A 72,089-nucleotide genomic window follows, 5' to 3' on the forward strand; every position below is an offset into this window, starting at 1 on the left:
ACATTCCCAAAATGATTTTATAGATTTTTAAATTTTGCCGCCGAAGTGGCTAGTTTATTGTGTACCTCATATCCATCCTGTGGATGGTAGTGGCTAGTTTATTGTGTACCTCATATCCATCCTGTGGATGGTAGTGGCTAGTTTATCAGTGGTTAGTGGTCAGTGGTCAGTGGTCAGTGGTCAGTGGTCAGTGGTCAGTGGTCAGTGATCAGTGGTCAGTGGTCAGTGGTCATGTGAGGTCACAGGCCCTGAGCTGCTCTGTGGATTAGTGTAGACGGTTACAAAATCATGACTTACTTTTGTAATGTTTTAAAAATTGAGGTCGGAGAGTTGAAGGAGGAAGTCTTGCTTCTCCAGGAGGAAATTATGAGGCTGAAGGTTCACCTCAATGGGTTTGGGAGCGAGTGTGAGGTGGCTGGAATTGTGGAGAGGAATGAGGCTACCAGCAGTGAGGTGCAGTCTGTCTCTCGCTGCGAGGAAGCTGTAGGTGGGGAGGTGGCAACAGTTACCAGCAGTGAGGTGCAGTCCAGCACCTGCTACAATCGGCAAGTGATTCCCAGTAATGGGAAGAGCATCAAAATAAGGAAAGTTAAGAGAGAAGAATTGAAGGTAGAAAATCGCTTCTCTGTTCTTCAGGATGAGTGTACTTCAGTGGCCAGTGAAGGTAAAGGTACTACTTCCCCTGCAAATAGAGGTAAATGCATACTTGTGGTTGGTGACTCACAGGTAAGATAAATGGACCGTGCTTTCTGTAATAGGAATAAGAAGGTAAGAGATAGAGTGTACTTCCCTGGAGCTGGTGTTAGTGACATAGTCAACAGGTAGGATAATATCATGTTAGGTAATGGGAACAAGCCTATTATCTGTCTCACTGCTAGTGGAAATGATATTGGGAAGGGTAGGAGAGAAGAGCTCCTAGATAAGCACAGGTCAGCTATAGATTTAATTAAGTCTAAGGGAGGGGTCCCAGTCATATGTAGCATCTTGCCTAGAAGGGGAGTGGGCAATGAATGGTTGACTAGGGCAATTGGTGTAAATTGCTGGCTAGACAGATACTGCAAGGAACTTGCAATCCCATTCATTGACAACTGGGACAACTTTTATGGCAAACATGATATGTATGCAAGGGATGGGGTACATCTCTCTGGGGCAGGGGTGGTAGCTCTTGCAAACTCAGTCGAGAGGGACATTGCTGAAATGCCTAGGATTTTAAACTGATAGAAGATAGAGGTATGTGTGTGTGTGTGTGGGAAACAGTCAGGTTGCAACACTAGGGTTGAAAACAGTAAATATATAAAAGACATTCATCATGAAGTTATAAATAAAAGGGGGACAGCAGAGGGCAGCAAGGGACTAGCTCTCTTAAGGTCTTCTATACTAATAGCAGGAGTGTAAGAAATAAGATAGATGAGCTAAGATTAATTGCAAGTGCAGGAAACATAGATATCATTGCTATAACAGAGCCCTGGATCAATCTGAAAGATAGAGAGATACCTTCTGAATGTCACATACAAGGCTATAAATTATTCCACACTGACAGGGTCAACAGGAAGGGTGGTGGGGTAGCAATGTAGTCAGAGACAATTTAAATTGTTGTGTTAGACAAGATATAAAATTAGAAGCATCAGCCACTGAATCTGTTTGATTACAGCTTCTCGAGTGCCGTGAAAAACTAATTTTGGGTGTGATTTACAGGGCCCCAAATCTTGATAGGGAGTGCGGTAAACTTCTATGGGATGAAATTCGTAAGGTATCTACATACGAAAATGTTGTGATAATGGGAGATTTCAACTATAGACAGACTGACTGGAGCAATTTGACAGGAAATTTACAGTCAAGTGACTTTCTTGATACGATTCAGGATTGTTTTTCCAAACAGTTTGTGACAGAGCCAACTAGAGGAAATAACCTGCTTGACTTGGTTCTTGCCACCAGGGAAACGCTAATTAACAATCTTGAGGTTAATGATGAGCTTGGGGAAAGTGATCACAAATCACTCAGTTTTAATATATCATGGAATTCCCCTAATGATGGTAATCAAGTCTCTGTCCCTGACTTCCACTTGGCTGATTTCATAGGACTGAAAAATTACTTGGGTTGGCTGAACTGGAATGACCTGACTGTGGGTCAGGTAAGTGGTGATGGTTGCCGATATGACGTTTTCCAGGGCATAGTTCTAGCTGCTCAGACATCTTATGTTCCAAATAGGGAAATCAGATCAAGCAAAAATGACCCTAAATGGATGAACAATAGATTCAAACATCTCATTGGTCAAAAGAGATGTATATATAGGCAAATCAAAAGAGGAGAGGTGCAATTAAGAAATCAATATATTCAGTTAAAGAGAGAAATAAAAAAGGGAATAAGAAAAGCAAAAAGAGATTATGAGGTTAAAGTTGCAAGAGAATCGAAGACTAACCCAAAAGGATTCTTTCAGGTATACAGAAGTAAGATCAGGGACAAGATAGGCCCACTCAAAAGTTACTCGGGCCAGCTCACTGACAGTGATAAGGAAATGTGTAGAATTTTTAACACATACTTCCTCTCAGTTTTTACACAGGAAGATACTAGCGATATTCCAGAAATAATAAATTATGTAGAACAGGATGATGATAAACTATGCACGATTAAGGTCACAAGTGACACGGTCCTTAGGTAAATAGATAAATTAAAACCTAACAAATTCCCAGGCCCTGATGAACTGTATGCAAGGGTTCTAAAGGAATGTAAAGAGGAGCTTAGCAAACCTCTGGCTAATCTTTTCAACATATCACTGCAGACTGGCATGGTGCCAGATAAGTGGAAAATGGCAAATGTGATACCTATTTTCAAAGCAGGTGACAGGTCCTTAGCTTCGAACTATAGATCAATAAGCCTAACCTCCATAGTGGAAAAATTTATGGGATCAATAATTGCCTAGGCAGTTCGTAGCCACCTTGAAAAGCATAAATTAATCAACGAATCTCAGCATGGTTTTACAAAGGGGCATTCCTGCCTTACGAATTTATTAACTTTTTTCACTAAGGTGCTTGAGGAGGTAGATCATGGTAATGAATATGATATTGTGTATATGGACTTCAGTAAGGCTTTTGACAGGGTCCCACATCAGAGACTGTTGAGGAAAATTAAGGCACATGGAATAGGAGGAGAATTTTTTTCCTGGATAGAGGCATGGTTGACAAATAGGCAGCAGAGGGTTTGCATAAATGGGGAGAAATTAGAGTGGGGAAGCGTCACGAGCGGTGTTCCACAGGGGTCAGTGTTGGGCCCCCTGTTGTTCACAATCTAGATGAGGGCATAAAGAGCGACATAAGCAAGTTTGCCGATGACACCAAAATAGGTTGTCGAATTCATTCTGACGAGGACATTAGAGCACTCCAGGGAGATTTGAATAGACTGATGCAGTGGTCGGAGAAGTGGCAGATGCAGTTTAATATAGACAAATGCAAAGTTCTAAATGTTGGACAGGAAAATAACCATGCCACATATAAACTAAATAATGTCGATCTTAATATTACGGATTGCGAAAAAGATTTAGGACTTCTGGTTAGCAGTAATCTGAAACCAAGACAACAGTGTATAAGTGTTCGCAATAAAGCTAACAGAATTCTTGGCTTCATATCAAGAAGTATAAATAATAGGAGTCCTCACATTGTTCTTCAACTCTATATATCCTTGGTTAGGCCTCATTTAGATTATGCTACACAGTTTTGGTCACCGTATTACAGAATGGATATAAATGCTCTTGAAAACATACAAAGGAGGATGACAAAGTTGGCCCAATGTATCAGAAATCTTCCCTATTAGGTTAGACTGAGGACCCTGAATCTGCACTCTCTAGAAAGGCGTAGAATTAGGGGGGATATGATTTAGGTGTATAAATGGAAGACAGGAACAAATAAAGGGGATGTAAATAACGTGCTGAAAATATCTAGCCTAGACAGGACTCGTAGCAACGGTTTTAAGTTGGATAAATTCAGATTCAGGAAGGATATAGGAACAAACTCCCAAGTACAGTGATAGAGACTAAAACGTTGTGTAGTTTTAAAGGTAAGTTAGATAAATACATGAGTGGGTGTGAGTTGGACCTGATTAGCTTTTCTTACTAGGTCAGTTGCCGTGTTCCTTGGGTGAATGTGACCTGACCTGACTAGGTTGGGGCATTGACTTAAGCTGGTAGGAGACTTGGACCTGCTTCGCATGGGCCAGTAGGCCTGCTGCAGTGTTCCTTCTTTCTTATGTTCCATCCTGTGGATGGTGGTTTACCTGGAGTTTACCTGGAGAGAGTTCCGGGGGTCAACGCCCCCGCGGCCCGGTCTGTGACGAGGCCTCCTGGTGGATCAGAGCCTGATCAACCAGGCTGTTGCTGCTGGCTGCACGCAAACCAACGTACGAGCCACAGCCCGGCTGGTCAGGAACCGACTTGAGGTGCTTGTCCAGTGCCAGCTTGAAGACTGCCAGGGGTCTGTTGGTAATCCCCCTTATGTGTGCTGGGAGGCAGTTGAACAGTGAAGTAATTTTTATAAGGCAAAATACGACATTCTATTTCTGAGAACTAGAAGAAACAGAATCAGATACCATACTCTCACACACACATAATGCCCTGACTTAATCACACACCAACATGTGACCAATAATAACAACAATAAATTAAGAGGTGCCTAAGGGCACTGTCACTGGTCTTCTGTTATTTCTCTCTACGTCAAACCTACTTACTACCTCCCAGAATTTTAAATCAATCATTTCGAATATAGATCCGGTTGTTTACAACAAGATTGTTAATGATGTGTTCGTGAAACCAACAAAACGAATAAACTCAAAACTCGAAATCAGAATTTATTTTCACATTGTTTGTACAGAAATTTGTGACACAATGTTCGGAAATAAGGCTAAAAAAAATGTACAGATGAACATAAAGAGAAATAATACGTACAATGCCACAATGATGAAAAAATTTTAAGTACAAATATGACATTAGAATTCAACTTACACGTCCATCATTTATCTAAAAAAAATTCTAAAACAGTGGGTATTCTTTCGAAAATACATATATATGTACCTCAGATAACATTATTCACTCTCTATTCTTACATAGCATATATGTACACAGACATCTACAGCAACAAATCACACAAAACCAATCATGACACAATATAAATTCCCTGTCAAAATTATCACCGAACATCCTCACAGTTCAGAAGTTTAAATAAACAGAACATACAAATCATCCATATTAACTAATGTACATAATATACATACAGAATTCACAATATAAACATTAGTCCAGACCTTAAGCTCTTCTTGAAGAGCTGCAACAGAATATATATAGACACAATATAACAAAAAATACTGTGATATTCCAGGAATTCAATTCCGTCTGATTAGAAAAGCCATGAAAATTTAAGACCCAAAAATAGGAAACTATCTTCCAGAAAATTTAAAAAAATAATCAACCTGCCAACTGCTTCAAATTTTCTTATTAACCATCATTTTCTAGATATGATGTTGAATATATGATGGGAAATAAATATCAGATGTTTAAAATGTAATAATAATCTTATCCAGATTAAAACGAACTAATGTTCGAGTGTTAATACACTCGTATAGTTATTGTTACCACTATTTTTGTACCCCTGTCCCTTCAGTAATTATTATAACCAAAATTTCAATATAGTGTTGTATGCCTGTCTTATATTGTGGTTCTTGATTCACCGGTACTGTCCCGGTCCGGGACTTTTCCAGATGGTGACCCGGCCTTGGCTCCCTGTCTTGGGAGTGTCTTGGGACCTATGTTTCTCATGGGAGGAGGTACAAGTACCTCCTCATCTTGCGGGACCAACTGTCCCCAGGCGTAGCCTCATCCCCTGCCCTCACGGGGCTCGCAGGGAGAAACTAGGCCTCTGGTTCTGGCTCTGTATCATCTCATCACATTAACAATGATGTTTTAACACGTAGAGTTTTATTACTTAACATAATTATTACATTTCATAATATTAACTCCACACATTACATTAAACGAAGCCTTCAAATAATGTAACTTCATCTCTACAATGTCAAGCAGTTTTAAATTTTAGTTCAGTCTACCCATAATGCTCTGCTTAGTAAGAGACTTTTCAAAGTATCTGGGATAAATGTCAGCTAATTTCCTAACATTTAAGTGCATTTTGAAGACTGAATTAGTGTATTTCTTTTATTTGTTTCAAAAGGTTCAGGAAATGGCCAAACATTTAATTCTTGTTGGTAAAAATTCTAACCGAATTCGATCATCTTCATTTTCTGTAAATATTATTATTGTTATTATTATTATTATTATTATTATTATTATTGTTGTTGTTGTTGTTGTTGTTGTTGTTACAATCATGTGGGGAGCCCTAAGCTTGTAGGGGTGATGGTAGGCTATCAGAATCGATCCTAGAGAAGACAGTGTACGTCCAGTTCTTTGGATCAAGAACCATTCTACTGTTAATTCTAAAATTACCAAGTATAACGGAGTTGTCAAAAGATGGCTGGGATTCTTAATGCGACACAGTGATCCTTCGACTTTGACGTATGTAATAAAGAAAATAATTGAGGGCTATTTTTATATAGAGGAATAACACTTATTTTCACAAAGGTTGATCTCGAACAGGTGTTCGGAGACTCTTGTGTACTTCCCTGCTCAGAATGTCACCCACAACAGCCCACTAACACCCAGCTGCCTAGTTAATGCTGGGTGAACGGTGGCAGCCGGTGTAAGGAGACTTGATCATACGTCTCGCCCTGGGAGAGGTGTTATTTTCTGTTGTGCTGAGTGCTGCCTTAGGAAACCTCTCTCTGCGTCCTCTCTGACGCAGTGATCTCCGCATCACTCAACCCGCTGGCGTAGCATGTAGCGTTCTCTCTTTCTGGTAAGTCCAAAGTTCCTTTCGTCTGGTCCTCTGTGCTCCCAAGCCTCTTGATTTTCAAAGTCAGCTGACTGTTGTCATCTGAAACTACAGCTGAGACAGTGTTTTCTCTACTGGAGTCAAGTGTTGTGTTTGCCGATTGTTCTTTGGTTATCGGCAGTTGGTGAGCTGTGGACGGCTCCTGGGATTTCTGGCCTCCTGAACCGCTGAGAGTTACGTCAACAGATTTGAGAGTGATAGATAGGCGCTTCTTGAAGACCTTCTGGATGAATGTGTCATTGTTCTTGGCTTCCAGTTCCACATCCTCAGCGTTGTGTGACGACGAGTGACGCAGCGCTTCCACCAGACTGAACAAAGAAGAGACAATGGAATGTGATGCATACAAGTAGTTGGAAAAGCCACAAAAATGTAAACATTAATACAATTTACTTAGAATGTTTTGTCCCAAAGGCACATATAGGTAGGAAGACGAAGGTCTTATTGCTGAGAAAGGTGAAGAATGAGACACGTATGCAACATTCGGAAATCTTTATTGTGGACACGTTCCCGCAATAAAGATTTCCGAATGTTGGACAGATGTCTCATTTATCAACTTGTCGTTTTTATAAACCATTTTCATCACACTAAAAAAAAAAAAAGCGCCTGTGGAAGACGGCACAACAGACCACAAATAGAAGTTAATTCTTTAAACAGCTTCTAAGCCCAACTTGGATTATTATTAAGGAACTCTCAGTCGTTATTTAATAAAAAATCAGAACGAACAGGAACACAATTTAAAAATATATTACCATTTTCTGTTAGCTACAAATTATTCCAGTCACCGAACTGTGATTTTTTTTTTTCTTAAAAGGAACATGACTAAAAGAATGATTTGAATTTTGTGATTATTCTCGCAGATTATTTTCTACTGAGTTATTATTTAATTCGACTTACATGAAGGTGATCATAATGATAACGTTGAGAGAGGCAGCAAAGAAGAACTGAGCAGCTGGGAAGGAATCAACGGTGTTGTAGTAGAGGGGAGAGTAGACAGCGTAACCCATCATCGGCATCAACCCGTTGAGTGCCGCCATCACCGCGTTTATACGACCTGTTGAGCAACATCAACGTTAGTTTACAATCGAAATGATGACTTATCAACAGAGAATTGCATACAAGTCAATGCAACACACACGTTCTGCTAGGATGCTAAATTGGGTATCTTTATTTTGTAGACGTTTCGCCTGTCAGTAGCTTAATCAATACAATATAGAAGACTGGTTGGCGAAACGTGTACAGAATAAGATACACACACGTTGCACATGTGTCTAATTTATCATCTAATCTGCATTATGTACCACTGATACACACACTTTGTTATGTGCACTTGGGCTCGTCTCCAGCCTCGTTGTTGAGATACAAGGGATACAAGGGAGACCATCGTTGAGATACAAGGGATACAAGGGAGACCATCGTTGAGATACAAGGGATACAAGGGAGACCATCGTTGAGATACAAGGGATACAAGGGAGACCATCGTTGAGATACAAGGGATACAAGGGAGACCATCGTTGAGATACAAGGGATACAAGGGAGACCATCGTTGAGATACAAGGGATACAAGGGAGACCATCGTTGAGATACAAGGGATACAAGGGAGACTATCGTTGAGATACAAGGGAGACCATCGTTGAGATACAAGGGATACAAGGGGGACCATCGTTGAGATACAAGGGATACAAGGGAGACCATCGTTGAGATACAAGGGAGACCATCGTTGAGATACAAGGGATACAAGGGAGACCATCGTTGAGATACAAGGGAGACAAGCGATTAGATACAAGGGATACAAGGGAGACCATCGATGAGATACAAGGGATACAAGGGAGACCATCGTTGAGATACAAGGGAGACCATCGTTGAGATACAAGGGATACAAGGGAGACCATCGTTGAGATACAAGGGATACAAGGGAGACCATCGTTGAGATACAAGGGATACAAGGGAGACCATCGTTGAGATACAAGGGATAATACGAGCCCCGCTTCACTACAAATCCCGGGTAATGATATTATACATGGAGCGTTTTTCTCTTAAATACATTATTCACTACAGTTCACTGCGTAATAGTCCCTAACTTAAAATTCCCAACAACAGCAACAGCCCTGTTCATTTTGACCAGTCTTTGGACGGATGGCTCACGAAATCGTAATGACACGATTGCAAACAAACTAGACCACGGGCAGGATTGAACCCGCGGTCAGAGAGTCTCAAAACTCCAGACCGTCGCGTTAGCCACTGGACCAGCTAGCCACAATAAGATTCGTCCAACTAGGTATATTTCTGCACCATAGGAAGGTTAGCATAGGCACCACTGTGACCACAAATGCAAGTTTTTACAGACGAATTTGTGGTCACAGTGGTGCCTATGCTAACCTTCCTATAGTGTAGAAATATACCTAGTTGGACGAATCTTATTGTGGCTAGCTGGTCCAGTGGCTAACGCGACGGTCTGGAGTTTTGAGACTCTCTGATCGCGGGTTCTATCCCCACCCGTGGTATGGTTTGGACGGATGCTCACCTAGATATAGTTCTCCTCTTTGTTAAACAGTATTCTGTTGGACAAATTAGATTAATTTGCTTTCTAATTAAACTAGTGAACTTCAGCCTTATTTAAAAAACTTAGGAACAAAAGTAATGAATAAGATACATGTGCAAATCGTGTGTATCTTACTTTATCTTAACGTGTTGTCTGCATACCAGGCTTCAACAGTCAAATGCAAAGGTGATTTAACACCAAAGACAGTATTAAAGATACCCAAGGTGATGTATATGTGTCTTATTCATCAATAAAGATACCCAGGTGTTGCACATGTGCCTTATTCATCAATAAAGATACCCAGGTGTTGCACATGTGCCTTATTCATCAACTTGTCTGTATTACTTAACATAGAAACAAACCAGCTCACCTTTCTCTTCGCTTTTGACGAGTTTGGTTGACATCGACTTGAGGGAGATGACTATAGCGTTGGAGATGAGACCTGCAGGAGGTCCCAGCCACATGAGGAATGTTTGTGCTGGTCCACTTACCAGACCATAACACACGTACTCCCCTATCATAGACACTGTCGCTATCACCACCAGTGAAGCGTCCGTGAAAGACAGTAACTTTGTTAGGAACGGCACCAGGAACAGCGAGCCTGTAAATGATAAAAATATTAGTTTTATATAAGGTAATTTAAGACAAAATGGATGAATCTTTATATTGTAACGTATAAATAAGAATACCAGCCACTGCATCTTTTCTTGACCACAATTGGACAAGAATAACAGCTCCTCTGAAAGCTGGCATAATCAATGATAACACTGAGCACTGTACTTCATCTTGTCGGTATACAATACCGACAAGATAAAGAATTAGACACATATTACACGTGTGTCTGTTTCTTCATCAACACTGGCCCGTGCCCTGGTGGCAAAAGCTCTCGCTTCACACGGTGAGGGGTCCAGGTTCGATTCCCGGCAAAGGTTGGAAACACTGGGTGCGTTTCCTTACACCAGTTGTCCTTGCTCACCCATCAGTAATAATGGGTACCTGGGTATTAGTCGACTGGTATGGGTCAGAAGTGCTCAGTATAACAAGCGGGTTTCTTTTCATTAATGTCAACTAGGCTTGTATACCTTGTACATGTACTTGTATACCTTGTACATGCACTTGTATACCTTGTACATGTACTTGTATACCTTGTACATGTACTTGTATACCTTGTACATGTACTTGTATACCTTGTACATGTACTTGTATACCTTGTACATGTACTTGTATACCTTGAACATGTACTTGTATACCTTGTACATGCACTTGTATACCTTGTACATGTACTTGTATACCTTGTACATGTACTTGTATACCTTGTACATGTACTTGTATACCTTGTACATGTACTTGTATACCTTGTACATGTACTTGTATACCTTGTACATGTACTTGTATACCTTGTACATGTACTTGTATACCTTGTACATGTACTTGTATACCTTGTACATGCACTTGTATACCTTGTACATGCACTTGTATACCTTGTACATGCACTTGTATACCTTGTACATGCACTTGTATACCTTGTACATGTACTTGTATACCTTGTACATGTACTTGTATACCTTGTACATGTACTTGTATACCTTGTACATGCACTTGTATACCTTGTACATGTACTTGTATACCTTGTACATGTACTTGTATACCTTGTACATGTACTTGTATACCTTGTACATGTACTTGTATACCTTGTACATGTACTTGTATACCTTGTACATGTACTTGTATACCTTGTACATGTACTTGTAGAAATAGAGATATTATTATTATTACCCCGTCTTGCTCTGTTTTTAATTATACTGTCATAATATCGAAGATGAGACGGGAGACAGGCGTTCCAAGAAAGTGGAGCATACTCAAGGTCTGAGTGCACTTACGAGGTCTTGCAGCCAACTGTCACCCCAACTGTCTCTTTTAGACTCAACGACGATTTTAAGTGATTAAATTTATCATGAGTATAAGAACTATTGACTGACAGAGATAATTCAATAATGTTCAGTATATTTACTCACGTTTCCAAGTTTTTCTTAAATCATGCAATGCCTATAACATATTCCCCTTTAAAAATAATCGAAACAGTTAAATATAGTAAAAAAAATAGTCAAAAATAGCAAAAATAATAAAAAATGTCAAAAATAGGCAAAAGTAATAAAAACTAATCAGAAAAATAAAAAAAAACGTGAAAAAAGTAAAAAAATAATGAGAAATCACCTCCTGAACCTGAATTATATTTAACTCTTACGTATCAATAACAACCCTGTTGATCCACATCATTTTAACATTTAAACAGAAGTTTAAACAACCATTAATCTAGTTCAACACATGTATTAACCAAGTGTATACTAAACTTATCAAAATATTGAGAAGTCAAATTTGGCCAACCATAACATTGCAATAGTCTGGTGTTTTTGTCTCTTCGCCTAGTAATCAGAAGCTAACCTTTAGGCTACTGTGAATGCTGTGCATAAGAAGGGGCTGTCTATATACACGGTGTTTCACTCGTAGAAGGCGCCAAGTTGGTACTCTCGTAGGTGCAGCCGAGTTGGTACTCTCGTAGGTGCAGCCGAGTTGGTACTCTCGTAGGTGCAACCGTGTTGGTTGTATATCTGTGGTGAACGATAACTCGGGGCCTCCTACGAGTGAAATACCGTGTAGTTTACACGTGTCAGTTACTCCATTATCAAATGTGTACCGTACTTTACTCTACAAAGTTGTGGTGTATTTGTAATTAACGTACCAAGGGCAGCCATTAAGTTACGATAAGTGATCCAGTAGCCGTAGTCAGTGGCGTCCCATTGTAGGGCGCGACGCACGAACAGGTACATGAAGAACCCTGGAACAGTAGAATTTGACCATAATAGTTAGGCACTGAAAGCTTTACAAATAGTATATTTACAGTACACAAATAACCCGACCATAGGAGAAAAACTTTACGACGACGTTTCGGTCCTATTTGAACCATTAACTAGTCATAGTGTGACTAGTTAATGGTCCAAGTTGGACCGAAACGATAAAGTTTCTTTCTCCTCTGTGCGGATTGTATATGTATTGTTCCAGTCACGGTATTGTGACTTTGTGTTTTCTATATTTACAAGCTGAGTATTGATTAATAATAAATCTTTCTAAGGACATTTTATGTAGATTTATGCGGGAGTAAAGAATCAGTGAACTGAAGAATTAAACACGTGCAACATCTGGGTATCTTCATTGACGTCTACAATGAAGATATTCAAATGTTGCACATGCATCATTTCATCTATTCGGTATTGTATACCATGTATGTACATGCAATTACCTCTAGCCATGCGTCGTATCATGTTAGCAGTCATTACAGCCAAGAGAATAGCCCTCGCGTTGCCCTCGCGTCTCCTGAACGCTGTCTTGAAGGACTCCACTACGCGCCTCCAGTTGAAGAAATCCACCACCATGGTGGTAATTTTCACATCCCTTTTCGTGAAGTTGGAGTCATCTGTGATGGATCCCTTTGCTTGTAGCTTTTTCTTGGCGAAGGGTCCGTGACTTTCCTTTATGAAGACGACGATATAAATACCTGTGAGAAAGTATGCGAGCAACACGAGTCCTAAAGCCATATTATAATCACTGTACTTAATGACTAATGCACCAACTAGCGTACCCAGGGGACCGCCTAAGAACCACATCGAGTTGGCCGTACTGATGCGAGAGGTTCGCTGAGCTTCCTTGCTGATGTCGCTGATGTAGCTGACTGTAGAGGAGAGGATGCCTGCGTTGGTGCCTCCCAGAGCTTCCAAAAAGGTCACAAAGTAGATCACTTCTACAGGCCAGCTGGTTTGCCAGTTGGACAGCAGGTAACCCCCAGCAAACATCACGTGACCCACCACCGTTACTAGTATGGGAATCTGTCAGCAAAAAAAGAAAATATATGACGTGTGATAAATGGTTTAAAAGACTGAGATACCTTTCCATTATTTAGGAATCTACACTGAGGAAACGTTTCGCCCGCCAGTGGCTTCAGTTCAAGACAGAGAAGAACGGTGGAAAAAAGGAGGAGTTTGAGGAAATCAGTCCTTAACCTGGAATCGATTCCAGGCTCAGGGACTGATTACCTCAAACTACTCCTCTTTTTCAACCGTTCCTCTTTGTATTAAACTGAAGAAGCCACTGGCGGGCGAAACGTTTCCTCAGTAAAGATTCCCAAATGTTGCAAAAGTGTCATTCTTATGATATAATGTTTAACAGTGTGAGTGTTATTACTACGGTGTATAATCATATACAAAAACAATCAAAGATCAACAGATGATTGATTTCAAACAAGGCTGTTTGTTTATGAAAGGCTTTTTATCAAGCATCAAGTAACACCATAGTGTTACTCTTCTCTGTATGATAGATCAATAGTGGGAACATCAGCAGTGTGCTGCTACCCTATTTAAATGACAGTTACATGGTGGGAACCAAAGCTAGCTATGGATCCCTGTCATATTCCAGTCACACAAGTTGGGCCTCACATATCACATAATGAGATGTGTCAGCCTGAGACTGGGCAAGGCTACGAGGATATCATTAATCATTCCAATTTGGGTCCACCACTGGAAGACTGTTTATACTAATGGTATACAATACCTGGGCCAGGAGCTATGACTCGACCCCTGCAACCATAAACAGGTGAGAGCCGACAAGTACGTAATTAGGAACACTGCAACACAAATTGAAGCTATGCAACTAAACACATACTGACTGAAGGTACCAGACAGTTACATAAATATCTCAGTTCTACTGGAAGAGTGACAGGATAAGATGGAAGGTCCTTGACCACAAGAAATTGCAAAAGATTTTACCGATTCTTACGGAAATAATTCTGAAATGGGATCTCGAGGTTCACTTAATATGGCAGGCAAATTTTGTTGTAACTTAACATTATTTAATAGTATATTTGACAGAATAATAATAATAATAATAATAATAATAATAATAATGATAATAATAATAATAATAATAATAATAATAATAATAATAATAATAATAATAATAATAATAATTACTATTGGTAGAATGTGGCAACGTTTTGCTCCTTATACTTAATAATAATGTCATTAATAGCAATAATAATAATATTAATAACAAAGCTCTTGAAGAGCGAAACGTTGCCTCAATAAAATGTCACATTAGTTGCGTCTGTGTGCATTTACCTAATGTTTCGTCGGGAATTCTATTATTATTATTATTATTATTATTATTATTATTATTATTATTATAATTATTATTATTAGTTTTACTGTCTCCTCGTGACTGGAACAATACACAAATAACCAGCACATAGGACAGACGAGCTTACGGAGACGTTTCGGTCCAACTTGGACCGAAACGTCGTCGTGAGCTCCTCTCTCGTATGTGCTGGTTATTTGTGTGTGTGTCAACAGATGGCAGTCTAACCTAACTAAACATGAGAAAACGTTTCCCCACACACTGGTTTCCTCAGTAAAGGTTCCCATGTGATAAATGGTTTTCAAAACCGATAAATCACATCTGTCAGACACTGCAGCATCATGGGATCTTGATACAAAGAATTCTTCAACACTTGTCCAACCTTTGGACGAACACCTACTTACACCAGTGGATGGTCCCACTGTGATCCCGCCTCCTCCTGCTTCCATTCGCCTGACTGCACTATATAAGCCACTTCTCCGACCACAAAAACTGTGTCCTCCAGCGGTGATACATTTCCACCGATACCTGCCGGTGATCCCACCAACATTCTCTCCTGCATTATGTATGCCCACGTGCACACTGTAGATCTACCTGGATCCTTCAGTTCCACCATCAGTGAACTCTTCAGGCTAAACAATATACCCAGCTTTACATTTCCTGAATCTCCACCTTCGATAGAAATCATCAAGTCCAACGCAAATATTGTTTATGTTTCCACAGCTCCACCACCACCGTCGCCTCCATGTGACACCAATGACCACCGCCTCCTCCTTCCACCACTGCGATGGACCAATCATCGACCGACGAGACTCCTCTACACCCCACCAATGAGAGGCAACCACCGCCTTCTACTACCACTGCAATGGACCAATCAGCGATCTCGCCTCGCCCGTCTCAGCCACCAGCCAAGAGAGCTAAAACGCTACAACATCGTGCTACCCCGGCCCAATCAGTCACTCCTTCAACTTCCACTACTGCCAGCCCTTCTGTGGCTGCCTCAGCCCTTGAAAATAAGCCTGAATACATGGCTTTGCTGGTGTCTGATTCTGCACAACTGACCAATACAATGACGAGATAATTGCCCAAGAAATACACCAACGACTCCAGGATGGGACTGTTAAGTTTACCTGCGACTCGAAGCATGTCTACACCTTCGAACAAATGCTTCATTATATCAACCAGCGTATAGTAGATACCAAAAACCTGATTGAAGTGGACTACATCTCAAGGAAGAAGTTCAGATCCCTATAAAACGGTTCACTCCACTAGCAAGCTTCCCATCGACCAATCACCGTAAAGCTGTTCCCCAGCACTCAGCCATTGGCTAAAGCTGGGGTGTGGTTCCAATCGATCCTGTAAAGGCTGCCTTCTCGGCCCTTCCTGACATTGCCTGCTGCTGTGCAGTTGTCATGCCCTTCAAGACACTCCCATTCCTGGGAGCCAAGGCGGGGCCACCTCTTGGAAAAGACCTGGGCCGGGCGCTGTACCGGCGAATCTACAACATATGCTGTACTTTCTATAAGAGTGATGGACTGAACACATCGATTCCAGACTGAGGGACTGATTACCTCAACCTCCCCCTCTCTTTACAACTTTCTTTGTATTGGACTGATGAAGCCAATGTGTGGCAAAACATTTCCTCAATAAAGATTCCCATATGTCGCATTGTACAAGTATGGTATACTAAACCGACAAGATTAAGATTTAGACACATGTGCAACATCTGGGTATCTTTATTGTAGACGTCTCGCCCTCCAATGGCTTTATCAATATAGATTCAAGGACATAATTTGTAGGCAGTAGAACTATATACAAAAGATGAGGTAATCAGTCCCTCAGCCTTGGAGGTGGTGTAAAGAGCACCGTAGTGGTGTAGATTCTACACGACTACGGTGCTCTTCACACCAACTCCAAGGCTGAGGGACTGATTACCTTATACTCCTTATCTTCAACTATTTATCTCCGTCGGACTGAGGAAGCCACCTGTTGCACAAATGTCTCAATCATCAACTTGTTCTCTCAACCATTTATCTGCAATCACTCACATGTCTTCAACGTCTGACTGTCTATTGACCTTAGACTGAATATCAATGTGATTACTGTTTTTTTTTTTTTTTTTACACAAACAAATTTTGCCAAGTAAAACTATCATTAGGAAGGATAATATAACAAGATCCATTTGGCAGAAGAATAAAACAGAGGAATGGCATCCAGTCACAAGATATACATATGTATCGTGAAGTGTGTTAGGTAAGACACATATGCAACAGTTAGGTATCTTTATTTCGAAACGTTTCGCCTACACAGTAGGCTTCTTCAGTCGAGTACAGAAAAGTTGATAGAAGCAGAAGATACTTGAAGACGATGTAATCAGTCCATCACCCTTTAAGTTTTGAGGTGGTCAGTCCCTCAGTCTGGAGAAGAGTATTGTTCCGTAGTATGAAACAACATCGTGAAGTGTATATTTCAGTGTATATATACTACGAGTTTACTGTGATCCCTATTTTGGGATGAAGGTATTCTTAATTGTTAAATATTGTTTGTACTGAGGAAATGGTATGGTGATACCGACACGATGTGGAAAAAGACACTTATGTACAGTTCAGGACATTTATTAGAGGAAACGTTTCGCCACGAGTGGCTTCTTCAATCCTTAGGATTGAAGAAGCCACTCGTGGCGAAACGTTTCCTCTAATAAATGTCCTGAACTGGACATAAGTGTCTTTTTCCACATTGCTTGTACTGTTGGTGTATCCCCCTCCCTCTGGCTCCGCTATGTAGACGACATCTTTGCTTTTCGGCATCATGACTCTAGTCTCTTCCAACCAGTTCTCGATGCCCTTGACAATCTTACTTACCAACCATCCAGACTGGCTCCAGGTATATCAGAAAGATAAGAGGCACCAGCAACTCACCTTTCGTCCGTATTTGTCACTCCAGGCGCCCATGAAGAGCACGTAGATGAGAGGTAGTACTGATATGATGATACTGTTGTAGAAGGTGAAGATAGAGAACTCTCTCTGGACTCTCACACTCTCCTCTGGATGAGCTGACAAGTTAGCACACACCTGTGGTCAACAAATACTCTTATTTCACCTTTTACTCTTGGCCTACATTCTAAAAATTTACATGTATCAATTTCTTTAAAACAAGGACAAAATTTTTACTTATTGTGATGTATATCAACTTTCAATTAATGTTATTTTTGTACATGAATGGTACACAATATCGACAAGAAGCAGAATTATACACATGCGCAACATCTGGGTATTTTTATTTGTAGACGTTTCGCCATCCAGTGGCTTTATCAATACATTATGTTCTTGATTTTGTACTGATAAGCCACTGGATGGCGAAACATCTACAAATAAAGATCCCAGATGTTTCACATGTGTCTAATTCTTCAATATTATTTTTGTTCGAATTTCTTCAGTTAAGACAACGAACTATTGCTTCATCAAAGACTTCGCTCAGGTCGCAACACTTACCTCTGGTGAGAACCCTAAATTCACTGAACATATCTTGTTCAGTTGAACGTTTTCAGTGAAGAGGAGCATGGCTTCTTTGCACGCTCCGTCTACGAGCATGACAGGTTCTACGGTGATAGCTTTCAGCGCAGTCACCAGACGGGCCGCCATCATCTCTGAGTTCTTGCAACACCACCTCGTTTGTTGATGAATCAAATACGCACCTCCACCGAGATGCACGTGGCACGGATGTGCTGACTTCCTGCAGCAACACTTGACACGAATGAGCTGGCTGGCTTCTCACATCAACACATGACACGAATGAGCTGGCTGGATTCTCACATCAACACTTGACACGAATGAGCTGGCTGGCTTCTCACATCAACACTTGACACGAATGAGCTGGCTGGCTTCTCACATCAACACTTGACACGAATGAGCTGGCTGGCTTCTCACATCAACACTTGACACGAATGAGCTGGCTGGCTTCTCACATCAACACTTGACACGAATGAGCTGGCTGGCTTCTCACATCAACACTTGACACGAATGAGGTGGCTGGCTTCTCACATCAACACTTGACACGAATGAGCTGGCTGGCTTCTCACATCAACACTTGACACGAATGAGCTGGCTGGCTTCTCACATCAACACTTGACACGAATGAGCTGGCTGGCTTCTCACATCAACACTTGACACGAATGAGCTGGCTGGCTTCTCACATCAACACTTGACACGAATGAGCTGGCTGGCTTCTCACATCAACACTTGACACGAATGAGCTATCTGGCTTCTCACATTAACACTTGACACGAATGAGCTGGCTGGCTTCTCACATCAACACTTGACACGAATGAGCTGGCTGGCTTCTCACATCAACACTTGACACGAATGAGCTATCTGGCTTCTCACATTAACACTTGACACGAATGAGCTATCTGGTTTCTCACATCAACACTTGACACGAATGAGCTGGCTGGCTTCTCACATCAACACTTGACACGAATGGGCTATCTGGCTTCTCACATCAACACTTGACACAGGCTGTCTTACTACACCAACGCACACTTGACACAGTGTTGATGATCTCTATCCACCAACAAATATAAATACACACACTAGGAACTACAGAGTGGAGAGCCTTCCATACACTAGGAACTTCAGTACACACACGTTATAGGAACTCCACACACACGTTATAGGAACTCCACACACACGTTATAGGAACTCCACACACACGTTATAGGAACTCCACACACACGTTATAGGAACTCCACACACACGTTATAGGAACTCCACACACACGTTATAGGAACTCCACACACACGTTATAGGAACTTATAACTTTGCCACAAGTGTGCTACTGACGACCAGATCAGTATTATATCTGAAGGATACAATGTCCTTTCTTCTCTCCTCCTTCACCGATGTTAAGTGCTGGTGACGAAACTGTTGCTCACCCATACACGCTGGGTACTGACTGGCTGGCTCCCTGATCTCGCCAACACACATAGGTTCCAACTGAATCTGCTATTTTCTTCCAGGAAACGTTAGTTGCTAGTATATCAGATTTCTCGCCCATTGGCTGACGCTGGTAAACAACTGCCTTTGATCAGTGATTTCACTGGATGAATCAGCTTCCTTCGTCCGACAATAACTATTGGCAAACAAGATTCCCTTTATCAACGATAAATAGTGATGAATACGCATTTTTTATCAACCGAATAATTAAAAAAATGTTATTCACATTCACGTAAAACAAATGTATGGAATAACTATCGCAGCGGAGGAGTTAAACCAGAACAAGAACTATCAAACTTCAAATATCGTAAGTTACACTGTACCGCTGAGCAAGACCTTGTGGGCTACAAACGTGTTACGTTCTCAAGTAACTGGGAAACGCTGCAGTCTCGATGCTTTATACTAGTCTAGTCATGGTCTGACTGAGAGCAAGAAGGCACTATCCAGTCTCGGGTTATGAGGCTAGCGTAGATTACCAAGGGCGATGGGCGGAGGAAGGAGAGGAGGAGGAGGAGGAGGAGGAGGAAGAGGGGGAGGAGAAGGAAGAAGAGAAGGAGGAGTACTTGTAATAATAACAAAAAGCACCAGTAGTAGTGGTGGTGGTAGTAGTAGTAGTAGTAGTAACTGATAAGACATATTCAAGGATATAGGAAAGCACTGGTCTGGTAATAGAGTTGTGGATGAATGGAACAAACTCCCGAGTAACGTCATCGAAGCTTAAACCTCGTGTTGCTTTAAAAACAGGTTATGTAAAGTAAAAGGACACAAGTGCAACTAATGTGACATTTTATTGTGGCAACGTTTCGCTCTCCAGGAGCTTTGTCAAGCCATTACAAACAAATACATGGACACAGGGTATATAAAGGCTCAGAGTGAGGTGCAATACTAGTGAGGTACCATTTCGATGTTCACTAGTGGTAGTAGTAGTAGTAGTGACAAAAGTAATACATAAAAACAGGTTAGACAAGTGCTTGAGTGGGTGTGAGGTTGACCTGCCTTGCTTGGGCCAGTAGGCATCCTGCAGTTATCCTTCTCATTCCTTTCAAGATTGATAGACTGATTACATCGACTCCAGGCTGCGGGACTGATTACCTCAAACTCCTTCGGATCTTCACAATTGTTCGCATAGGACTGATGAAGCCACTGTGTGGCGAAACGTTTCCTCAGTAAAGATACCCAAGAGTTGCACATGTGTCTAATTTATCAACTTGTCGGTTCTCTGAACCATTTATCTGCATCTTATGTTCTTAAGTACTGATAAAGTCAGTGGTGGGCGAAACTCTTATCGGTATTATATACACAAGAACATAAGAAAGGAGGAACACTGCAGCAGGCCTGTTGGCCCATACTAGGCAGGTCCTTTACAATCCATCCCACTAGTTGTTAGGTAAGACACATATGCAACAGTTAGACAACTTTATTCCGATAAATAAAAAGTTGTCTAACTGTTGCATATGTGTCTTACCTAACAACCTGTCGGTATTGTATACCATTTTGATGTTCAATCCATCCCACTAACAAAATATTTGCCCAACCAATTTTCAATGCCACCCAAGAAATAAGCTCTGTTAACCCTATCCAATCATATGCAAGTCCCACTCAAATCCAACCCCTCTCACTCATGCATTTATCCAACCTAAATTTGAAACTACCCAAGGTTTTAGCTTCAATAACCCTACTAAGCAGACTGTTACTCATCAAGTACCCTATTTCCAGACATGATCGAGGTGTATAAGTGGAAGATGGGTATTAATAAAGGGGATATTAATAAGGTCTTTGAACATAAGAACATAAGAATATAGGAACACTGCAGAAGGCCTACTGGCCCATACGAGGCAGGTCCTTATCAAAACGATCTCTACCTAAAGCCACCCAAGAAATAACTCCAATCAATGACACCAATCAAACCCAACCCCTCCCACTCATATATTTGTCCAGTCTCTTCTTAAAGCTACCCAAGGTCCTAGCCTCTATCACCCCACTAGGAAGACTGTTGAACATCAAAATGTAGATGAATGGTTCAGAGAACCGACATGTTGATAAATTAGACACATGTGCAACTCTTGGGTATCTTTATTGAGGAAACGTGTCGCCACACAGTGGCTTCATCAGTCCATACAAAGGAGAATCTTGAAGAACAGGAGGAGAATGAGGTAATCAGTCCCTCAACCTTGAGTCGATGTGGTCAGTCCATCAATCTTGAATAGAATACGGCATACGTGCTGAGAAGGAGCTTATAAACCGTTGGCAGGAGAGGTGCAGAAGTCATAGGTCGTGTAACATTTGTTCAATGTCGAAGTAGGTCGTGCCCAAGAATTAGGCAAGCGAAGAATTCCCAAGTATTAAGATCCCAAGAAATTGCAGTGTCTGACAGGTTTGTAGATGAATGGTTCAGAGAACCGACATGTTGATAAATTAGACACATGTGCAACTCTTGGGTATCTTTATTGAGGAAACGTGTCGCCACACAGTGGCTTCATCAGTCCATACAAAGGAGAATCTTGAAGAACAGGAGGAGAATGAGGTAATCAGTCCCTCAACCTTGAGTCGATGTGGTCAGTCCATCAATCTTAAATAGAATACGGCATACGTTGTTAGGTAAGACACATATGCAACAGTTAGGTATCTTTATTATGAAACGTTTCGCCTACACAGTAGGCTTCTTCAGTCAAGTACAGAAAATAAAGTTGGTAGAATTACCGACAATATGTAAAGTAAAAGGACACAAGTGCAACTAATGTGACATTTATTGTAGCAACGTTTCGCTCTCCAGGAGCTTTATCAAGTAATGGCTTGATAAAGCTCCTGGAGAGCGAAACGTTGCTACAATAAATGTCACATTAGTTGCACTTGTGTCCTTTTACTTTACACAAGTACAGAAAAGTTGATAGAAGCAGAAGATACTTGAAGACGATGTAATCAGTCCATCACCCTTAAAGTTTTGAGGTGGTCAGTCCCTCAGTCTGGAGAAGAGCATTGTTCCATAGTATGAAACAATATGGAGATGAAGTGACAGGATGGAGCTTTTATAGCGCCATGAGGTGAGACGTAGGCCACTAGGAGAGGTAAGAACTCAGATATCTGATTGGTCAAAAGAGAGGCATATATAGGCAAATCAAAAGAGGAGAGGGGCAATTGAGAAATCGATATAGTCAGTTAAAGAGAGAAATAAAAAAGGGAATTAGAAAAGCAAAAAGAGATTATGAGGTTAAAGTTGCAAGAGAATCGAAGACTAACCCAAAAGGATTCTTTCAGGTATACAGAAGTAAGATCAGGGACAAGATAGGCCCACTCAAAAGTTCCTCGGGTCAGCTCACTGACAGTGATAAGGAATTGTGTAGAATTTTTAACACATACTTCCTCTCAGTTTTTACACAGGAGGATACCAGCGATATGCCAGTAATGATAAATTATGTAGAACAGGACGATAATAAACTGTGCACTATTAGGGTCACAAGTGACATGGTCCTTAGGCAAATAGATAAATTAAAACCTAACAAATCCCCAGGCCCTGATGAACTGTATGCAAGGGTTCTAAAGGAATGTAAAGAGGAGCTTAGCACACCTTTGGCTAATCTTTTCAACATATCACTACAAACTGGCATGGTGCCAGATAAGTGGAAAATGGCAAATGTGATACCTATTTTCAAAACAGGTGACAGGTCCTTAGCTTCGAACTATAGACCAATAAGCCTAACCTCCATAGTGGGAAAATTTATGGAATCAATAATTGCCGAGGCAGTTCGTAGCCACCTTGAAAAGCATAAATTAATCAACGAATCTCAGCATGGTTTTACAAAGGGGCGTTCCTGCCTTACGAATTTATTAACTTTTTTCACTAAGGTATTTGAGGAGGTAGATCATGGTAATGAATATGATATTGTGTATATGGACTTCAGTAAGGCTTTTGACAGGGTCCCACATCAGAGACTATTGAGGAAAATTAAAGCACATGGAATAGGAGGAGAAATTTTTTCCTGGATAGAGGCATGGTTGACAAATAGGCAGCAGAGAGTTTGCATAAATGGGGAGAAATCAGAGTGGGGAAGTGTCACGAGCGGTGTTCCACAGGGGTCAGTGTTGGGCCCCCTGCTGTTCACAATCTACATAAACGACATAATAAAGTTGGTAGAATTACCGACAATATGTAAAGTAAAAGGACACAAGTGCAACTAATGTGACATTTATTGTAGCAACGTTTCGCTCTCCAGGAGCTTTATCAAGCCATTACAAACAATACATGGACACAGAGGGTATATAAAGGCTCAGAGTGAGGTGAATACTAGTGAGGTACCATTTCGATGTTCACTAGTGGTAGTAGTAGTAGTAGTAGTGGTAGTGACAAAAGCAATTAATTCGTACATGAGTAAAAGGATATAAAAGCTATTACTTGGGTAACATAAAAATAGGTTGGACAAATATAAACTGAACATCAAAATGGTATACAATACCGACAGGTTGTTAGGTAAGACACATATGCAACATGACCTCTCAGTTGCCTCTCACTACTACTACTACTACCTTGCACCTCTCCTTCCGACAGTATTTAAGTCTCCGCACTGTCGCTTGATCTTCAGATAGTTCCTGACTATGGAACTGAACTTCTCCAGGCCGAGGGACTGACAACCTCAAATTCTACGACTTTAAGGGTGATGGACTGATTACATCGTCTTCACATCTCTACTGTTCCTGCCTACTTTCTGTATTCGACTGAAGAAGCCTACTGTGTAGGCGAAACGTTTCGGAATAAAGTCGTCTAACTGTTGCATATGTGTCTTACCTAACAACCTGTCGGTATTGTATACCATTTTGATGTTCATCTTGTCAGACACTGCAACACGTGGCATCTTGGTACAGAAAACACCTTGGACAAACTTTTCAAGTGAGAAGGGTTGGATCTGAGAGGGACATGACCTCTCAGTTGCCTCTCACTACTACTACTACTACCTTGCACCTCTCCTTCCGACAGTATTTAAGTCTCCGCACTGTCGCTTGATCTTCAGATAGTTCCTGACTATGGAACTGAACTTCTCCAGGCCGAGGGACTGACAACCTCAAATTCTACGACTTTAAGGGTGATGGACTGATTACATCGTCTTCACATCTCTACTGTTCCTGCCTACTTTCTGTATTCGACTGAAGAAGCCTACTGTGTAGGCGAAACGTTTCGGAATAAAGTTGTCTAACTGTTGCATATGTGTCTTACCTAACACCTGTCGGTATTGTATACCATTTTGATGTTCATCTTGTCAGACACTGCAACACGTGGCATCTTGGTACAGAAAACACCTTGGACAAACTTTTCAAGTGAGAAGGGTTGGATCTGAGAGGGACATGACCTCTCAGTTGCCTCTCACTACTACTACTACTACCTTGCACCTCTCCTTCCGACAGTATTTAAGTCTCCGCACTGTCGCTTGATCTTCAGATAGTTCCTGACTATGGAACTGAACTTCTCCAGGCCGAGGGACTGACAACCTCAAATTCTACGACTTTAAGGGTGATGGACTGATTACATCGTCTTCACATCTCTACTGTTCCTGCCTACTTTCTGTATTCGACTGAAGAAGCCTACTGTGTAGGCGAAACGTTTCGGAATAAAGTTGTCTAACTGTTGCATATGTGTCTTACCTAACAACCTGTCGGTATTGTATACCATTTTGATGTTCATCTTGTCAGACACTGCAACACGTGGCATCTTGGTACAGAAAACACCTTGGACAAACTTTTCAAGTGAGAAGGGTTGGATCTGAGAGGGACATGACCTCTCAGTTGCCTCTCACTACTACTACTACTACCTTGCACCTCTCCTTCCGACAGTATTTAAGTCTCCGCACTGTCGCTTGATCTTCAGATAGTTCCTGACTATGGAACTGAACTTCTCCAGGCCGAGGGACTGACAACCTCAAATTCTACGACTTTAAGGGTGATGGACTGATTACATCGTCTTCACATCTCTACTGTTCCTGCCTACTTTCTGTATTCGACTGAAGAAGCCTACTGTGTAGGCGAAACGTTTCGGAATAAAGTTGTCTAACTGTTGCATATGTGTCTTACCTAACAACCTGTCGGTATTGTATACCATTTTGATGTTCATCTTGTCAGACACTGCAACACGTGGCATCTTGGTACAGAAAACACCTTGGACAAACTTTTCAAGTGAGAAGGGTTGGATCTGAGAGGGACATGACCTCTCAGTTGCCTCTCACTACTACTACTACTACCTTGCACCTCTCCTTCCGACAGTATTTAAGTCTCCGCACTGTCGCTTGATCTTCAGATAGTTCCTGACTATGGAACTGAACTTCTCCAGGCCGAGGGACTGACAACCTCAAATTCTACGACTTTAAGGGTGATGGACTGATTACATCGTCTTCACATCTCTACTGTTCCTGCCTACTTTCTGTATTCGACTGAAGAAGCCTACTGTGTAGGCGAAACGTTTCGGAATAAAGTTGTCTAACTGTTGCATATGTGTCTTACCTAACAAATATAAACTGGAATGAGGCAGGTTGTTTCAGTGTTCACTCTCTGTGCTTTGTGTAGTATAACAGGAGAGACTATGTGATGGCAGGGTTTACTGTTTTCAGGAGGATTCTTGCTAAGACTTCGGAGATGGTGAAGCTGCCGTTGTTTTGTTTAATTGTATTCGAAACAGCGATCAGTGCTGATTCAAGGCACTTGCGTGTGCGGAAATTAGTTTCTTTTATCACTAATTGGGCGTCTCTGAATTTCATAAGATGATTGGTGGAATTTCGGTGTTGTACACAGGCGTTGTTTAAGTTGTCGTTCCTACATGCGTATATGTGTTCATTGAGGCGGGTGTCGAGGTTTCTTGCTGTTTCACCTACGTATATCTTGTCACAGCCTCCACAGGGTATAGTGTAAACTCCTGCATTGACTGGTTCGTGGTGCTTGGGTTTTGTCCTGGTTAGATCCTTTATTGAAGTGGTAGAAGCGATGGCGTTTAGGAGTTATGAGGAGAATGTCATCAACATAACGGAGCCAGGTGACAGACGAAGGAATAATGGTGGAGAAACGTTCGGCTTCTAGATGTTCCATGTATAGGTTCGCCAGGACTGCACTGAGTGGCGAACCCATGGGTAGTCCAAAAGTCTGCTGAAAGAGGTGATTTTCAAAAGAGAAACACGTAAAGCCAACACATAGTTCAACCAGGTCGATGAAATCGCTGGCTGGAATGGGAAGGCGATTTCATCGACCTGGTTGAACTATGTGTTGGCTTTACGTGTTTCTCTTTTGAAAATCACCTCTTTCAGCAGACTTTTGGACTACCCATGGGTTCGCCACTCAGTGCAGTCCTGGCGAACCTATACATGGAACATCTAGAAGCCGAACGTTTCTCCACCATTATTCCTTCGTCTGTCACCTGGCTCCGTTATGTTGATGACATTCTCCTCATAACTCCTAAACGCTTCAACGTTCAAGCTCTCCAAGACAAGCTCAACCAGGTCGAGCCTTCAATCCAGTTCACACTTGAAGAAGAGGTCGACAACACTCTTCCTTTCCTTGATGTTCTACTCTGCAAAGCTGACCACGAACTTCGTTTTAAAGTCTATCGAAAACCCACCAACCAAAACGATCTTCTCCACTTCTACTCTCACCACGACACCAAAACCAAACGTGGTGTAATTATAGGCTTCTTCCTGCGTGCACTCAGAATCTGCAGCAACGAGTTCCTTGAAGAAGAATGCACTATAATTGAACAAGTATTTTCCAAACTCCACTATCCTCGTCACTTCATCAGAGACTGCAGACGGCGAGCACTAAACATCTTCAACACACCCAGAGAAGACACTGCCGAGAAGAGATACATAGTCCTTCCCACCAACTCCATTGCCAAACATGTTTCCAACATCTTTGCCAAAACATCATTCCAAGTATCTACCTCCACAACCACGACCATCAAGGACATCACCAGTAGTAGGCAGGACAAGCCTCCATCCTCTGCAGGGGTATACATAATCCCTTGTAATGACTGCAACAAGTTATACGTGGGCGAAACATCAAGGGACCTCCAAACACGTATTTCAGAACACCAATACGCAAGCAGGTCTGACGACACAAGGAATGCCTGCGTACAACACCGTAATTCACACAACCACTTGATAAACTACAGAAACTCAAGACTTATCGCCACAGAAGACAACACTCAATACCGAAGAATCCTGGAATCATCACTTATTTCTATATCCGACAACTTCAACCAGAATAGTGGCTTCTATAACATAGCTGAACCACTTGCCAAGAAACTCCTTCATCGCTATCCCACATAAGAACACTGTAGAAGGTCTGTTCACAAACTTGTCCAGTCTCCTTTCCAAGCTACCCAAGTTTTTAGACTCTACAACCCAACTCGGTACATCATCAGATGCAGCATTCTTCACCTGTCCTCAGCCGGACTATAAATACTCGCGTTCCTTCCACCCCAGGTAGTTCTGTTTGTGACTTGAAAAAGCCCACTGTGTGGGCGAAACGTAGTCAATAAAGGATCACATTATACTGCATTTGTGTTTATATTGCCAGGTTGTTAGGTAAGACACATATGCAACAGTTAGGTATCTTTATTATGAAACGTTTCGCCTACACAGTAGGCTTCTTCTGTACTTGACTGAAGAAGCCTACTGTGTAGGCGAAACGTTTCATAATAAAGATACCTAACTGTTGCATATGTGTCTTACCTAACAGAATACTTTCTGTATTCTGGATGACAGGCATAAACAAGGGAGATATTAATAAAGTACTGAGGGTGTCGAACCAGGTAAGAACCAGAAATAATGGATATAAGTTGGATAAATTTAGATTTAGAAAGGACATAGAATAATGATAATACAGTAAAAATCCCTGATTTTCGTTCTGCCGATTATAATGGACTTAGGGAACATCTGTCTAATCTTGATTGGGGTTATCTAGCTAATGATTTTATAAACCTTGGTAATAAATACTGACAAGTTGGTTTAGAAAGACACGTAAGCAAACACTATAACATATTTATTAGAAAACGTTTCGGTCCTGGGACCTTGATCACTTCTAACATACAGAGGTAGAAAGACATTATATATATAGGCGGAGAGTGAGATGTGACGCACGTGACCTGAGGAATGTCATAAGAACATAAGAATGGAGGAACACTGTAGAAGGCCTACTGGCCCATGCGAGGCAGGTCCTTATCAAAATAACCTCTGCCTATGATGAGGACGGGTAGACGATGAAATCATGTGACTCCTGTGTTGTTGGGTTGGTGCTGCTTAAGTATCATGTATGCCAATGTTTTTGAAATTTTTGGCATACATGATACTTAAGCAGCACCAACCCAACAACACAGGAGTCACATGATTTCATCGTCTACCCGTCCTCATCATAGGCAGAGGTTGTTTTGTTAGGTAAGACACATATGCAACAGTTAGACAACTTTATTCCGAAACGTTTCGCCTACACAGTAGGCTTCTTCAGTCGAATACAGAAAATAGGCAGGAACAGTAGAGATGTGAAGACGATGTAATCAGTCCATCACCCTTGTAGTCGTAGAATTTGAGGTTGTCAGTCCCTCGGCCTGGAGAAGTTCAGTTCCATAGTCAGGAACTATCTGAAGATCAAGCGACAGTGCGGAGACTTAAATACTGTCGGAAGGAGAGGTGCAGAATAGTAGTAGTAGTGGTTACATTCTCACTACTACTACTACAGTTGCTCTACACCGCAAGAAGCCTCTCTTCGACCCTGTCGGGGTGTAGAATTTATATTCTACAAACGTGATATCCTTTTCACAATGCTGTCGAATCGTGTGAAAATCAAGCCTGTGAATGGTGCAATAAATGACTCCTCGAAGTTAGCTTTAGCTACCGTCGTTAGGACCTGCCTGCAGGTCAAATTTACGGCAATCCACTCTCTGAAAGACTCCTTCATTGTCGTCTGCACAGACGACACGGAAGTACTAAAACTAATGGACGACTCTTCAATCAGGACCCTACAAACACAACAATTCACTCTATCCCCGTCTCCATTCTTGAAGTCGAAACGTTCGGTCTTTGTGAAAAGACTTGACAATATCGTCACCTCTCTCTCTACTGAAGCACTGAAGACATCTATTGAGGAACAAAACACGTGGGCCTCGGTAGACAGCATCTCAAAGATCCCCAACGCCACATCAATGCTAAAGATTACATTCTCAGACATCTCCATGGCTGCCCAAGCTCTCTCTGACGGTCTGGCCATCTCATATTACCACATTCACCCAAGTCATATAGAACAAGAACGTTTCACATACATCTCCCACTGCTGGACCTGCTACTCCTATAATCACACCACCAAGGACTGCCCCATCAAGAATAAGAAGTTTTGTTCAAAATGTGGGAATGATGGACACGATTTCAGATCCTGCACCATTACTACAACACCAACATGTCTTAACTGCAAGGGTAATCATCATACCCTTGCAGCTAAGTGCCCACTCAGGAAAGAAATCATATTGAAGAAAACTAAAGTTCTGAAGAAAACCTCCAATTCACCGACATATGCTGAAATAACCAAACCACAAACCGACGCCATCAAGACTCTACACGCTAATCTACAGGCACCATCGCCCAGCAACTCCCTCTCTCCACTCCCCGACGGTGCTCCTTCCAAGGTGCTGTACTGCATGGTGTATGCACACCTTGCAAACGCAGCAAGCCCCGGCACTTTCAACACCACTATTAACGAACTATTCCGTCTGAACAACATGCCTGCCTTCAATTTTCCGGAATCCACACCTTCAGAAGACATCCTCAAGATCCTTCCCAACGTCCTGAACTTTACTGCACCTACAGACCTGTCTCCTGCCCAAGCAACTGCTCCTGTAACTTCTATAACCACTTCCACCGCTGACAACGTTGATCAAGTTGCCTCAACCACCGCCTCCCACCTCTCCCAGCCTGCTGTTACACAACCATTACACCTCACAGCTGCTCCTGTCGAACCTCAGTCACCTGCTACCACCATTGTAGATTCTCCCAGTGAATCCACTCCAGAAGAGGAAGATAACGACGACTCCAGTAAACCCTCATGGGAAAACCTTACCTTTTACACTTCTCCTTCAAATACTGACACCATGACCTGTACTGAACTCTACAAAAGCCTCGCTGCTGGAACAGTCAAGTATGCATGTGAATCACCGTTTCACTTCACACTCACCCAAGTTCTTGAGTTCATCAAGCCTCTACGTTTCACCTTCAGCAACAAGGCTAAATTATACCACCTATCTAGAAGCAGCTTCAAAAAGTTTGAAAATGGCTCCATTGCTAACCTGCCTCCTCAGTTACTCCTATAACTCCCATATGTGTTCTACCCTCTGATGTGACCTAGCCTGCTGCCAGCTACTCAAGATTCAAGACTTAACTACAACAAGTTCAATGCAACAGTCCCTGCTATTCCTGTTCTCAAGTCTGCCCCACGATCGCCTTAGCTGCTGGGTTAAGCCCTGGCTCTATTTCTCTTACTAAGAACACTCCTCTCCAGAGCTATTCTTCATCTGTCCCGTCTTCCCCGCTCATCCCATTGGGATCTTACCTAAACTTGTTTGCTTTGCTTTGCTTACCTCTGTATGTTAGAAGTGATCAAGGTCCCAGGACCGAAACGTTTTCTAATAAATATGTTATAGTGTTTGCTTACGTGTCTTTCTAAACCAACTTGTCGGTATTTATTACCAAGGTTTATAAAATCATTAGCTAGATAACCCCAATCAAGATTAGACAGATGTTCCCTAAGTCCATTATAATCGGCAGAACGAAAATCAGGGATTTTTACTGTATTATCATTATTCTATGTCCTTTCTAAATCTAAATTTATCCAACTTATATCCATTATTTCTGGTTCTTACCTGGTTCGACACCCTCAGTACTTTATTAATATCTCCCTTGTTTATGCCTGTCATCCACTTATACACTTCAATGATATCTCCTCTCATTCTACGCCTCTCCAGAGAGTGGAGATTTAAGGCTTTAAGTCTATCTTCATACGGGAGGTTCCTTACACAGTAAATCATTTTAGTCACTCTTCTCTGTATGCTCTCTAATGAGTCTATATCCATCCTGTAGTAAGGAGACCAAAACTGAGCAGCATAATCTAAATGAGGCCTCACTAGTGATGTATAGAGCTGTAAAATAACTTTTGGACTTCTGTTACTTATACTTCTTGAGATAAATCCTAGTAATCTGTTGGCCTTGTTGCGCACACTAAGGCACTGCTGTCTTGGCTTTAGATTTCTGCTTACCATGACTCCCAAGTCTTTTTCACATTCTGTATGATCAAGCTCTACTTCACCTAGATTATAGCTTCGAGGGTTATTTTCATTACCAAGGGCAAGTACCTTACACTTATCCACATTGAACTTCATCTGCCATTTTCAGACCAAGACATTAATTTGTCCAAATCGTCCTGGAGTTCATTGATATCCTCAGAGTGAATTATACGGCCTATCTTTGTATCATCAGCAAATTTACTCATGTCACTCGTAATCCCTTCATCAAGGTCATTAATGTAAATTATGAACAAGAGAGGGCCTAAAACTGATCCTTGTGGAACGCCACTAGTGACTAATCCCCATTCAGATTTCACTCCATTAATGGTAACTCTCTGCTTTCTATTGGTTAGCCATGCCTCAATCCATGCTAGAACTTTACCTCCTATACCATGAGCTGACACTTTTCTTAAGAGTCTCTTGTGAGGTACTCTATCGAAAGCTTTACTAAAATCCAAATAAACAATATCATATTCCTTATCATTGTCAACTGCCTCAAATGTTCTATTGAAGAACGTCAGTAAGTTTGTCAGGCAGGAACGACCTCTCGTGAATCCATGCTGAGATTCATTTATCAAGTTATGTTCTTCAAGGTGACTTCTGATAATGTCAGCTATAATTGATTCTAATAACTTGCCCACTATAGATGTCAGGCTTATTGGACGGTAATTTGAAGGAGTGGACTTATCCCCTGATTTGAATATAGGAACCACATTAGCCATCTTCCACAACTCTGGCACAACACTGGTAAGGATGGATGCATTGGATACACTCGTTAATGGCTGACTAAGCTCCATCTTGCATTCCTGTGCAAGAATGGTATATAACACCGACAAGATGAAATTAAGACACATGTGCAACATCTGGGTATCTTTATTGTAGACGTTTCGCCATCCAGTGGCTTTATCAATACAAATTCTAAGACATAACTTGAAGACAGTAGGACTATATACAGAAGATGAGGTAATCAGTCCCTCAACCTAGGAGTAGGTGCGAAGAGCACCGTAGTCTTGGAGATTCTGAAGCAGAAGAAAGGAGCCTGGCGCTTATATAGTAACGTCAGGTGTAGCAGACGAGGGCATAGTCACTGGTAGGCGGGATTCCCCAGTGGAAGTAGGTCCTTCCCAAAGAGATGGGTTAGTTGTAGTAGTAGTTGTTGTAGCCGTGAAGGTTATGTACATGTCCTTAGAATCAAGATTCCATGATGTTGCAGTGTCTGACAAGTTGTGCAAGATTTTTTATTATTATTATTATCACACTGGCCGATTCCCACCAAGGCAGGGTGGCCCGAAAAAGAAAAACTTTCACCATCATTCACTCCATCACTGTCTTGCCAGAAGGGTGCTTTACACTACAGTTTTTAAACTGCAACATTAACACCCCTCCTTCAGAGTGCAGGCACTGTACTTCCCATCTCCAGGACTCAAGTCCGGCCTGCCGGTTCCCCTGAATCCCTTCATAAATGTTACTTTGCTAACACTCCAACAGCACGTCAAGTATTAAAAACCATTTGTCTCCATTCACTCCTATCAAACACGCTCACGCATGCCTGCTGGAAGTCCAAGCCCCTCGCACACAAAACCTCCTTTACCCCCTCCCTCCAACCTTTCCTAGGCCGACCCCTACCCCGCCTTCCTTCCACTACAGACTGATACACTCTTGAAGTCATTCTGTTTCGCTCCATTCTCTCTACATGTCCGAACCACCTCAACAACCCTTCCTCAGCTCTCTGGACAACAGTTTTGGTAATCCCGCACCTCCTCCTAACTTCCAAACTACGAATTCTCTGCATTATATTCACACCACACATTGCCCTCAGACATGACATCTCCACTGCCTCCAGCCTTCTCCTCGCTGCAACATTCATCACCCACGCTTCACACCCATATAAGAGCGTTGGTAAAACTATACTCTCATACATTCCCCTCTTTGCCTCCAAGGACAAAGTTCTTTGTCTCCACAGACACCTAAGTGCACCACTCACTCTTTTTCCCTCATCAATTCTATGATTCACCTCATCTTTCATAGACCCATCCGCTGACACGTCCACTCCCAAATATCTGAATATGTTCACCTCCTCCATACTCTCTCCCTCCAATCTGATATCCAATCTTTCATCACCTAATCTTTTTGTTATTCTCATAACCTTACTCTTTCCTGTATTCACCTTTAATTTTCTTCTTTTGCACACCCTACCAAATTCATCCACCAATCTCTGCAACTTCTCTTCAGAATCTCCCAAGAGCACAGTGTCATCAGCAAAGAGCAGCTGTGACAACTCCCACTTTGTGTGTGATTCTTTATCTTTTAACTCCACGCCTCTTGCCAAGACCCTCGCATTTACTTCTCTTACAACCCCATCTATAAATATATTAAACAACCACGGTGACATCACACATCCTTGTCTAAGGCCTACTTTTACTGGGAAAAAATTTCCCTCTTTCCTACATACTCTAACTTGAGCCTCACTATCCTCGTAAAAACTCTTCACTGCTTTCAGTAACCTACCTCCTACACCATACACTTGCAACATCTGCCACATTGCCCCCCTATCCACCCTGTCATACGCCTTTTCCAAATCCATAAATGCCACAAAGACCTCTTTAGCCTTATCTAAATACTGTTCACTTATATGTTTCACTGGAAACACCTGGTCCACACACCCCCTACCTTTCCTAAAGCCTCCTTGTTCATCTGCTATCCTATTCTCCGTCTTACTCTTAATTCTTTCAATTATAACTCTACCATACACTTTACCAGGTATACTCAACAGACTTATCCCCCTATAATTTTTGCACTCTCTTTTATCCCCTTTGCCTTTATACAAAGGAACTATGCATGCTCTCTGCCAATCCCTAGGTACCTTACCCTCTTCCATACATTTATTAAATAATTGCACCAACCACTCCAAAACTATATCCCCACCTGCTTTTAACATTTCTATCTTTATCCCATCAATCCCGGCTGCCTTACCCCCTTTCATTTTACCTACTGCCTCACGAACTTCCCCCACACTCACAACTGGCTCTTCCTCACTCCTACAAGATGTTATTCCTCCTTGCCCTATACACGAAATCACAGCTTCCCTATCTTCATCAACATTTAACAATTCCTCAAAATATTCCCTCAATCTTCCCAATACCTCTAACTCTCCATTTAATAACTCTCCTCTCCTATTTTTAACTGACAAATCCATCTGTTCTCTAGGCTTTCTTAACTTGTTAATCTCACTCCAAAACTTTTTCTTATTTTCAACAAAATTTGTTGATAACATCTCACCCACTCTCTCATTTGCTCTCTTTTTACATTGCTTCACCACTCTCTTAACCTCTCTCTTTTTCTCCATATACTCTTCCCTCCTTGCATCACTTCTACTTTGTAAAAACTTCTCATATGCTAAGTTTTTCTCCCTTACTACTCTCTTTACATCATCATTCCACCAATCGCTCCTCTTCCCTCCTGCACCCACTTTCCTGTAACCACAAACTTCTGCTGAACACTCTAACACTACATTTTTAAACCTACCCCATACCTCTTCGACCCCATTGCCTATGCTCTCATTAGCCCATCTATCCTCCAATAGCTGTTTATATCTTACCCTAACTGCCTCCTCTTTTAGTTCATAAACCTTCACCTCTCTCTTCCCTGATGCTTCTATTCTCCTTGTATCCCATCTACCTTTTACTCTCAGTGTAGCTGCAACTAGAAAGTGATCTGACATATCTGTGGCCCCTCTATAAACATGTACATCCTGAAGTCTACTCAACAGTCCTTTATCTACCAATACATAATCCAACAAACTACTGTCATTTCGCCCTACATCATATCTTGTATACTTATTTATCCTCTTTTTCTTAAAATATGTATTACCTATAACTAAACCCCTTTCTATACAAAGTTCAATCAAAGGGCTCCCATTATCATTTACACCTGGCACCCCAAACTTACCTACCACACCCTCTCTAAAAGTTTCTCCTACTTTAGCATTCAGGTCCCCTACCACAATTACTCTCTCACTTGGTTCAAAGGCTCCTATACATTCACTTAACATCTCCCAAAATCTCTCTCTCTCCTCTGCATTCCTCTCTTCTCCAGGTGCATACACGCTTATTATGACCCACTTCTCGCATCCAACCTTTACTTTAATCCACATAATTCTTGAATTTACACATTCATATTCTCTTTTCTCCTTCCATAACTGATCATTTAACATTACTGCTACCCCTTCCTTTGCTCTAACTCTCTCAGATACTCCAGATTTAATCCCATTTATTTCCCCCCTCTGAAACTCCCCTACCCCCTTCAGCTTTGTTTCGCTTAGGGCCAGGACATCCAACTTCTTTTCATTCATAACATCAGCAATCATCTGTTTCTTGTCATCCGCACTACATCCACGCACATTTAAGCATCCCAGTTTTATAAAGTTTTTCTTCTTCTATTTTTTAGTAAATGTCTACAGGAGAAGGGGTTACTAGCCCATTGCTCCCGGCATTTTAGTCGCCTCATACTACACGCATGGCTTACGGAGGAAAGATTCTTTTCCACTTCCCCATGGACAATAGAAGAAATAAAGAAGAACAAGAGCTATTTAGAAAAAGGAGAAAAACCTAGATGTATGTATATATATATGCATGTGCGTGTCTGTGAAGTGTGACCAAAGTGTAAGTAGGAGTAGCAAGATATCCCTGTTATCTAGCGTGTTTATGAGACAGAAAAAGAAACCAGCAATCCTACCATCATGCAAAACAGTTACAGGTTTTTCTTACACAGTCATCTGGCAGGACGGTAGTACTTCCCTGGGTGGTTGCTGTCTACCAACCTACTACGCATGAATGTGCAAGAATGGTATATAATACCGACAAGATGAAATTAAGACACATGTGCAACATCTGGGTATCTCTATTGTAGACGTTTCGCCATCCAGTGGCTTTATCAATACAAATTCTAGGACATGACTTGAAGACAGTAGGACTATATACAGAAGATGAGGTAATCAGTCCCTCAACCTAGGAGTAGGTGCGAAGAGCACCGTAGTCTTGGAGATTCTGAAGCAGAAGAAAGGAGCCTGGCGCTTATATAGTAACGTCAGGTGTAGCAGACGAGGGCATAGTCACTGGTGGACGGGATTCCCCAGTGGAAGTAGGTCCTTCCCAAAGAGATGGGTTAGTTGTAGTAGTAGTTGTCGTAGTCGTGAAGGTTATGTACATGTCCTCAGAATCAAGATTCCATGATGTTGCAGTGTCTGACAAGTTGTGCAAGAATGGTATATAATACCGACAAGATGAAATTAAGACACATGTGCAACATCTGGGTATCTTTATTGTAGACGTTTCGCCATCCAGTGGCTTTATCAATACAAATTCTAGGACATAACTTGAACATAACTGCTTCAGAATCTCCACGACTACGGTGCTGTTCGCACCTACTGCTAGGTTGAGGGACTGATTACCTCATCTTCTGTATATAGTCCTACTGTCTTCAAGTTATGTCCTAGAATTTGTATTGATAAAGCCACTGGATGGCGAAACATCTACAATAAAGATACCCAGATGTTGCACATGTGTCTTAATTTCATCTTGCATTCCTTAAGTACCCTTGAAAACAGCTCGTCGGGTCCCGGGGACTTATTTTGCTTCAGTTTGTCTATCTGTTTAATAACCATGTCCCTCGTGACAGTAATATTAGTTAACTTAAATTCATCAGGAACTAAATAATCGTTAATTACTGGAATCTCATTTACATCTTCCTGTGTAAAAACTGACAAAAAATAGTCATTAAATAAGGAACACATTTCCAGTTCGTTATCCGTCAGCTGTCCATTCCCAGTTTTCAGAGGTCCTACTTTTTCCTTCACCTTCGTCCTATACACTTGAAAGAACCCCTTTGGTTTAGTCTTTGATTCATTAGCAACTCTAATTTCATAGTCACGTTTAGCCTTTCTAATCGCCTTTTTTACGTCTCTTTTAAGCTGAACATATTGACATGAGTAAGTTTGCTGATGATACAAAGATAGGCCGTATAATTCACTCTGAGGAGGATATCAATGAACTCCAGGACGATTTGAACAAATTAATGTCTTGGTCTGAAAAATGGCAGATGAAGTTTAATGTGGATAAGTGTAAGGTACTTGCCCTTGGTAATGAAAATAACCCTCGAAGCTATAATCTAGGTGAAGTAGAGCTTGGTCATACAGAATGTGAAAAAGACTTGGGAGTCATGGTAAGCAGAAATCTAAAGCCAAGACAGCAGTGCCTTAGTGTGCGCAACAAGGCCAACAGATTACTTGGATTTATCTCAAGAAGTATAAGTAACAGAAGTCCAAAAGTTATTTTACAGCTCTATACATCACTAGTGAGGCCTCATTTAGATTATGCTGCTCAGTTTTGGTCCCCTTACTACAGGATGGACATAGACTCATTAGAGAGCATACAGAGAAGAATGACTAAAATGATTTACTGTGTAAGGAACCTCCCGTATGAAGATAGACTTAAAGCCTTAAATCTCCACTCTCTGGAGAGGCGTAGAATGAGGGGAGATATCATTGAAGTGTATAAGTGGATGACGGGCATAAACAAGGGAGACATTAATAAAGTACTGAGGGTGTCGAACCAGGTAAGAACCAGGAATAATGGATTTAAGTTGGATAAATTTAGATTTAGAAAGGACATAGGTAAGTATTGGTTTTCTAACAGAGTTGTAGATGCGTGGAACAGTCTTCCCACTATGGTGATAGAGGCTAGGACATTGGGTAGCTTTATGAAGAGACTGGACAAATATATGAGTGGGAGGGGCTGGCATTTGATTGGTGTCAAGGGGGAAGGGAGTTATTTCTTGAGTAGCTTTAGGTAGATGTCGTTTTGTAGATGAATGGTTCAGAGAACCGACATGTTGATAAAGTAGACACATGTGCAACTCTTGGGTATCTTTATTGAGGAAACGTTTCGCCACACAGTGGCTTCATCAGTCCATACAAAGGAGAATCTTGAAGAACAGGAGGAGAATGAGGTAATCAGTCCCTCAACCTTGAGTCGATGTGGTCAGTCCATCAATCTTGATGGACTGACCACATCGACTCAAGGTTGAGGGACTGATTACCTCATTCTCCTCCTGTTCTTCAAGATTCTCCTTTGTATGGACTGATGAAGCCACTGCGTGGCGAAACGTTTCCTCAATAAAGATACCCAAGAGTTACACATGTGTCTACTTTATCAAGATGTCGTTTTGATAAGGACCTGCCTCGTATGGGCCAGTAGGCCTTCTGCAGTGTTCCTACATTCTTATGTTCTTATGTCAGGAAGGTTAACCTCTCCTCTTCTGATGCGCCTATAAATTCCCCTTTTCTCCCCTAATAGATGCTTTAGCCTCCTGTTAACCCATTTGGGATCGTTATTATTAGTCCTAATTTCTCTCTGGGGAATGTATATACTCTGGGCACGGTGTACATTATTAAGAAAGCAATCATAAAAGCAGATCCCTTCATTATCATAAGTATGATCATCGTTAATAAAATCATTAGCTAGATAACTCCAATCAAGATTAGACAGGTGTTCCCTAAGTCCATTATAATCGGCAGAACGAAAATCAGGGATTTTTACTGTATTATCATTATTCTTGCATTCCCAGTTAATGCTAAAAGTGATAGATTTGTGATCACTTGCGCCAAGCTCTTCAGAGATCTCCAGATTATTCACGAGTGTTTCCTTATTTGACAAGACTAGGTCTAGCAAATTATTACCCCTGGTAGGCTCTGTTACGTTCTGCTTCAGAAAACAGTCCTGGACTGTTTCCATAAAGTCACTGGACTCTAGATTACCGGTCAAAGAATTCCAGTCAATTTGACTAAAGTTAAAGTCCCCTACTATGACTATGTTATTGTGTCTAGAAGCCCTAACAATTTCGTCCCAAAGAAGTCTCCCTCTATCGTGATCCAAGCCTAGAGGTCGGTATATTACACCTAGAATTAGTTTTTCTTGACCCTCTACGAACTCTACCCAAACAGATTCTGTTACTGCTCCATCTATTTTTATACCTGTTTTTATGCAACAATTAATATTTTCTCGAACATATAATGCAACTCCTCCCCCCTTCCCATTAGATCTATCCACATTGAACAACTTAAATCCCTGAATATTACACTCAGCAGTCATATCCCGACTCTTTAAATCATACCATGTTTCAGTTAATGCAATGATATCAAAGTTCCCAGCACATGCTACCAAACGTAGTTCATTAATTTTATTTCTTGCACTTCGACTGTTATCATAAAATACCATCATATGTTTTTTCTTCTGCACATTTTTCCTATTCATCTTTATTTTTACACAATTTCTGAAATGATCAATACCCATAGTTACTCCATGACAGTTACTATTAAGATTCTTAATATCAGAGCATAAGTCAATATATCCACACTCATTATTTATCATTTCTAAACCCATACCTCTAACTAATCCTAGTTTAAAGTCCTAACAATCCCCTCAACTGAGTTAGCAAGAAAATCCACACCTGCCCTGGATAAGTGAACCCCATCCCTGGCATACATGTCATTTCGACCATAGAAGTTGTCCCAGTTGTCAATGAATGGTACTGCAATATCCTTACAGTGTTTATCCAGCCAACAATTAATACCAATTGCTCTGGACAACCATTCATTACCAACACCTCTTCTTGGCAAAATGCCACATATAACAGGGCGCCCCCCCTTCTTCCTAATTATGTCTATAGCTGTCCTGAACTTTCTAACTAAATCCTCACTTCTACGCTTGCCTACATCATTGCCTCCAGCACTGAGGCAAATAATAGGATTGATCCCATTACCGTTCATGATGTTGTCAAGCCGGCTAACAATGTCCTCCATCCCAGCCCCAGGAAAGCAAACCCTTTGTCTCCTACTCCTGTCCTTCAAGCCGAATGCCCTATCCATGTATCTAACCTGGCTATCACCAACAACAACAATATTCTTACCTTCCTTGCTGTCGTTCGTCGTGACGGTCCCAGTAGTCGACTCACATTCGTCGGTTAGCACCGAGAATGCGTTGAAGGTTTCCATAAGAGTTTCCACAGCAGTCTCTTTCTTCTTCATCGTTTCTGGCTTTCCATTCGTCTTCTTGATCGTCAACTTCGTCGTCCCCTGCTGTCCAGCCACTGACCACGATCCCTTCTTGACCTGAGGACTCGAAACAGGAGGACTACTACGTATCCTCTTGTTTTCCTCCGTCAATCGCCGTATCTCCATCTTCGCTGCCCTCAATTCTTCCTTAAGCTGCTGGTAAAGTTGCTCGATGGAGGGCATCTTGGTTCAGTCCACGGGGAGCACACAAGACACTTCTTCCCAGAGTTAAGTACAGGTCACCACTGAGTTAAGTACAGGTCACCACTGAGTTAAATACAGGTCACCACTGCGATATCCACTGAGGATATCTCTCCAAGAGAGAACCCGCAGTAATGGATTTAAACTAGACAAGTTTAGATTTAGAAAGGATATAGGAAAGTATTGGTTTGGAAATAGGGTAGTTGTAAAGTAAAAGGACACAAGTGCAACTAATGTGACATTTTATTGTGGCAACGTTTCGCTCTCCAGGCTTGATAAAACTCCTGGAGAGCGAAACGTTGCCACAATAAAATGTCACATTAGTTGCACTTGTGTCCTTTTACTTTACATATTGTCGGTAATTCTACCAACTTTATTACAATAGGGTAGTTGATGAGTGGAACAGTCTACCTAGTTGGGTTATTGAGGCTAAAACCTTGGGTGCTTTCAAATTTAGGTTGGATAAATACGTTAAAAAGGGGATAAGAAAAACTAAAAGGGGCTATGAAATTAAAGTTGCTAGGGATTCGAAAACTAACCCAAAAAGTTTTTTCCAGGTTTATAGAACAAAAGTTAGAGATAAGATAGGTCCCCTTAAAAATAACCCTGGGCATCTTACTGACAAAGAGAATGAAATGTGCTCGATTTTAAATAATTATTTTCTCTCGGTTTTTACACAGGAAGACACTAACAATCCAAACCAAGGGCGGGGATAGAACCCGCGATCAGAGAGTCTCAAAACTCCAGACCGTCTTGAGACTCTCTGATCGCGGGTTCTATCCCCACCCGTGGTATGGTTTGTTTGCAATCGTGGCATTACGATTTCGTGAGACACTAACAATATAAGAACGTAAGAAAGGAGGATCACTGCAGCAGGCCTGTTGGCCCGTACTAGGCAGTTCCTTTACAATCCATCCCACTAACAAAACATTTGCCCAACCCAATTTTCAATGAGGAAATGATATGGTGATACCGACAAGATGTGGAAAAAGACACTTATGTACAGTTCAGGACATTTATTAGAGGAAACGTATCGCCACGAGTGGCTTCTTCAGTCCTAATACAGAGAAAACTAAGAAAAACGCATATATATAGTGGCAGGAGTCAGGTGAAGTGACGCGTGGGTAGAGGTGGTAGTAGTAGTAGTAGTAGTAGTAGTAGTAGTAGCAGTAGTAGTAGTGGAACTAAGGAGGTGAGGCTAGAGAGGGACCTGTTGACATCATGTAACAGCAGTTCCCAGGATGGGTAATATCCTCTTGCTTAGTAATTTTGAAATAGTGTAACTACCGGATTTTTGCTTTATAGTGTTACTGACAAATTAGTACGGCTTCTATGCATTTTCTCCGTCTTAAGTCGTCTTAAGTAGCTTCATTGAATTTCATGAGGTGTCCAACATCGTCCCTACGTTGAGCACGTGCAAAAATGATGACCGTAAAAACACCCCTACTGCTGCTGCTACGACCACCCCTCCCCCCACTTCCTTACCCTCTTCCTCATCCCCTTCCAAAGCTTCCACTTCCAAATCCCTTACCATAGCTTCCTCTTCCTCACCCTCTACCAAAGCTTCCACTTCCTCTGCATCCACCTTCGCCCACTCATCCACCACAACCAAAACTTCATCCAGGTCCAACTCCACCTTCTCCAGACAAAATCCGCTCAAACCTAAACCTGCCCCAACTTCTGACAGACAGACCAAAGAACATAAAAACAGATCCATCTCTTCCTCCCCCTCAAGGAAACGGATCCATAGCACCTACAAACACACATCCACTGATGGCACCACTATCACGGGCTTTAATCCAAACTCCTTCCCCGACATTAACTTTGCTATGACGAAACCATTAAATCATGTTTAAGGTGATTCAGTTCAACGTACGTTCTTACTTTACAGTTAGACACCTACTGCCGAGCTCCTTGAAGCAGAGAGGCCAGATATTGTTTTGCTAAACAGTACCTGCCTCAAAGCCCTGGGGTAGAAGGTACTCGAGTATTTATAGTCATATTCAGAATGCTGAGGTCAGGTGGAGAATGCTGCATCTGATGATGTACCGAGTGAGGTTATAGAGTCTAAAATCTTGGAAGGGAGATTGGATAAGTTTGTGAGTAGACCTTCTGCTCACAAGCTACCCAAGATTTTAGACTCTATAACCCCACTCGGTACATCATCAGATGCAGCATTCTCCACCTGACCTCAACATTCTGAACCTGTTAGGTAAGACACATATGCAACAGTTAGGTATCTTTATTTCGAAACGTTTCGCCTACACAGTAGGCTTCTTCAGTCGAGTACAGAAAAGTTGATAGAAGTAGAAGATACTTGAAGACGATGTAATCAGTCCATCACCCTTAAAGTTTTGAGGTGGTCAGTCCCTCAGTCTGGAGAAGAGTATTGTTCCATAGTATGAAACAATATGGAGTTGAAGTACGAACGAACGAACAAACGAAAGTTCAGGTAAGATCCCAAATGGTATGAGCGGGAAAGACGGGACAGACGAAGAATAGTGCTGGAGAGGAGTGTTCTTAGTCGTAGAAATAGAGCCAGGGCTTAACCCAGCAGCGAAGGCGATCGTGGGATAGATATTGAGAGAAGAAATTCAGGCTCTTCTGTTGCGACTCCGGTGGGGTGAGCGGGGAGGAAGGGACATGCGACGTTTAGCGCTAGAGAAGAGTGTAGAACTGAGCCATGTCTTAAATCAAAAGCTAAGGCGAACATGGGTCAGAGAATGAACAGCTCAAGGTACCTGTCAGAAAATCCAAGGTTATTTGTAAATAGGGTTAGGAGCAGGATCATACAAGGAGTAGAAAAGGTTGTGTTGGTTTGTGGGTCTGCGAATGTCAAGGAGAGAGGTTCAGTAGTCATGTCGTGTCTCAAGTTTGTCCATCTGTCTGTCACTGAGCGTCTTCCAGTACAGATTCAGCGCAGGGATGTCTAATTGGGCATGGAGAGACTCGCATGTGGCGAAGTCCTCCCATCTGACATCAAGCACCCAGCGCAGCGCCTTGTTCTGGACACGCTGCAGTTTAAGTAAGTTTGTTTTTGCTTCAAGAGAGAGGGCTAGAGGAGAGTAAGTTATCAGAGGACGTATTAGGGATTTGTAGAGGTGTAGTTTGGTGCGTTGAGAGGCATGTTTCAGCTTGTAGAGGCCCGCAAGGGCCTTACTAGATATTGCATGCCTTGAATGAATGTGTCCGTGTAAGCGTTGAAGGTAGTCAAGATTAACGCCAAAGACAGTGACAGATTGTGTGATGGGGATGTAAGTGCGAGTGTCAGCTGTTCTGAGCTCGACAGGTAATGGAGGATCACGTTTCCTGTAGTTAAAATATGTGATGCTGGATTTAGCTGCATTGGTTTTGATCCTCCATTTTTGTTCCCAGATGGCTATCCTGTCGACCTCATTTTGTGTTTTGTGTGTGAGTGTATCTATATTGGCATGAGTGATAAGTTGTGTAATGTCGTCTGCATAGGCTAGTGTGATGGAGTTGTGGTATACAGGTGTTGGAATGTCGTTAGTGTATAAAATGTAGAGGGTAGGGGAGAGGACAGATCCCTGGGGTACTCCAGCATTTAGTGTGAAGTAGTCAGAGTAACAGCCTTGGAATTTGATTCTCATGGTAAGGCCGTCTAGGAAGTTGCAGAGGAGTTTACGAGTAGTGAGAGGCAGATTAAAGTTAGTGCAGAGTTTTTACTTGAGCCCTTGGTGCCAGACAGTCAGTGTCTGACAGACACTGCAACACAATGGCATCTTGGTACAGAAGAGAAAACACCTTGGACAACTTTTTCAAGTGTGAATTGTTTGATCTGAGAGGGACATGACCTCCCAGTGGCTACATTCTCACTACTACTACTACTCTGCACCTCTCCTTCCGGCAACTTTATTCCGAAGCGTTTCGCCTACACAGTAGGCTTCTTCAGTCGAGTACAGAAAGTAGGCAGGAACAGTAGAGATGTGAAGATGTTAAGTCTCAACACTGTCGCCTAATCTTCAGTTAGTTCCAGAGTTTGGAACAGAACTTCTCCAGGCTGAGGGACTGACAACCTCAAATCTACGACTTCAAGGGTGATGGACTGATTACATCGTCTTCACATCTCTACTGCTCCTGCCTACTTTCTGTACTCGACTGAAGAAGCAAAACGTTTCGGAATAAAGTTGCCTAAATGTTGCCTATGTGTCTTATCTACCAACCTGTAGGTATTGTATACCATTTGATAATCGCACTTATCCACATTGAACTTCATCTGCCATTTTTCAGACCAAGACATTAATTTGTCCAAATCCTCCTGGAGTTCATTGCTATCCTCCTCAGAGTGAATTATACGGCCTATCTTTGTATCATCAGCAAACTTACTCATGTCACTCGTAATCCCTTCATCAAGGTCATTAATGTAAATTATGAACAAGCGAGGGCCTAAAACTGATCCTTGTGGAACGCCACTAGTGACTAATCCCCATTCAGATTTCACTCCATTAATGGTAACTCTCTACTTTCTATTGGTAAGCTATGCCTCAATCCATGCTAGAACTTTACCTCCTATACCATAGCTGCCACTTTTTTCAAGAGTCTCCTGTGAGGTACTCTGTCGAAGGCTTTACTAAAATCCAAATAAACAATATCATATTCTTTATCACTGTCAACTGCCTCAAATGTTCTATTGAAGAACGTCAGTAAGTTTGTCAGGCAGGAACGACCTCTCGTGAATCCATGCTGAGATTCATTTATCAAGTTATGCTCTTCAAGGTGACTTCTAATAATGTCAGCTATAATTGATTCTAATAACTTGCCCACTATAGATGTCAGGCTTATTGGACGGTAATTTGAAGGAGTGGACTTATCCCCTGATTTGAATATAGGAACCACATTAGCCATCTTCCACAACTCTGGCACAACACTGGTAAGGATGGACGCATTGAATACACTCGTTAATGGCAGGCTAAGCTCCATCTTGCATTCCTTAAGTACCCTGGAAAACAACTCATCGGGTCCCGGGGACTTATTTTGCTTCAGTTTGTCTATCTGTTTAATAACCATGTCCCTCGTGACAGTAATATTAGTTAACTTAAATTCATCAGGAACTAAATAATTGTTGATTACTGGAATCTCATTTACATCTTTCTGTGTAAAAAATGACAAAAAAATAGTCATTAAATAAGGAACGCATTTCCAGTTCGTTATCCGTCGGCTGTCCATTCCCAGTTTTCAGAGGTCCTACTTTTTCCTTCACCTTCGTCCTATACACTTGAAAGAACCCCTTTGGATTAGTCTTTGATTCATTAGCAACTCTAATTTCACAGTCACGTTTAGCCTTTCTAATTGCCTTTTTTACTTGTCTTTTAAGCTGGACATATTGGTCAGTAAGGTTAACCTCTCCTCTTCTGATGCGCCTATAAATTCCCCTTTTCTCCCCTAATAGATGCTTTAGCCTCCTGTTAATACATTTCGGATCGTTATTATTAGACCTAATATCTCTCTGGGGAATGTATATACTCTGAGCACGTTGCACATTATTAAGAAAAAATCATAAATGCAGATCCCTTCATAATCATAAGTATGATCATCGTCAATAAAATCATTAGCTAGATAACCCCAATCGAGATTTGACAGGTGTTCCCTAAGTCCACTATAATCGGCAGAACGAAAATCAGGGATTTTTACCATATTATCATGATTCTTGTATACCCAGTTAATGCTAAAAGTTATAGATTTGTGATCACTTGCGCCAAGCTCTTCAGTGATCTCCAGATTGTTTACGAGTGTTTCCTTATTTGACAAGACTAGGTCTAGCAAATTATTACCCCTGGTAGGCTCTGTTACACACTGCTTTAGAAAACAGTCCTGAACTGTTTCCATAAAGTCACTGGACTCTAGATTACCGGTCAAAGAATTCCAGTCAATTTGACTAAAGTTAAAGTCCTCTACTATGAATATGTTATTGTGTCCAGAAGCCCTAACAATTTCGTCCCAAAGAAGTCTCCCTCTATCGTGATCCAAGCCTGGAGGTCGGTATATTACACCTAGAATTAGTTTTTCTTGACCCTCCACTAACTCTACCCAAACAGACTCTGTTACTGCTCCATCTATTTTTATACCTGTTTTTATGCAACAGTTAATATTTTCTCGAACATATAATGCAACTCCTTCCCCCTTCCCACTACATCTATCCACATGGAACAACTTAAACTCTTGAATATTACACTCAGCAATTATATCCCGACTCTTTAAATCATACCACGTTTCAGTTAATGCAATGATGTCAAAGTTCCCAGCACATGCTACCAAACGTAGTTCATTAATTTTATTTCTTGCACTTCGACTGTTAGCATAAAATACCATCATATGTTTTTTCTTCTGCACATTTTTCCTATTCATCTTTGATTTTACACAATTTCTGAAATTATCAATACCCATAGTTACTCCATGACAGTTACTATTAAGATTCTTAATATCAGAGCATAAGTCAATATATCCATACTCATTATTTATCATTTCTAAACCCATACCTCTAACTAATCCTAGTTTAAAGTCCTAACAACCCCCTCAACTGAGCTAGCAAAAAAAAACCCACACCTGCCCTGGATAAGTGAACCCCATCCCTGGCATACATGTCATTTCGGCCATAGAAGTTGTTCCAGTTGTCAATGAATGGTACTGCATTATCCTTACAGTGTTTATCCAGCCAACAATTAATACCAATTGCTCTGGACAACCATTCATTTCCAACACCCATTCTTGGCAAAATGCCACATATAACAGGGTGCCCCCCTTCTTCCTAATTATGTCTATTGCTGTCTTGAACCTTTTAACTAAATCCTCACTTCTACGCTTGCCTACATCATTGCCTCCAGCACTGAGGCAGACAATAGGATTGATCTCATTATCGTTCATGATGTTGTCAAGCCGGCTAACAATATCCTCCATCCCAGCCCTAGGAAAGCAAACCCTATGTCTCCTACTCCTGTCCTTCAAACAGAACTCTCTATCCATGTACCAAACCTGGCTATCCCCAACAACAACAATATTCTTACCTTCCTTGGTGTTCGTCGTGATGTTTCGAGTAGTCGACTCACATTCGTCGGGTAGCACAGAGAATGCATTAGATGTTTCCACAGCAGTCTCTTTCTTCTTCATCCTTTCTACCTTTCCATTCGTCTTCTTGATCGTCAACTTCGTTCCATGCTGTCCAGCCACTGTCCAGTTTCCCTTCTTGACCTGAGGACTCAAAACAGGAGGACTACTACGAATCATCTTGTTTTCCTCAGTGAATCGCCGTATCTCCATCTTCACTACTCTCAATTCTTCCTTAAGCTGCTGGTAAAGTTGTTCGATGGAGGCCATCTTGGTTCAGTCCACGGAGAGCACACAAGACACTTCTTCACAGATTTAAGTACAGGTCACCACAGTTAAGTACAGGTCACCACAGTTAAGTACAGGTCACCACTGAGTTAAGTACAGGTCACCACTCTAAGTACAGGTAATCAGTCCCTCAACCTTTAGTCGATGTGGTCAGTCCATCAATCTTGAATAGAATGAAGAAGATGGCTAATGTAATTCCTATTTTTAAAGCAGGGGAGAAGTCGTTACCTTCAAATTACCGCCCAATGAGCCTAACCTCAATTGTAGGCAAATTACTAGAGTCAATTACAGCAGATATTATAAGAAGCCATCTGGATAAGCATAATCTGATTAATGATACTCAGCATGGATTCACAAGAAGCCGTTCTTGTCTAACTAATTCATTAACTTTCTTCAGTAAAGCTTTTGAGGCTGTTGATCACGACAAAGAATTTGATATTGTTTATTTAGATTTTAGTAAGGCATTTGATAGAGTTCCACACCGAAGACTGTTAGAGAAAGTGGCAGCTCATGGCATTGGGGGAAAAGTGCTGTCATGGATCGAGTCATGGCTCACAGACAGGAAGCAGAGAGTGTCCATAAATGGGGTTATATCCAAGTGGGGATCCGTAACAAGTGGCGTTCCACAGGGATCAGTCTTAGGCCCGTCGTTGTTTATAATATATATCAAGAATCTTGAAGAGGAAATTACTAGTGTAATGAGCAAATTTGCCGATGACACAAAGTTAGGTAGGATAATTGATTCAAACGTAGATATCAGGGAACTTCAGGAGGATTTAGTCAAACTCAGTAACTGGTCAGAAAAGTGGCAGATGCAAGGTTCTGAAGCTCGGAAGTGTCCATAACCCTAGCACTTATAAGTTAAATAATGTAGAACTTAGCCATACAGATTGCGAAAAGGACTTGGGGGTTATGATAAGCAGCAACCTTAAACCTAGACAACAATGCCTAAGCGTAAGTAATAAGGCAAACAGATTACTGGGATTTATATCAAGAAGTGTAAGCAACAGAAGTTCAGCGGTTATATTACAGCTTTATACATCATTAGTAAGGCCTCACCTAGATTATGCAGCTCAGACCTGCCTAGTATGGGCCAACAGGCCTGCTGCAGTGTTCCTCCTTTCTTATGTTCTTATGTTTTTAGGTCCCGGTGACTTTGTTTCAGTCGATCTATTTGTTTCATAACCATTTCACTAGTGACTGTGATGTTACATAATTTATCTTCTTCAGGCCCACTATAAAAATTAATTACCGGGATATTATTAGTGTCTTCCTGTGTAAAAACCGAGAGAAAATAATTATTTAAAATTGAGCACATTTCATTCTCTTTGTCAGTAAGATGCCCAGAGTTATTTTTAAGGTGACCTATCTTATCTCTAACTTTTGTTCTATACACCTGGAAAAAACTTTTTGGGTTAGTGTCTGACAAGTTGTACAAGAATGGTATACAATACTGTATTGTATACCATTCTTGTACAACTTGTCAGACACTGCAACATCATGGAATCTTGATTCTGAGGACATGTACATAACCTTCACGACTACGACAACTACTACTTCTTCGAACCCATCTCTTTGGGTAGGACCTACTTCCACTGGGGAATCCCGCCTACCACTGACTATGCCCTCGTCTTTTTGGGTTAGTTTTCGAATCCCTAGCAACTTTAATTTCATAGTCCCGTTTAGCTTTTCTTATCCCCTTTTTAACGTCCCTCTTAATGTCAATGTACTGATTCATAAGATGACCCTCACCTCTTTTGATACGCCTATAAATTCCTGTCTTCTGTCCCAAAAGATATTTGCCGAGACACTCCCAGCAGCTTGGAAGAAGGCTACCATTGTGCCAATTCCAAAGCCCAAGGACCCAGGCAGTATGAGACCCATATCACTGACCAGCTGTTTAGCCAAGACTGCTGAGAGGATGGTGTTAAACCGCCTCCTATGGAAACTTGAACCCCTCATCATCACATATTTGACTTCTCCAAAGGAGTGGGTACAGCAGAGTGCATAACCACCCTACTAAGCCAGATTGCTGATAGTAACAAAAAACCTAGTAACGTCGTCTACCTCGACCTTGAGAAGGCATTGGAGCTAGCCAGCCCCACAGCAATTCTAGCAATACTAGCTCGGAAGGGAATCAAAGGACGCCTCCTGGCCTGGATAGAGTACTACCTTAGGGACAGGCAGGCTCGTGTCAGCTTTCAGGTACACTACTCTTCCTTTAAAACCCTGGAAAACGGCACGCCACAAGGTGTGCTCAGTCTTACCCTGTTTAACGTCCTTATGCAGGAACTTGTGAGCCTTCCCTTTCATAGTGGTACGTAGCTCCTCAGCTATGCTGATGATGTTGCCCTCGTAGTGAATGGGAAAGGCAATTTGGAGCGACAGGCCCAGAAAGCTTTGGACCTAATTACGCAGTCTTGCAAGGAACTAGGCCTCAAGATCTCGGCCGAGAAATCTCTTGCAATGATGTTCAAGGGACCAGATCCTGTGAATAGATCGCGTATTCAGGATATAGAACTTGAGTGGACAGGCTCCTACCTACACTTGGGAATCTACATTGATAAAAAGCTGACCTTTCAGAAACAGGCCGAGTATGTCAGATCCCGTGCTCTACTCAGACTCAACGCCATGAGAGCCATGACGAGGCACCGTGCAGGGGCAAGCAAAGATGTACTTCGCTTGTACTATATACAAGCTATACGCTTGCTCATTGACTACGGTGCACCGGCGTTAGCTCATCTCTTCCCGCAGAGCAGGCAAAGGGTGGAGGTCGTACAAAACCAGGCGATAAGAGCTATGCTTGGGGCCCCCTATTTGGACCAACACAGTATGTCTCAGATCTGAGGCCCGGCTTCCTTCCTTGGCTGACAGAGTAAGATACATAAACGCTTGCAAAGTAGCCACGATTCTGCACCGGCAGCAAGGTACCCCACTATGGAGACGGATATTGGCAACCATGACACAAGATCCAACTCTCTTCACGGACTACTTCTGGATTCGTTCGTTTTGTGCTGCTGGGCGGAAGCTGCTGCCTAAACAACTACAACCTTGAGAAGAGTTGTGACCTTCCTGTTGCTGGGTACCATCCACCACCTCCCTGGCGCCCAGATCCAACCGATGTTTGCGTCATGCAGCTACCCATCTCTAAGCGTCTCTGCAGTCAAGACACCCTCAGCAATCATGCTGAGACAAACATGGCACTGGCAGAGGGAGGCACATGTGCAGTGTATTTCACAGATGGTTCTGTCGACCCTGACAGGAAGAGAGCAGCAGCTGGACTGTACCACAATGGTCACACACAAGGCTGGCGACTCCCTGACCACTGCACGATCCTTCAAGCTGAGCTGGTGGCGATTCAGCAGGCACTGTCACATGCCCTACGACATCGACTCCGACCTGTCATACATGTTGATTCCACCTCCGCAATCAATGCCTTCTCCCATCCTCAGCCACAGGACAATGTTCACCTCATCACATCGATCCAGAGCATAATAACAGCCTTAGAAGTTCAGGGTAACAGATCGACATTGAACTGGATCCCCAGCCATGCTGGCATCCGGGGAAATGAGGCGGCAGATGATGCAGCCAAGGCAGCCACAGACTATCCACATGTCGGGATTACTGTCCCCATCAGCCTACGACAAACCGAACTGGTGGTTGCCAGAGCCATGAAACTTATGGCGGAGGTCTTAGGTGATACCCCATCTCAACAGTGGTACCGAACAGCGACTCAGGGAGAACCCCCTCCACATGATAGAAGCTGGTCCAGAGCGCAGTGTACCGCCATCCATCGACTTCGTTTGTGCTTTCCCACAGCCGAGATGATGGTAGACAAGGCTGAGGAGATGTGCCAGTACTGCCAGCACGTTGTCTAGCGCCCCCTAACACACTATCTTCTGGAGTGCGAAGTTACTGAAACACTACGCAGGCAACTAGGACTGATATCCCCTCCCGAAGAGGACCCAGAGATGACTGCGGCCACACTAGTGTACCATGGAGTCAACGATAACGACATATCCTCCTTCTTGCTAGTGTAGACAGTTAGGAGTACATACGGTGTTGTCGCTTATGAGATGCACCAGATGAACTGACCAGAAGAGTGCTTGAGCAGCATACGTCGCATCGTTGTAGAAACCTTTCTCCCTCGGGAGCCAGAGACGGGTCATCGCAAGATTGAGACCCGAGCCAGGAGTACGGTCTTGGCGAACATTATACATACATACATCCATTTTGGATCATTTCTATTTGATCTAATTTCTTTATACTGGATAAATGTTCTTTGGGCAGCACGTACAGTGTTCAGAAAACTGTCATATTGATAGCCCTCTTCGTTACCCCAGTCAACAGATCGTAATCTGCTAAGCGAAAATCTGGGACTGTTACTGAGTTATCCCTACTATCATACTTCCATTCAATGCTAAATGTAATTGATTTGTGGTCGCTAGCACCAAGTTCCTCTGAAATTTCTAAATCATTAACAAGGGATTCCTTGTTTGCCAGAACTAAGTCAAGAAGGTTATTACCCCTTGTAGGTTCTGTCACAAACTGCTTCAAAAAACAGTCCTGAACTACTTCTAAAAAGTCGTTAGATTCTAAATTCCCAGTCAGAAAATTCCAATCAATATTGGAATTTTCTTCCTTGGTCTCTATCCAAGTTTGGTGGACGGTATATCACGCCTAAAATCATTTCCGTGCCCCTCTGAAAATTCTACCCAAACAGACTCAGTATGTGTTTCAGACTTTATGCCAGTTTTTATGCAACAATTTAAACGATCAGGGACATAGAGTGCCACCCCACCCCCCTTCCCAATACTTTTGTCTACTTGGAACAATTTAAAACCCTGAATGTGACATTCATCAGGCATGTCCCTATTTTTTATATTAAACCACGTCTCAGTTATGGCAAAAACACCAGTGTTACCCGCACTCGCAACTAACTTCAATTCGTCCATCTTATTTCTCGCACTACGACTGTTAGTATAATATATTTTCAGAAACCCTCCCTTCTCCTTTTTCTTCCAGCTGATTGCTGTTCCTCCACTATGCCTGTTATTCTCCTTATCATGCAATGTCATTGGCTTTCCTATGTTCACCAATAACTCTTCTTCATTCTGCCTATAACTGGTTTCCTTAAAACTCACACTATCGCTACACTCAGAATACATTGATTTTCCACGAAAACTCATACCACTATCTATTTCTAGTTTAACAGCTCCGTCCACTGCGTTGGCCAGTGCTCCCACCCCAAACCTAGATAAGTGAACCCCATCCCTGGCATACATGTCATTTCTGCCATAGAAGAGGTCCCAGTTGTCTATGAATGTTACTGTATTTTCCTTACATTGTTTGTTCAGCCAGCAGTTGACACCAATTGTCCTGGGCAATATGCCACATATCACAGGGTTCCCACCCTTCTTTCCAATTATCTCTATTGCTGTCCTATACCTGCTAATCAGGTCTTCACTCCTACGTCTGCCAACATCATTGCCTCCCACACTGAGGCAGATAATAGGATTGCTCCCATTACCCTTCATGATATCGTCCAGACCGCTAACAATATCCCCCATCCCAGCCCCAGGAAAGCATACCCTCTGCCTTCTCTTCTTGCCCTTAAGACAAAATGCCCTATCCATAAATTTCACTTGACTGTCCCCAACTAAAACAATGTTCTTACCTTCACTGGTGGAGTTCGTAGTGACGTTTTCGATGGTCTTCATTGGGGTTTCAAGGGATGTCGATTCACCCTCCACCGCCAATGATTCTTGGTACTCATTTCGACGTTTCCAGTCGACAACACACATTCGTCTGGTTAGGTTAGGTAAGGTTCGTCAGGAAACAGGACAAATGTTTCCTGACGCAGGTCTTAGTCAGATGATGACCCGCCTTTGGAGCTTTTGGTCATCTGACCGAGGCCTTACACTGGCATACCGGTAGCACCGAAAATGGGTTGGAAGTCTCCACAGCAGTCTTCTGGATCTTCATTGTTTCCGCCACTCCAACAGTCTTCTTGATTTTCAGTTTTGTTCCATGTTGGCCAGCCACTGACCAGGTTCCTCTCTTGACCTGAGGACTCACAACAGGAGGATTACTTCGAATCCTCTTGTTTTCCTCCGTCAATCGCCGTGTCTCAAGCTTAGCAAGCCTAAGCTCCTCTTGTAGCTGCTGGTAGAGTTGCTCAAGAGAGGACAAGAGTGCAGATTCATGGAGAACACACTGCACAGATTTTTAGAGCTAATTACAGGTCACCACTGAGCTAAGTACAGGTCACGACCGAGCTAAGTACAGGTCACCACTGAGCTAAGTACAGGTCACCACTGAGCTAAGTACAGGTCACTACTGAGCTAAGTACAGGTCACCACTGAGCTAAGTACAGGTCACCACTGAGCTAAGTACAGGTCACCACTGAGCTAAGTACAGGTCACCACTGAGCTAAGTACAGGACACCACTGAGCTAAGTACAGGTCACCACTGAGCTAAGTACAGGTCACCACTGAGCTAAGTACAGGTCACCATTGAGCTAAGTACAGGTCACCACTGACCTAAGTACAGGTCACCACTGAGCTAAGTACAGGTCACCACTAAGTACAGGACACCACTGAGCTAAGTACAAGTCACCACTGAGCTAAGTACAAATCACCACTGAGCTAAGTACAGGTCACCACTGAGCTAAGTACAGGTTACCACTGAGCTATGTACAATTCACCACTGAGCTAAGTACAGGTCACCATTCAAGTTAAGTATAGGTCACCACTGCTAAGTGCAGGTCACATAATTAGAAGACTGTAGAACTATATACAAAAGATGAGGTAATCAGTCCCTCAGCCTTGGAGTTGGTGAAGAGTCTGAAGAACGAGCAAAGGCTTTATGACCCTGCCTACCTTGCCACTTACTGAAGCACACTGCCATTTAACCCTGCAAACCTTGCTACCTACTGAAGCATTCTGCCATTTAACCCTGCCCACCTTGCCACCTACTGAAACACTCTGCCATTTAACCATGCCTACTATGCCACCTATTGAAGCACTCTGCCATTTAACCCTGCCTACCTTGCCACTTACTGAAGCACACTGCCATTTAACCCTGCAAACCTTGCTACCTACTGAAGCATTCTGCCATTTAACCCTGCCCACCTTGCCACCTACTGAAACACTCTGCCATTTAACCATGCCTACTATGCCACTTATTGAAGCACTCTGCCATTTAACCCTGCCTACCTTGCCACTTACAGAAGCACACTGCCATTTAACCCTGCATACCCTGCCACCTACTGAAGTACTCTATCATTTAACCCTGCCCACCTTGCCACCTAATGAAGCACTCTGCCATTTAACCCTGCCTACCTTGCCACCTATTGAAGCACTCTACCATTTAACCCTGCCTGCCTTGCCACCTGTTGAAGCACTCTGCCATTTAACCCTGCCCACTTTGCCACCTATTGAAGCACTCTGCCATTTAACCCTGCCCACCTTGCCACCTACTGAAACACTCTGCCATTTAACCCTGCCTACCATGCCACCTATTGAAGCACTCTGCCATTTAACCCTGCCTACCTTGCCACTTACTGAAGCACACTGCCATTTAACCCTGCATACCTTGCCACCTACTGAAGCACTCTACCATTTAACCCTGCCTACCTTGCCACCTACTGAAGCACTCTACCATTTAACCCTGCTCACCTTGCCACCTAATGAAGCACTCTGCCATTTAACCCTGCATACCTTGCCACCTACTGAAGCACTCTACCATTTAACCCTGCCCACCTTGCCACCTAATGAAGCACTCTACCATTTAACCCTGCCTACCTTGCCACCTATTGAAGCACTTTGCCATTTAACCCTGCCCACCTTGCCACCTACTGAAACACTCTGCCATTTAACCCTGCCTACCATGCCACCTATTGAAGCACTCTGCATTTAACCCTGCCTACCTTGCCACTTACTGAAGCACACTGCCATTTAACCCTGCCCACCTTGCCACCTATTGAAGCACTTTGCCATTTAACCCTGCCCACCTTGCCACCTATTGAAGCACTCTGCCATTTAACCCTGCCCACCTTGCAACCTATTGAAGCACTTTGCCATTTAACCCTGCCCACCTTGCCACCTACTGAAACACTCTGCCACTTAACCCTGCCTACCATGCCACCTATTGAAGCACACTACCATTTAACCCTGCCCACCTTGCCACCTAATGAAGCACTCTGCCATTTAACCCTGCCTACCTTGCCACCTATTGAAGCACTCTACCATTTAACCCTGCCCACCTTGCCACCTATTGAAGCACTCTGCCATTTAACCCTGCCCACCTTGCCACCTATTGAAGCACTCTTCCATTTAACCCTGCCCACCTTGCCACCTAATGAAGCACTCTGCCATTTAACCCTGCCCACCTTAACCCTGCCTACCTTGCCACCTATTGAAGCACTCTACCATTTAACCCTGCCTACCTTGCCACCTATTGAAGCACTCTACCATTTAACCCTGCCTGCCTTGCCACCTAATGAAGCACTCTACCATTTAACCCTGCCACCTATTGAAGCACTCTACCATTTAACCCTGCCCACCTTGCCACCTATTGAAGAACTTTGCCATTTAACCCTGCCCACCTTGCCACCTATTGAAGCACTCTGCCATTTAACCCTGCCCACCTTGCCACCTATTGAAGCACTCTACCATTTAACCCTGCCCACCTTGCCACCTAATGAAGCACTCTGCCATTTAACCCTGCCTACCTTGCCACCTACTGAAGCACTCTACCATTTAACCCTGCCCACCTTGCCACCTAATGAAGCACTCTGCCATTTAACCCTGCCTACCTTGCCACCTATTGAAGAACTCTACCATTTAACCCTGCCTACCTTACCACCTATTGAAGAGCTCTACCATTTAACCCTGCCTACCTTGCTACGTCCTGGACAGGGGACCTGAATATATAAAAAAAAAACACGTCTAGCGTTTAAAATGACGTCTACTTATTCCGGCAGTGACGTCAATGTGCCAGAAATAATAGTTCAGTTTAACTCTGTAAAAACTGTTCGATCGTTCGAGCGCCGTTCATAATTATTACTGGCACGTTCATTGTTTCTGGGAAGTGATGTAACGTTCTGGGAAGTGATGTAACGTTCTGGGAAGTGCTGTATCGTGCTAAGAAGTGATTATCCGTGCTAGTAAGTGCTGTATCGTGCTAAGAAGTGATTATCCGTGCTAGGAAGTGATTATCCGTGCTAGTAAGTGCTGTATCGTGCTAAGAAGTGATGTATCGTGCTAGGAAGTGATTATCCGTGCTAGTAAGTGCTGTATCGTGCTAAGAAATGATGTAACATGCTGGGAAGTGCTGTATCGTGCTGGGAAGTGCTGTATCGTGCTAGGAAGTGATTATCCGTGCTAGTAAGTGCTGTATCGTGCTAAGAAGTGATGTATCTTGCTGGGAAGTGCTGTATCGTGCTAAGAAATTATGTATCGTGCTGGGAAGTGATGTATCATGCTGGGAAGTTATGTAACATTCTGGGAAGTGATGTATCGCGATAGGAAGTGATGTATCAAGCTGGGAAGTACTGCATCGCGCTGGGAAGTGATGTATATTGCTGAGAAATGACGTATCGTGCTGGGAAGTGATGTATAATGCTGAGAAGTGACGTATCGTGCTGGGAAGTGATGTTTGATGGTGGGAAGTGATGCATCATTCTGAGAAGTGATGTTTGATGGTGGGAAGTGATGTTTGATGGTTGGAAGTGATGTTTGATGGTGGGAAGTGATGTATCATGCTGGGAAGTGATGTATCATGCTGGGAAGTGATGCTTCATGCTGGGAAGTGATGTATCATGCTGGGAAGTGATGTATCATGCTGGGAAGTGATGTTTCACGGTGAGAAGTGATGTATCATGCTGGGAAGTGATGTATAATTCTGGGAAGTGATGTATCATGCTGGGAAGTGATGTATCATGCTGGGAAGTGATGTATCATGCTGGGAAGTGATGTATCATGCTGGGAAGTGATGTATCATGCTGAGAAGTGATGTTTGATGGTAGGAAGTGATGTATCATGGTGGGAAGTGATGTCTCATGCTGGGAAGTGATGTTTGATGGTGGGAAGTGATGTATCCTGCTAGGAAGTGATGTATCATGCTGGGAAGTGATGTATCATGGTGGGAAGTGATGTATCCTGCTAGGAAGTGATGTTTGATGGTGGGAAGTGATGTTTGATGGTGGGAAGTGATGTATCCTGCTAGGAAGTGATGTATCATGCTGGGAAGTGATGTTTGATGGTGGGAAGTGATGTATCCTGCTAGGAAGTGATGTATCATGCTGGGAAGTGATGTTTGATGGTGGGAAGTGATGTATCCTGCTAGGAAGTGATGTTTGATGGTGGGAAGTGATGTATCATGCTGGGAAGTGATGTTTGATGGTGGGAAGTGATGTATCCTGCTAGGAAGTGATGTTTGATGGTGGGAAGTGATGTATCATGCTGGGAAGTGATGTATAATTCTGGGAAGTGATGTATAATTCTGGGAAGCGATGTATAATTCTGGGAAGTGATGTATCATGCTGGGAAGTGATGTATCATGCTGGGAAGTGATGTATCATTCTGGGAAGTGATGTTTGATGGTGGGAAGTGATGTATCATTCTGGGAAGTGATGTATCTGGGAAGTGTATCATGCTGGGAAGTGATGTATATGCTGGGAAGTGATGTATCATTCTGGGAAGTGATGTTTGATGGTGGGAAGTGATGTATCATTCTGGGAAGTGATGTATCATTCTGGGAAGTGATGTATCATGCTGGGAAGTGATGTATCATGCTGGGAAGTGATTTATGATTCTGGGAAGTGATGTATAATTCTTGGAAGTGATGTATAATTCTGGGAAGTGATGTATCATGCTGGGAAGTGATATATCATGCTGGGAAGTGATGTATCATTCTGGGAAGTGATGTATCATGGTGGGAAGTGATGAATCATTCTGGGAAGTGATGTATCATGCTGGGAAGTGATGTATCATGGTGGGAAGTGATGCATCATGCTGGGAAGTGATGCATCATGCTGGGAAGTGATGCATCATGCTGGGAAGTGATGTATCATGGTGGGAAGTGATGTATCATGCTGGGAAGTGATGTATCATGCTGGGAAGTGATGTATCATGCTGGGAAGTGATGCATCATGCTGGAAAGTGATGTATCATGGTGGGAAGTGATGTATCATGGTGGGAAGTGACGTATCATGCTGGAAAGTGATGTATCATGGTGGGAAGTGATGTATCATGCTGGGAAGTGATGTATCATGCTGGAAAATGATGTATCATGGTGGGAAGTGATGTATCATGCTGGGAAGTGATGTATCATGATGGGAAGTGATGTATCATGGTGGGAAGTGATGTATCATGCTTGGAAATGATGTATAATTCTGGGAAGTGATGTATCATGCTGGGAAGCGATGTATCATGGTGGGAAGTGATGTATCATGGTTGGAAGTGATGTATCATTTTGGGAAGTGATGTATCATGGTGGGAAGTGATGTATCATGGTGGGAAATGATGTATCATGCTGGGAAGTGATGTATCATGGTGGGAAGTGATGTATCATTCTGGGAAGTGATGTATCATGGTGGGAAGTGATGTATCATGGTGGGAAGTGATGTATCATGGTTGGAAGTGATGTATCATGGTGGAAGTGATGTATCATGCTGGGAAATGATGTATCATGATGGGAAGTGATGTATCATGGTGGGAAGTGATGTATCATGGTGGGAAGTGATGTATCATGGTGGGTAGTGATGTATCATGCTGGGAAGTGATGTATCATGCTGGGAAGTGATGTATAATTCTGGGAAGTGATGTATCATGGTGGGATGTGATGTATCATGGTGGGAAGTGATGTATCATGGTTGGAAGTGATGTATCATGGTGGGAAGTAATGTATCATGCTGGGAAGTGATGTATCATGGTGGGAAGTGATGTATCGTGCTGGGAAATGATGCATCATGCTGGGAAGTGATGTATCATGGTGGGAAGTGATGCATCATGCTGAGAAGTGATGTATCATGCTGGGAAGTGATGTATCATGCTGGGATGTGATGCATCATGCTGGGAAGTGATGTATCATGCTGGTAAGTGGTGCATCATGCTGGAAAGTGATGTATCATGGTGGGAAGTGATGTATCATTGTGGGAAGTGATGTATCATGCTGGGAAGTGATGTATCATGCTGGGAAGTGATGTATCATGCTTGGAAGCGATGTATAATTCTGGGAAATGATGTATCATGCTGGGAAGCGATGTATCATGCTGGGAAGTGATGTATCATGGTGGGAAGTGATGTATCATGATGGGAAGTGATGTATCATGGTGGGAAGTGATGTATCATGCTTGGAAGCGATGTATAATTCTGGGAAATTATGTATCATGGTGGGAAGCGATGTATCATGGTGGGAAGTGATGTATCACGGTGGGAAGTGATGTGTCTTTGTGGGAAGTGATGTATGATGGTGGGAAGTGATGTATGATGGTGGGAAGTGATGTATCATGGTGGGAAGTGATGTATCATGGTGGGAAGTGATGCATCATGGTGGGAAGTGATGTATCATGGTGAAAAGTGATGTATCATGGTGGGAAGTGATGTATGATGGTGGGAAGTGATGTATGATGGTGGGAAGTGATGTATCATGGTGAAAAGTGATGTATGATGGTGGGAAGTGATGTATGATGGTGGGAAGTGATGTATGATGGTGGGAAGTGATGTATGATGGTGGGAAGTGATGTATGATGGTGGGAAGTGATGTATGATGGTGGGAAGTGATGTATGATGGTGGGAAGTGATGCATCATGGTGGGAAGTGATGTATGATGGTGGGAAGTGATGTATGATGGTGGGAAGTGATGCATCACTATTAGCGTGTACGGGTACAGACAGCGACGCAGTGTACTGTAACGTACCAGGAAGTCGCTTGTCGTTACAGGATGTCTTTACTCTGGGAAATTATGTAACAATTTGTATTTTCTTTTTTTTTTTTTGTCCCTTGTATTCTTCTGTTGTTGTTTTTTGTCCCATTTCGTGTACTTTTTGTTGTTTCCTTCCATGTACCCTTCTGTTTTGCTCCCTTCCATGTACCCTTCTGTTTTGCTTCCTTCCATGTACCCTTCTGTTTTGCTCCCTTCCATGTACCCTTCTGTTTTGCTTCCTTCCATGTACCCTTATGTTTTGCTTCCTTCCATGTACCCTTCTGTTTTGCTTACTTCCATGTACCCTTCTGTTTTGTTCCCTTCCATGTACCCTTCTGGTTTGTTCCCTTCCATGTACCCTTCTGTTTTGTTCCCTTCCATGCACCCTTCTGTTTTGTTCCCTTCCATGTACTCTTCTGTTTTGTTCCCTTCCATGTACCCTTCTGTTTTGTTCCCTTCCATGCACCCTTCTGTTTTGTTCCCTTCCATGTACTCTTCTGTTTTGTTCCCTTCCATGCACCCTTCTGTTTTGTTCCCTTCCATGTACTCTTCTGTTTTGTTCCCTTCCATGCACCCTTCTGTTTTGTTCCCTTCCATGCACCCTTCTGTTTTGTTCCCTTCCATGCACCCTTCTGTTTTGTTCCCTTCCATGTACCCTTCTGTTTTGTTCCCTTCCATGTACCCTTCTGTTTTGTTCCCTTCCATGCACCCTTCTGTTTTGTTCCCTTCCATGTACCCTTCTGTTTTGTTCCCTTCCATGCACCCTTCTGTTTTGTTCCCTTCCATGCACCCTTCTGTTTTGTTCCCTTCCATGTACCCTTCTGTTTTGTTCCCTTCCATGCACCCTCTTGTTTTGTTCCCTTCCATGTACCCTTCTGTTTTGTTCCCTTCCATATACCCTTCTGCTTTGTTCCCTTCCATGTACCCTTCTGTTGTGTTCCCTTCCATTTACCCTTCTGTTTTGTTCCCTTCCATGTACCCTTCTGTTTTGTTCCCTTCCATATACCCTTCTGCTTTGTTCCCTTCCATGTACCCTTCTGTTTTGTTCCCTTCCATATACCCTTCTGCTTTCTTCCCTTCCATGTACCCTTCTGTTTTGTTCCCTTCCATGTACCCTTCTGTTGTATTCCCTTCCATGTACCCTTCTGTTGCGTTCCCTTCCATGTACCCTTCTGTTGTATTCCCTTCCATGTACCCTTCTGTTTTGTTCCCTTCCATGTACCCTTCTGTTTTGTTCCCTTCCATATACCCTTCTGCTTTGTTCCCTTCCATGTACCCTTCTGTTTTGTTCCCTTCCATGTACCCTTCTGTTGCGTTCCCTTCCATGTACCCTTCTGTTGCGTTCCCTTCCATGTACCCTTCTGTTGCGTTCCCTTCCATGTACCCTTCTGTTTTGTTCCCTTCCATGTACCCTTCTGTTGCGTTCCCTTCCATGTACCCTTCTGTTGCGTTCACTTCCATGTACCCTTCTGTTGCGTTCCCTTCCATGCACCCTTCTGTTGCGTTCCCTTCCATGTACCCTTCTGTTGCGTTCCCTTCCATGTACCCTTCTGTTGCGTTCCCTTCCATGTACCCTTCTGTTGCGTTCCCTTCCATGTACCCTTCTGTTGCGTTCCCTTCCATGTACCCTTCTGTTGCGTTCCCTTCCATGTACCCTTCTGTTGCGTTCCCTTCCATGTACCCTTCTGTTGCGTTCCCTTCCATGTACCCTTCTGTTGCGTTCCCTTCCATGTACCCTTCTGTTGCGTTCCCTTCCATGTACCCTTCTGTTGCGTTCCCTTCCATGTACCCTTCTGTTGCGTTCCCTTCCATGTACCCTTCTGTTGCGTTCCCTTCCATGTACCCTTCTGTTGCGTTCCCTTCCATGTACCCTTCTGTTTTGTTCCCTTCCATGTACCCTTCTGTTGCGTTCCCTTCCCTGTACCCTTCTGTTGCGTTCCCTTCCATGTACCCTTCTGTTGCGTTCCCTTCCATGTACCCTTCTGTTGCGTTCCCTTCCATGTACCCTTCTGTTGCGTTCCCTTCCATGTACCCTTCTGTTGCGTTCCCTTCCATGTACCCTTCTGTTGCGTTCCCTTCCATGTACCCTTCTGTTGCGTTCCCTTCCATGTACCCTTCTGTTGCGTTCCCTTCCATGTACCCTTCTGTTTTGTTCCCTTCCATGTACCCTTCTGTTGCGTTCCCTTCCATGTACCCTTCTGTTGCGTTCCCTTCCATGTACCCTTCTGTTGCGTTCCCTTCCATGTACCCTTCTGTTTTGTTCCCTTCCATGTACCCTTCTGTTGCGTTCCCTTCCATGTACCCTTCTGTTGCGTTCCCTTCCATGTACCCTTCTGTTGCGTTCCCTTCCATGTACCCTTCTGTTGCGTTCCCTTCCATGTACCCTTCTGTTGCGTTCCCTTCCATGTACCCTTCTGTTGCGTTCCCTTCCATGTACCCTTCTGTTTTGTTCCCTTCCATGTACCCTTCTGTTGCGTTCCCTTCCATGTACCCTTCTGTTGCGTTCCCTTCCATGTACCCTTCTGTTTTGTTCCCTTCCATGTACCCTTCTGTTGCGTTCCCTTCCATGTACCCTTCTGTTTTGTTCCCTTCCATGTACCCTTCTGTTTTGTTCCCTTCCATGTACCCTTCTGTTGCGTTCCCTTCCATGTACCCTTCTGTTGCGTTCCCTTCCATGTACCCTTCTGTTTTGTTCCCTTCCATGTACCCTTCTGTTTTGTTCCCTTCCATGTACCCTTCTGTTGCGTTCCCTTCCATGTACCCTTCTGTTTTGTTCCCTTCCATGTACCCTTCTGTTGCGTTCCCTTCCATGTACCCTTCTGTTTTGTTCCCTTTCATGTACCCTTCTGTTTTGTTCCCTTCCATGTACCCTTCTGTTGCGTTCCCTTCCATGTACCCTTCTGTTTTGTTCCCTTCCATGTACCCTTCTGTTGCGTTCCCTTCCATGTACCCTTCTGTTGCGTTCCCTTCCATGTACCCTTCTGTTGCGTTCCCTTCCATGTACCCTTCTGTTGCGTTCCCTTCCATGTACCCTTCTGTTGCGTTCCCTTCCATGTACCCTTCTGTTGCGTTCCCTTCCATGTACCCTTCTGTTGCGTTCCCTTCCATGTACCCTTCTGTTGCGTTCCCTTCCATGTACCCTTCTGTTGCGTTCCCTTCCATGTACCCTTCTGTTGCGTTCCCTTCCATGTACCCTTCTGTTGCGTTCCCTTCCATGTACCCTTCTGTTGCGTTCCCTTCCATGTACCCTTCTGTTGCGTTCCCTTCCATGTACCCTTCTGTTTTGAACATTAAAATGGTATAAAATACCGACAGGTTGTTAGGTAAGACACATATGCAACAGTTAGGTATCTTTGTTTCGAAACGTTTCGCCTACACAGTAGGCTTCTTCAGTCGAGTACAGAAAAGTTGATAGAAGCAGAAGATACTTGAAGACGATGTAATCAGTCCATCACCCTTAAAGTTTTGAGGTGGTCAGTCCCTCAGTCTGGAGAAGAGCATTGTTCCATAGTATGAAACAATATGGAGATACCTAACTGCTGCATATGTGTCTTACCTAACACCCTTCTGTTTTGTTCCCTTCCATATACCCTTCTGTTTTGTTCCCTTCCATGTACCCTTTTGTTTTGTTCCCTTCCATGTACCCTTTTGTTTTGTTCCCTTCCATGTACCCATCTGTTTTCTTCCCTTCCATGTACCCTTCTGTTTTGTTCCCTTCCATGTACCCTTCTGTTTTGTTCCTTTCCATGTACCCTTCTGTTTTGTTCTATTCCATGTACCCTTCTGTTTTGTTCCCTTCCATGTACCCTTCTGTTTTGTTCCCTTCCATGTACCCTTCTGTTTTGTTCCCTTCCATGTACCCTTCTGTTTTGTTCCCTTCCATATACCCTTCTGCTTTGTTCCCTTCCATGTACCCTTCTGTTGTGTTCCCTTCCATTTACCCTTCTGTTTTGTTCCCTTCCATGTACCCTTCTGTTTTGTTCCCTTCCATATACCCTTCTGCTTTGTTCCCTTCCATGTACCCTTCTGTTTTGTTCCCTTCCATGTACCCTTCTGTTGTATTCCCTTCCATGTACCCTTCTGTTGCGTTCCCTTTCATGTACCCTTCTGTTGTGTTCCCTTCCATATACCCTTCTGTTGTATTCCCTTCCATGTACCCTTCTGTTGTATTCCCTTCCATGTACCCTTCTGTTTTGTTCCCTTCCATGTACCCTTCTGTTTTGTTCTCTTCCATATACCCTTCTGCTTTGTTCCCTTCCATGTACCCTTCAGTTTTGTTCCCTTCCATGTACCCTACTGTTGTATTCCCTTCCATGTACCCTTCTGTTGTATTCCCTTCCATGTACCCTTCTGTTGTATTCCCTTCCATGTACCCTTCTGTTGTATTCCCTTCCATATACCCTTCTGTTGTATTCCCTTCCATATACCCTTCTGTTGTATTCCCTTCCATGTACCCTTCTGTTGTATTCCCTTCCATATACCCTTCTGTTGTATTCCCTTCCATGTACCCTTCTGTTGTATTCCCTTCCATATACCCTTCTGTTGTATTCCCTTCCATGTACCCTTCTGTTGTATTCCCTTCCATGTACCCTTCTGTTGTATTCCCTTCCATGTACCCTTCTGTTGTATTCCCTTCCATGTACCCTTCTGTTGTATTCCCTTCCATGTACCCTTCTGTTGTATTCCAGTCCAGCCCCCTCTTGAAGGCAGCCAGAGGCCTATTGGTAATTACCCTTACGTCTGTTGGGAGGCAGTTGAACAGTCTTGAGCCCCGGATACTTATTGTGTTGTCTCAGTGTACTCGTGGCAGCCCTGCTTTTCATCGGTGGAATGTTGCATCTCCTGCCGAGTCTTTTGCTTTCATGTGTGATTTTCGTGTGCAGGTTTGGTACTAATCCCTCCAGGATCTTCCAAGCGTATATTATCATGTATCTCTTTCGCCTGCGTTCGAGGGAATACAAATCAAAGACTTTCAACTGTTCCCAGTAGTTTAGGTGCCTTATCGCACTTATGTGTGCCGTGAAAGTTCTTTGTACACTTTCCAGGTCTGCAATATCGCCAGCCTTGAAGGGGGCCGTTAGTGTACAGCAGTATTCCAGCCTAGAGAGCGCAAGCGATATGAAGAGAATCATCATGGGCTTGGCGTCCCTAGTTTTGAAGGTTCTCATTATCCATCCTATCATTTTCCTAGCGGATGAGGTAGATACAATGTGTGATCTTTGAAGGTGAGATCCTCTAACATTATCACTCCCAGATCCTTCACATTACTTTTCCGCTCTATTGTATGGTTAGAAATTGTGGTATACCCTGACACATTTTAAATTTCTTCAAGTTGCGTGTATGAAATTCATTTACGGGCAGGTAATTTGGGGACGACGCAACCAAGGCAACCAAGGCAACCAAGGCAACCAAGGCAACCAAGGCAACCAAGGCAATTATTACTCACTAATTTTTGTTGCACCCCTGATGCAAGTGGGACTTAAGTCACATTAGGTCACAGGAATGAGACTCCTTCATCACCCAGTATGCCTCAAACCACACTCAAAGCGGGACCTAGAATTATTTATTAAGATTATACATAACCAGGAATTCTAGTGAAATTGATTCGCTCTAGACTGTATACATTATTTGTGACTAACAGAAACACATGTATGGTAAGGTCTACAGTACATTATAATCATCTTATATGTGAACATATTAACTATAACATTAAAATTAACACTTACCAATTTGGACCACAGATGGGACACACCCTAACGCTACCTAGTCACCTAGCAACATGAAGGCTAACGTAGAACTACTGTGCAAAATAGGTTAGCGTTACTTATCTCAGGAGTGTTGTGGGGAACCGTTTTATTTTAGTGATTTCACTTGAATTAATTTCTCATACTGCAGTGTAAGGCATCACCGTATTATTTTTTGGTCGTCTGAGGCCACTCCACTCCAATTTAGCCCTGATGATCAGTATAAATTAGATACATGTGCAATACTTGGGTATCTTTACTAAGAAAACGTTTCGCCACACAGTGACTTCATCAGTCTGATACGAAGAAGAATGGGGAAAATCAGGAGTCTGAGGTAATCAGTCCCCCAGGGGACTCATTACCTCCTCTTCTTCCACCGTTCTTCTCTATATTGGACTGAAGATGCCACTGGCCAGCCAAACGTTTCCACAATACATTCAGCAACGTAAATCAGAGTTGCAACACCAACTGATGAAAATCAGAGCTGCAATACCAATCAACGCAAATCAGAGCTGCGACACCAAGCAACGTAAATCAGACTTGTAACACAGAGCAACGTAAATCAGACTTGCAACACAGAGCAACGTAAATCAGACTTGCAACACAGAGCAACGTAAATCAGAGCTGCAATACCAATCAACGCAAATCAGAGTTGCGACACCAAGCAACGTAAATCAGATTTGCAACACAGAGCAGCTTAAATCAGACTTGCAACACAGGGCAACGTAAATCAGACTTACAACACAGAGCAACGTAAATCAGACTTGCAACACAGAGCAACGTAAATCAGACTTGCTACACAGAGCAACGTAAATCAGACTTGCAACACAGAGCAACGTAAATCAGAGCTGCAATGCCAAGCAACGCAAATCAGACTTGCAACACAGAGCAACGTAAATCAGACTGCATACATCAACTCAAATCAGAGTTGCGACACCAAGCAACGTAAATCAGATTTGCAACACAAAGCAGCGTAAATCAGACTTGCAACACAGAGCAACGTAAATCAGACTTGCAACACAGAGCAACGTAAATCAGACTTGCAACACAGAGCAACGTAAATCAGACTTGCAACACAGAGCAACGTAAATCAGACTTGCAACACAGAGCAACGTAAATCAGACTTGCAACACAGAGCAACGTAAATCAGACTTGCAACACAGAACAACGTAAATCAGACTTGCAACACAGAGCAACGTAAATCAGTCTTGCAACACAGAGCAACGTAAATCAGACTTGCAACACAGAGCAACGTAAATCAGACTTGCAACACAGAGCAACGTAAATCAGACTTGCAACACAGAACAACGTAAATCAGACTTGCAACACAGAGCAACGTAAATCAGTCTTGCAACACAGAGCAACGTAGATCAGACTTGCAACACAGAGCAACGTAAGTCAGACTTGCAACACAGAGCAACGTAAATCAGAGCTGCAATGCCAAGCAACGCAAATCAGACTCGCAACATTCAGAAACGTACAACAGAGTTTACCCAACAAATTCCAACACCTGAGTCACTGTGTACTCAACAAACTAAAACATGCACGGATGTTGGAGCAACTCCATTGCAAATATTTAAAGTGTGCAGACATTTCATTCAAGCTGTCACTGGCCACAAGGGCGAAATGTCGACACAATGAGAACTGGAGAAACGTCATTATCCGTGTTTTTGAAAACGGTTTATAGAGCTGAACTTTTCTCCAGGCTGAGGGACTGATTACCTCAGATATTTTCCTCAATTTTGGACTGATTACATCATCTTTATTTCACTACTACATCTCATGCCTCTGAATTTGACTGAAGAAGTCTACTGTGTAGGCGAAACGTTTCATCAGTAAAGATACCCAATTGTTGTACATGTGTCTTAATCTTCACCATACAGATTTTCTTCAGTTTGAGCCTGAATTTATTGACGTTTCGCCCTTCGTGTATTTCTCAGCGTTCAAAATCTCTCAAAGATTTAAAACTTGTCGTTTTCGGTTAATTTCAGTTAGGATAGCAAAGGATAGGTTAGGTTAGCTTAAGTCAAGTTAGGGTATCTCAGATTACGGTTATTTAGGGCAGGTAGATAGGTCGTATATATATATATACATATATATATATATATATATATATATATATATATATATATATATATATATATATATATATATATATATATATATATATATATATATATATATATATATATATATATATTTATATATATATATAAATATATATATATATATATATATATATATATATATATATATATATATATATATACATACATATAAAATATATATATATATACATATAGATTTTTATACATATATATATATATAAATTTTTAGATATATATATATATATATATATATATATATATATATATATATATATATATATGTACATATACATATATATACATATACATATATATATATATATATATATATATATATATATATATATATATATATATATATATATATATATATATATATATATATATATATATATATATATATGCTCGGTGTTATACTCACCCCCAGATCTTTTTCCTTGAGTGAGGTTTGCAGACTTTGGCCATCTAAACTATATTGTGTCTGCGGTCTTCTTTGACCTTCCCCAATCTTCATAACTTTGCATTTGGCAGGGTTAAACTCAAGGAGCCAGTTGATGGACCAGGCTTGTAGCCTGTACAGGTCTCTTTGTAGTCCTACCTGATCCTCATCCGATTTGATTCTTCTCATTAACTTCACATCATCTGCAAACAAGGACACTTCTGAGTCTATCCCTTCCGTTATGTCGTTCACATATACCAAGAACAGCACAGGTCCTAGGACTGACCCCTGTGGAACACAGGGTTTGACAAGGTTAAGTATCCCTAGTTTTATTGACAAGCTATTTACAGGTTAAGGATCCCTAGGTTTATTGGCCAGCTATTTACAGGTTAAGGATTCCTAACTTTATTGGCAAGCTAAGAGCTGTTACCTACATAAGCTCATTTGAAAGCATTTTTATTGTTATGAGACATACAAGTAGGAAACAGGATGAAGTTGGAGCCATCTGTAGGCCAGCATTTTTATTTGATCAATTGACTTTATCTCGTTGACATCATTATGCTGTACGAATGTGTTCCATACTCGAGTCATCCTGGGTATATAGGATCTCAGATGGAGTGAAGTTCTGGAGAAGGGTACAGCCAGAGTGAAGTTGCTGCTTTCTGCACGTCTTGTGGCATAAAAGCTTGTTTCACGCTGTCCTCGAAGTGGATCCAAGTGTGGTACTTTGACAATATTGGCCTTGTACATAACAGTAAGGCCACCCACATCCCTCCTATGTTGAAGGCTCTGTTGAAATAACAGATCTATCCAGGATGGGTCCAGGCGAGAGATGAGACGTCTTTCTCTGTTCTCTACTCTGTCAAGCAGTCGCAGATGAGAGGGGGGGGCAGGCAAACCAAGAAAGTGGAGCATACTCAAGGTGTGAGCGTACTTGTGCCTCGTACAGAATCTTGCAACCCCTACTGTCAAGTAGATGCGAGATACGGCGAAGTGCTGTAAGCTTCCTGGCTGCCTTGTTTGCAAGATTTACAACATGGTTCTTCATGGTTAGTTTGGAGTCAAATTTCACCCCAAGGATATCAACTTCTTCTCCAGGTGCCAACACCCTCCCATTCATCCTTACTACTGCACCAGCATTACCATCATGATGCCTAGAGACGATCATCATTTGCGTTTTCTCAGGTGCAAATGTTACTTGCCATCTATTTCCCCAAGCTGACATAGCTCTCAGCTGGTGATTGATGTAGCTTAGAGCAGCTGGCATTTCTTCTCTTGGATAAGTGAATGTCAGTGTGCAGTGTGCCTTCTTGCACTCCAAAAAATGCAGTCGATCCACCCCTGTCTCTCTTGTCTTACTTCTGTCACCTTGTCATAAAACTCTAGTAGATTTGTGACACAGGATTTTCCTTCCCTGAAACCGTGCTGGTTGTCAATTATACACTTGTTTCTTTCCAGGTGCTCCACCACTCTCCTCCTGATGATCTTCTCCATGACCTTGCATACTATACACGTTAGTGATACAGGTCTGCAGTTTAGTGCCTCATGTCTGTCTCCCTTTTTAAAAATTGGGATTACATTTGCCATCTTCCATACCTCGGAGAGTTGCCCAGTTTCAAATGATGTGTTGAAGATCTTTGTTAATGGCTCACACAATATCTCTGCTCCCTCTTTAAGGATCCACGGAGAGATGTTGTCTGGTCCCAACGCCTTTGAGGTGTCAAGTTCTCATAGCAGCTTCTTCACTTCCTCCTTGGTTATATATACCTCATCCAGCACTTGCTGGTGTGCCCCCCTGTTCTGATTTCCTGGAGTCCTACTGGTTTCCACTGTAAATACTTCTTTAAATCTTGTGTTGAGCTCCTGACTTACCTCTCGGTCGTTTCTTGTGAATTCCCCATCACCCTTCCTCAGTCTGATTACCTGGTCCTTGACTGTTGTTTTCCTCCTGATGTGGCTGTACAACAGCTTCGGGTCAGTCTTGACTTTCGATGCTATGTCATTTTCAAATTGTCGCTGAGCCTCCCTTCTTATCTGTGCATATTCGTTTCTGGCTCTTTGGCTAATCTCTTTATTTTCCTGAGTTCTCGGTCTTCTGTACCTTTTCCATTCTCTAGCACACCTAGTTTTTGCCTCCCTACACCTTTGGGTGAACCAAGGACTCGTTCTGTTCTTCCCATTATTTGTGTTTCCCTTGGGAACAAACCTCTCCTCTGTCTCCTTGAATTTTGTTGCCACATAGTCCATCATTTCTTGTACTGGTTTTCCTGACAGTTCCC

The 72,089-nt window shown here is 42.4% G+C and overlaps 1 protein-coding gene across 1 annotated transcript; it reads right to left on the reverse strand.

The window, feature by feature from the left end:
• Positions 1-4,828: 4,828 nt before the first annotated feature.
• On the reverse strand, positions 4,829-19,986 carry LOC128702999 (proton-coupled folate transporter). Its single transcript, XM_053797518.2, has 7 exons — positions 18,138-19,986; positions 17,565-17,717; positions 12,761-13,343; positions 12,203-12,298; positions 9,833-10,063; positions 7,818-7,974; positions 4,829-7,231 (listed from the first exon to the last, which is right to left on the reverse strand). Exons 1-7 carry the CDS (start codon positions 18,288-18,290, stop codon positions 6,799-6,801), a joined length of 1,806 nt encoding a protein of 601 aa, XP_053653493.2. The 5' UTR covers positions 18,291-19,986; the 3' UTR covers positions 4,829-6,798.
• Positions 19,987-72,089: the final 52,103 nt, after the last annotated feature.

Source organism: Cherax quadricarinatus, chromosome 86 (genome assembly GCF_038502225.1).
Source record: "Cherax quadricarinatus isolate ZL_2023a chromosome 86, ASM3850222v1, whole genome shotgun sequence".
In the NCBI taxonomy this organism is placed as follows: Eukaryota; Metazoa; Arthropoda; class Malacostraca; order Decapoda; family Parastacidae; genus Cherax; species Cherax quadricarinatus.

Bases quoted from the DNA above. Each gene is read 5' to 3' on its own strand.
- LOC128702999 (XM_053797518.2), bottom strand. From the start codon at position 18,290: ATGATGGCGGCCCGTCTGGTGACTGCGCTGAAAGCTATCACCGTAGAA. The intron at 17,718-18,137 runs GTAAGTGTTGCG...TGTTGACCACAG, and splicing joins ATTTAGGGTTCTCACCAGAG to GTGTGTGCTAACTTGTCAGC. The intron at 7,975-9,832 runs GTGAGCTGGTTT...GTTGCTCAACAG, and splicing joins CGTCAAAAGCGAAGAGAAAG to GTCGTATAAACGCGGTGATG.